The 72,089-nt window shown below is 39.8% G+C and overlaps 2 protein-coding genes and 1 non-coding gene across 15 annotated transcripts; all 3 read left to right on the top strand.

Annotated features, from left to right (window-relative positions):
- The first annotated feature begins 29,169 nt into the window (after positions 1-29,169).
- On the top strand, positions 29,170-42,804 carry NT5C1B (5'-nucleotidase, cytosolic IB). Of its 13 annotated transcripts, none has more exons than XM_081594577.1 (11): positions 29,170-29,255; positions 31,293-31,381; positions 31,763-31,895; positions 32,511-32,648; positions 34,177-34,419; positions 34,483-34,680; positions 34,971-35,138; positions 36,198-36,327; positions 37,756-37,878; positions 38,295-38,479; positions 42,438-42,804. In XM_081594577.1, the coding sequence occupies exons 1-11, from the start codon at positions 29,226-29,228 to the stop codon at positions 42,759-42,761; spliced, it is 1,761 nt and encodes a 586-aa protein (XP_081450703.1). In that variant the 5' UTR covers positions 29,170-29,225; the 3' UTR covers positions 42,762-42,804. The 13 variants fall into 13 exon arrangements, with proteins under 13 accessions (XP_081450703.1, XP_081450700.1, XP_081450701.1 ...); XM_081594574.1 differs by having other exon boundaries at positions 31,293-31,382; positions 31,713-31,895; XM_081594575.1 differs by having other exon boundaries at positions 31,293-31,382; positions 31,713-31,895; positions 32,511-32,652; positions 34,175-34,419.
- On the top strand, positions 35,743-35,849 carry LOC145504047 (U6 spliceosomal RNA). The gene has a single exon (XR_014052038.1). It is a non-coding gene; the product is annotated as a U6 spliceosomal RNA (small nuclear RNA).
- Positions 42,805-45,639: 2,835 nt separating the features above from the next.
- Positions 45,640-50,245, top strand: RDH14 (retinol dehydrogenase 14). The gene is made up of 2 exons (XM_081594586.1): positions 45,640-46,118; positions 49,197-50,245. Exons 1-2 carry the CDS (start codon positions 45,726-45,728, stop codon positions 49,812-49,814), a joined length of 1,011 nt encoding a protein of 336 aa, XP_081450712.1. The 5' UTR covers positions 45,640-45,725; the 3' UTR covers positions 49,815-50,245.
- Positions 50,246-72,089: the final 21,844 nt, after the last annotated feature.

Raw genomic sequence — 72,089 nt, 5'->3', positions numbered from 1 at the left:
TAAGACACAACAGGCAAGTAAGGACAGCATTGTTCTGAACAGAAAAACAGAAATGAGAAATGTGCACTCAAAGATGAACAGATATATGGGTCCTTTGTAAGAGCTTAGGACATCTCTCAGGATAGGCCAGTCTTCTACAAGAGTAACTGATTAGAACCCTTTGCTATTTCTGAGATGCAGCTGTAAAGGCTATTGCCTCTCACTTTTGGATTATAGGATAAAAGTTAAAGTGAGTAATAGCTGCTCTGGACATTGGCCAAATGTCATTTAATTCATTTCTCTCTCTCTCTCTCCCTTCCTCCCTCCATCCTTTCGTGAATCCTCCTCTTTCCCCCTTCTCCTCTTCCTTTCCTTCCTTCTTCTTCCTCTTTCATTATCTCTACCTCTACTCTACCTCTATCTCTATCTCGATCTCTCTACTCTGTCTGTCCATCCGTCTCTTTAGATTTTTCCTGAACTTGTAGCTTTAATGATTCAAGAATGAAAAGGAGATTACTAGTATATGTTTAGAGATTCCTTTAAAATACTGTCAAGCATAGCAGTAATAAACAGTCAAATCTAAGCCAATTTCTACATATCCATTAGATTTGAACAATGTATTGTCATAATGTCTAATCAATTTAGACTCTGGGAACTGGTTCCAAGGTTTCACATTGAATTAATTTACAAAATTTGCACTAACTCAATTCCCCCTTCCTTCTACATTCCATTATCACTGGACTAAAGTAATCAAAATAGTAGTAATAGTAATCCTAATTTTTTACAAACACAGCTAATATAAGTAAACAGAGAGAGAACATTTGCAAACAGATATCAGGACACAGTTATTTGTATAAAATCTAGCCCAGAAAATATTGGACTTTCTTTGGTATAAGATGAACTATAGAATTTATTATTTTAAGAACCCTTCCAATTTGAAATAGCAGCGCCTACATTTCTAGGATGCCAGATATCAATTGCCTTGGATTCCATAAAAATGGGTTATTATCTATTAACACTTTCTCCCATAGTTCTATGATTCAAGAAATTATTAATAAGAGACAAAAATGTACTGTTGCATTTTACTGTTCAAGCAAAAGTTAGAAAAAATAAAAGAAAGCATTTCACTTAATGGTGCTTATCATTCTACAAAACCAGATCATTCAGCCACAGTCCTTCCTAAAAACAATGGACATTCTTGCATATATATGCGTTTTCCCATCTCCATTGGAGTTTCACAGTAGACCCCTTTAAACAGAAGAATTAGCAAACAGGAATTGTATCTAGTTTTAGCTTTATTTCAACGTTTGGAGTATTGCTATTACTGACATCAGTCTCTTCCTTGAAGTCCCCATTCTCTATAACTAACTGTATGATGTATTTTCTCAGATTTACTTACCCAAAGGCAAGGGAAATATAAATGGCCTTCTGATGACAGTAAGCAACTCTTCTCAGCAAAAGCCCATGTACTATAATTGTATGGACTGGTTCACTACTAGGCATCATGTTGGTGTTTCAGCAGAGTTCCCTAAATCAGTCAGTGGTGCGAGCAGTCTATAGTCAAAGGACATTTTGGCTAAATATTTGCTCCTGGCATTTATCAATTTTCACTAGAAATTAGGCATTTTTGATTCCACTGGAAATTCACTCATGGGTGGTGTAGCTGTAATGGTAACTGAAGTGATTCCTATTGTGTTAATATTGCTAGCACTAGGTGTTACTGTTTATAAAATGATGACTTCTACTAAGCACTTCACGTGTAAAATCTCATTTAATCCTCCTAACCACTAGAAAATTATAATCATGACCCCCATTTTACTGATAAGGAAACAGAGTTTTAAACTTCAGAGCCAAATATCTAATAAGTAACAGATCTGCATCTTAAATCCAGGTCCGGTGAATTCTACAATCTGATTTTCCCCCTAGTTCTTTACTATAAATAATGTTTAGGGCATAAACAATTACTGGCATAGAAATAGAAATAAACTGGACATCAAAATCTCTTTTTTATAATGTAATTAAAATAGCTTACCTTCTAACCCCATCCTTCATCCTGAGTTTATTAGTATTCTGCAGTAAAACATGGGCCTAGAATCAGGTAAAATAAGTACTGGATTTGAAATTACCATCAAGTTAATGTGTGATTTGGGGAAATCCATTTAATCTCTTTCAGTTTCGGTGTTGAGATATACAAAATAAAAGATTTGGATTAGATCATCTTTAGGGTCACTTACTATTTTGAGATTCTATAGCTGTCCATTAGTTGATAAAGCCTTGCCTTTGTGAAAATGCTTTATTTAAACCACAATGACCATGCTTTTTCTAATTAACGGGATCTTAAGAAATGAGATTCATCTTAAAACATTAATTATGGCTGAGAAAATTAACCATCTGAACAATCTAGCTACAAAGATGGGAAACACTAGACATTGTGCTCAATGTTTCACTAATGCCTTATCAGTTCTGAGATATGTCTCTTTATTCTTATTTTACAGAAAAGGAAATTGAAGCCCTGAGAGGTAATGTTTCTTATCTCAGGTTATGTAGTTAGAAAAGGATGCAGCAGTGGCTCAGACCCAGATCCCTCTCCGAAATCACAGACTGTCAGGAATTAAAGGGGTTTTAGAGTTCACATAGCTTAATGTTCTGTCTAAAATTAATATTGCATTGCTGATTCCAGTGAAGTAATTTAGGAATACTGGATAGAGCTGTGAAATGTACAGTCTCCCAAGGTTTGGATGAAGAGATAAGGACATAAAACACACTAGAGGATTTTTTTAAAAAAAGATAAGATCCAATACAATGAAGGAAAACTCGAACTTAACACAGTGATTAGGAGCTCAAGCCTTAAAAAGTGACTTGCCTGGGTTCAATCTTGACTCTGACACTTAAAAGGTATGTGACAAAACAAGGTACTTGAAACTCAGTAAGCCTCAGTCTCTACATCCATGAATTAGGAGTACAATATCTATTTCATCACTGTACTATTAAGATTAAATGGGATAATCCATGTTAAACTGCTTAGCAAAAGTACCTAACACATACATAAGTAGGCTATTGTTCTTATTTCTCAATGAACAAAAGGGAAGAACATAAAACTACAGTCACTACTTCACTCTGATCTCCAAAACTCCCAACCTTTCTTCCCCATCCCCTACTTCCATCGTAAAGAAGTTACATTTCACTAACGACAAACCATGCTCATGGTTTGATAACTGGCCTAAGTGTGTCAACCAGCCATTATTTGTCTGACTATTAGCTGCCTCAACAGAAATATCTTTAAGAAGAGAGCAGCAAATATACTAGTACCAAGCGCTCATTGTAGAGCTTCAGCATTCAATGTAAATTCTCAGCCTGACTAAAGACATCATCACAGACCAGGTAGTAACCTATGCAATCTCTAACCAAAAAAAAATATTTGGCAAGAATTGGAAATGTCAGAAAATGAGGAGGGAAGGAAGAATATGAGGTAAGAAAAGAGCTTCAGCTTCAAATATGATTAAGATGGATGGTTAGTGATAGGGTTGTGCCAGAAACTAGTAGCATGGATGCTTTGTCTTGGAAGAGCTCGTCTAAAACAATAATTCTTGTTTACGTGCAATTTTTACAGCACTTTCCTTGGAAAACATGAAGGTTCTCAGCACAGTACCTCAAGTTCTTCCAAGGAATAATTATAATGAATAGTTTTAGGGCTACAACAAGTTTGGTGAGAAGGGGAGTAATCAGGGAACAATGAGGACAATGGGCAGCCAAAGGAGAACTGCATGGAACAATAAACTCGGATGTGTGGATGCAGAACTAGGAAGAGAAATCAGTCTAGTGGTGCTGACTCTCAAACCCGCATCTTTAGAATAAAAAGCTGTTCATTATAAATTCAAATTTGATTGAGCATTCTATATTTTAGGGGCTCCCCAGGTGGCGCTAGTGGTAAAGAATCCGCCTGCCAAAGCAAGAGACACAAGAGATGTGGGTTAGATCCCTGGGTCAGGAAGATTCTTTGGAGGAGGGCATGGCAATCCACTCCAGTGTTCTTGCCTGGAGAATCCCTAGCAGGCTACAGTCCAATGGGTCGCAAAGAGTCAGACACAACTGAAGCAACTTAGCATCCACTCGAGGGTTAGCATAGGGTAATCTCAAAAGGTTCTTCACAGTCCTAGAAGTGAAACAAAGCCTGGAAATAATTTAATATGGGACCAAATTTAAACAATACACATATACTACATTCCTGAATATAAAAGCAAAGAATGTGTGCTATTTAAATGAACCACTTCAAGAAAAGATTCAAATTTTATAAGCTGGGCAAAGAGATGCCCAATGAAATAACTTTAACAAGGAGGAAAATGAAAATGAATTTGGATTTGATGAAATAAATGAGGAAGCAAAAGATTTTGGTGGCTCTCCAAAACTAAATTTAAGCCAAGTTGTTCAATAAAAATTTAGCAATATTTATTCAAGATAAAAGCTACAAGATTTGAACAAGTTGTTCTAAATTTAATATCAAATGGAGGCTTAAAATGGAAATTAATGCACTTACTCCCACAAGATGAAGAAATCAAAAAAAATGTTATAATTTCAAGCAAAACAGTGGTAAGTTACAGAAGTATTTTAGTTATTTCTGATTAAGAAACTGGTAAGCATAACACATATATTAGAACTATTCCTTAATCAGGCAATCTGAAAAGATAACATATGTTTGATTTCCCAAAAAAAAACAAACCATTTAAACATTTCTATAACACTCTTAGAAAAATACACATAAAATAGTGCTATTTGATTGTCCTGGAAATCTAATCAACCTTCATGTAACACTGAATTAATGGGAAAACATTTTAGTTTCTAGAAAGTAGAACTTAAAGCAAATTACCTGCTTATGGCCCATTTTTAAGGTCAGTGCTATAACTATCACAGAATAGAGGTTTCTTATAAATCCACAGAAATGATTTACTCAGGGCCTTAATAACTCCCGTATCCTGTGTAATTCCTTAGGTCACCAATCCTTGTCCACCTACAGGCACACCAGGCACACCACAAAACACAAGAGCCTGCACTTTTGTTTTGTTCACTGTTTTAGTTCTACATCACTCTCTCAATCCCTTTTTTGCAGCTGATTTCACACTGCCTTCCACCCTCTCTCCACTAAACTTGCTGCCAGTTTTCATCATCCTTACCTTACCTGCTACATCTGTCACTTCCCACCACTTTCCTAGCTTCAACCTTGATTTCTCTCAACAACACAGTTTTCTTTATATTATTCCTCTGGCCACGTTGAATGAACATTCTTGAGAAGTCCACTTGACCCCAAGACCTTCTGCTCCACTGCACTTCATAGACAGGGCCACCATTAACTCTGCCCAATCCATCAGAGGAAAACAAGACCAATATTTCTATCCCCCAAAATGAGCTATCCTAAGGAGTGAGGTTCACTCAGCCATGTCTGGCTCTTTGCGGCCCCATGAACTATACAGTCCATGGAATTCTCCAGACCAGGATACTGGAGTGGGTAACATTTGCCTTCTCCAGGGGATCTTCCCAACCCAGGGAATGAACCCAGGTCTCCCACATTGCAGGCAGATTCTTTACCAGCTGAGCCACAGGGAAGCCCAAGAATACTGGAGTGGGTAGCCTACCCCTTCTCCAGTGGACCTTCCCAACCCGGGAATCAAACCAGGGTCTCCCATATTGCAGGTGGATTCTTTACCAACTGAGCTATCAGGGAAGCCCTGATAAGAATTCTATAAAATTCTTAATAGGTGACTGAGCACATAGAAATAAGAGTGTCATCATTTGGCAGAATGAGAAATGACTACTTGCTTGATCAATAAATAAAATCAAGCATCTGTGACATATGAAACATCATGCCAGGCACTGAAGTCCAGCAGTAAATGCATTATATTCCATGACCACGGATACTTTAAAATCTAATGGGTATAAACTTTTGACAGGTAATTATAAGAGAGTTGAAAGTAACAGAGATGCAAATACACAGAAGTGTATTAAAAAATATAGGAGGGTTAGTTTATTGAGATGTCAAAGAAATCTGGGCAGAAGTGAGAGAAAGGTCCTTATAACATTCCATCCAAACACTCAATTTACAAATAAAGGCATTTTGAGCTGGAAAGACAAAGTGGCCAGTTTACCCCATGAATGAAAGAGTAAAAGGGTAATGGCTAACTATATACACTTAGCTCTCTATCTTCTCACCTACTCTCTAAACAGCTTTCCAAAACAAAAAATACATTAAAAAGACTGCACTACACAGAGATGCACAGTAGGCAAGCAATTAAAATTGTTATCATAAATGAATATTGTGTGTGTGTGTGTGTGTGTATGTGTGTGTGTGAGCGCTTGGGCTTCCCTGGAGGCTCAGATGGTAAAGAATCTGCCTTTAATGCGTGAGACCTTGGTTCAATCTCTGGGTTGGGAAGATCCCCTGGAGGAGGGAATGGCCAGTTGCTCAGGCATGGCAAGTTGCTCAGTCATGTCTGACTCTGCAAACCCATGGACTGCAGCTCTCCAGGCTCCTCTGTCCATGGGATTCTCCAGGCAAGAATACCGGGGTGGGTTGCCACGCTCTCCTCCAAGGGATTTTCCCAACCCAGGGATCAAACCTGCATGTCTTACGTCTCCTGCATTGGCAGGCAGGTTCTTTACTACTAGCGCCACCTGGAAAGCCCTTATAAATGGTAACCATCTTTCTCTCTGTCTTTGCATGATCTGAGGCTAGAGAGAGAAAGAGATTGCATCAGCTCTGGTGTTTCTTCCTCTTCTTACAAGGAAACCAGTCCTATCAGATTAGGGTCCCAAATTTATGACTTCATCCCATTTTAATTACCCCTTTAGAGGCTTCCTCTCCAAATATAGTCATGTGGGTAGTGGTTAGAGCTTCAATATATTAATTTTGAGAGAACACAATCCAATCCATAACAAATAGGTATTACAGCAGATAGCAGAGGTATGAATGAATGACAGTGGGAAAAGAGGAAAAGGGACAAAGCCCAGAAAAATCTATGAAGGAATAATCGCTATGGCCTGTAGCTTATTTGGATACTGAGAAGAACAGAACAATCCAAACTGAAGCCAAGTTTTAAGGAATGTAACTGACAAAAAAAAAAAACTGATGGTTGGATGGCATCACCAACTCAATGAACATGAGTTTGAGCAAGGTCCGGGAGGTGGTGAGGGACAGGGAAACCTGGTGTGTTGTAGTCCATGGGGTCGCAAAGACTCGGATATGACTGAGTGACTGAACAACAACAAAAAACTGACAAAAAAGAAATCATCCTTCTTTAGAGGACCACTGTCTTTTTGTTTTGGAGAGAAGTATCAGGAAAAGAGGGATGGAAATAATGCAAGGAATTTGGTTGAAATTAAGGAATCAGCAAGTCATACAAATGGCTGTGTCTACTAGACAACAAGAAATACAGGCTAAAAAAGTAAATAAGAGGTTCACATTTTAGCCAAAAGAATCATTGAGATGTAAACAGCTATAGAATTGTTACAATTAAGATTGAAATTAGTAAAAAAAATTATGGATTTTTTTCTATTTTTTAAACATAAGTATATTTTTATTTGCTAATAGTCAACCCATTTTATTTTATTTGATAAAACTGAGTGTGGAAAATGATCAAATATAACTTTATTGAAACTTGAAATATTTCATGCAGCACTTCTAAAGCAAGTTTATAAGATAAAAACCTCATGAGCCAATCTGTGATTACAGATTTTGTGGAAGGAAAAATGCGTATAAACTCTAAGTCTCTACCAGAGATCTGTAATGTCCAATGAATGATTCCAATATCAATAAGGATAGTCTAGAACAGTGGCTCCCAGCTTTGCACAGCAGTATCACCAAGGGGTATTTATGAAAATGAAGGTTAACAGGGTTCACCCTAGGCTTCCTGAGTCAGATCTTAGAGCTGGGCCTGGATACTTCTAAATTTAAATCATCCTCAGACAAATCTGATGCATGACTAGAATCTTGGTCTACAATAGAATGGCAAGATACTTCTCATGGAACAGGGTGCTTTATCTTTCCGTCTTCATGGGCCATTAATATTTCCAACGTGCCCTTTCCATGAAACTAGGCTTCCTTTCAGTGTCTGAGAAATCTGACATTTCGTTCAGAAATCTCTGAATGCTTTCAATGAATATTTTCTTAGTATCGGCATATTCAAATATTTTTATGCCCTACATAAAAAGATGAGACAGCATAGCAACCCTAGCAAACTAATATAGTGAAATAGAAGCTGAAGGAGGGGCTACTGCTTTCTAGTAGGATGGCATACTAAATCAGATAGCTTCCAAGACCCCAAGCATGAGGGAAGGAATGGGTCATCCTGAGAGTCAAGAGCCTGCAGAATGCTGTGCCCTGAGGCGTCCTCTCTGGAGAACTGGGTCAGTTCTCTGTGAGCAGCTCCAAGAGTCAGCTCCTTGTCCTCTGTCTTGCACTTTTTTGTCTTGCATTCCAATCTGTTGCAAATGCTTTGTAACCATCCCTCCTGCTGCCTTTTTAGATCTCATTCTTGGTTGGAGTAACCGCTGACTACAGGCGGTGGCTGTTTTCTGACTGTGCCACCTATGGATCTCTTCTCTGCAAATTCATGCTTAATCACCTGCTACTCAGTGAAATGTTGAATTGTTCAAATAAACACTGCTGGGAGAGCTAAGATCAACAATTTAGGCCTGTGTGTTAGCAGTCACCTCTAAAAGGGTGTGGGGAGGCCCAGGCTTCTGTCCCCAGCCCTATGATTACCATACCTGACAATCCACTGCTTTCCCACTACTGATACCCACATGGATTAGGTACTTCCTGTTTGGAAATTCATTTTCTCACAGTTGTGGACGCTGATGGTCCAAGGTCAAGGTGTTGGCAGTTTTGGCTCCTTCTGAGGCTTCTTTCCTTGGCTTGTAGGTGATCATCTTCTCCCTTTGCCTTCACACAGTCTTCAGTCTATGTCTGTTTATGTTCTAATCTCTGGTCCTTACAAGGACACCGGTGAGTTAGGATCCAGCCATATGACCTTGTTTTACATTAATATGGGCCTCCTTGGTGGCTCAGATTGGAGAAAGCAATGGCACCCCACTCCAGTACTCTTGCCTGGACAATCCCATGGATGGAGGAGCATGGTAGGCTGCAGCCCATGGGGTCGTGAAGAGTTGGACATGACTGAGTGACTTCACATTCACTTTTCACTTTCATGCATTGGAGAAGGAAACGGCAACCCACTCCAGTGTTCTTGCCTGGAGAATCTCAGGGACAGGGGAGCCTGGTGGGCTGCCGTCTACGGGGTCGCACAGAGTTGGACACGACTGAAGTGACTTAGCAGCAGCAGCAGGTGGCTCAGATGGTAAAGAATCTGCTGCAATGAAGGAGACCCAGGTTTGATCCCTGGATCAGGAAGATCCCCTAGGGAAGGAAATGGCAACCCACTCCAGTATTCTTGCATGGGAAATCCCATGGACAGAGGAGCCTGGCAGGCTACGGTCCATGGGGTCACAAAGAGCCAGACACGACTGAGCAACTAACATTTCACATTGATTATCTCTTTAAAGGCCCTATCTCCAGATACAGGCCCTATTTCACATTCTGAGGTGCTGGACGTTAGGACTTTAACTTATGAATGGAGCAGAGGATATAATTTAGCTTAGTACCCCTTGATATGAGTACTTTTCTTCTGTTAGACTACATTTTTCTGTTCATGAGGAACCTCAAAATTCTAAGTGGGGAAGATAATCTCCCTGAGGCATGTTTTCATCCTTTTGGGAGAGGTAAATGTCCTCTCAGATAACTAATAGGGCATGGAAGGACAGGCTCTGAAGAAGGCAGAGATAAACTGATGAAGCCTAATAAAACTTACACATCGGGGCCTGCTCTTATGAGTTCTAGAAGCCACAGAGTGTTCTGGCAGGAAAGGAAAGTAAGGCTACAACCAGAAAGGATTTCTAGATATTAAGCATTTCTGATAAACTGGCAAAGAGATTTCAAAAAGAGAAGTCTGGATCACCAAGCTACCAGTAATTTGTTGTGATTTTGTTTCCTTGTCTTTATAAATTTTTATTTTCACACCTAATATTATATTAAAACTTCTGTATTTTCTTTTCTCTTAAGCTTCAGACTCTCCCAAAACCTAGAGCTGCCCCATGGAAGATTTGAAACACATAAAATTCTTTCTCACAGATCAGATACTAAAATATCTAGAAATCTAGGACAAAGCTCCAAAGTTGAGGTGTTAAATCATCGACTAAAGGAAAGCAGAAGAGATTTGGGAAGTGAACAAGCAAAATGTATTCTGTCTCTGGAATTCCACAAGACTGAGACAGAGCTGACAGAACCTGCACATGGCTGCTGTCCACTCTTCATGAAACTTAGCTATCTTTTAAGTATTCAGTCCTGGACTGCTACCCATGCTAAAAAATGCTAAAGCACAGAGAAGGGAAAAAATATATTTCACTGGAAAATAGTTTAAAAGTCTATATTCTAATTGTAAAATCATCTTTAACAGGAACTAAGAGGTCCCTTTTCTAAGCAACCTAGTTTCCAATCTCATCCAAAGCCATGTCTTTGTAATCAGATCAAGATGACACACTGAGGACCATACAGCTCATGTTTACCAGAGTTTTTACGTCCCATACGAACTAATAATCCCAGCCACAGAGCTACAACATGTACCATACTAACTGCCAAGATTGAAGGCTCCAAACTGTAAGAACAATGCAAAAAAAGCTGTAACACCTCATGCCAGTGCTTAGTGGTATGCAAAACCTCATTACTCTCTGTTATTTTCAGCTCTGAATTCTAGTCCCTCTAATTATGGCTCAATTATTTTTGGTCAAGGAGCTTACATTTGGAGTTTTGTGATACTAACACTTTTCTCCACAGTTTGAGTTCAGGACTAGTTGAGAATTAGACATGGCTGTCAGAGAGACTGAACATCAGATGTATTATTTAAAATAACTAGATAAGAGGATATGAATTAAATGAAAAGTCACAGTGAACTTTCTAAAATTTCTTCCAAACTTTATCCAAAAGTGGAGTGGACAACAGGAGGCCTGTCCAGCTGGCCAGAGCTCCCTGGTAATTGTCCTCATGGCAAAGAGAAGACCCAGAGATACCCTCTATGAGACCAGCCACATCTGAAACAAACTGAATTTAGGAGCTAAACCAAACCACTTACTTCCAAACTCACCCATTAGATGAGTCATGCCTATTCCTGTGGAAAGGAGTATGGAGAGGCAGGAAGGCACAAAAACTCCAGGAGATGTCTCTCCAGCCAGAACACTGAAACATAAAGCACAGGAAGTGTGGGTCCCCATCTAACAGCACTAGCAACACCGAGCTCAAGTCTTACAAATGTTCTGAACTAAAGATCGGAGTAAAGGTATTTCCATAATTATATCAAAAAAAAAATCAGTGATACTAATAAGCAGTGATGTATCAGTATCTTCATTTTAACATTACAGTAGGAAAAGAAATCAAAACAATAAGGAAAATAATTTATATCTCTCTTAAAATATTTTCTAAAGACTTTTAATGCAATAAAAAGACATTCATGATGTAATGGTGAATTTTAAAAAAGGCAACAAAATTGTATTACAACAGAATCTCAAAATGTTTTATTACAACAAAATTATAAGAATATATATGAAACATTAAACTGTGGAAAATTCTTAAAGAGATGGGAATACCAGACCATCTGACCTGTCTCTTGAGAAACCTGTATGCAGGTAAAGAAGCAACAGTTAGAACTGGACATGGAACAACAGACTGGTTCCAAATAGGAAAAGGAGTACGTCAAGGCTGTATATTGTCACCCTGTTTATTTAACTTATATGCAGAGTACATCATGAGAAACGCTGGGCTGGAAGAAACACAAGCTGGAATCAAGATTGCTGGGAGAAATATCAATAACCTCAGATATGCGGATGACACCACTCTTATGGCAGAAAGTGAAGAAGAACTAAAGAGCCTCTTGATGAAAGTGAAAGAGGAGAGTGAAAAAGTTGGCTTGAAGCTCAACGTTCAGAAAACTAAGATCATGGCATCTGGTCCCATCACTTCATGGCAAATAGATGGGGAAACAGTGGAAACAGTGTCAGACTTTATTTTTTTGGGCTCCAGGATCACTGCTGATGGTGACTGCAGCCATGAAATTAAAAGACGCTTACTCCTTGGAAGGAAGGTTATGGCCAACCTAGATAGCATATTTAAAAGCAGAGACATTACTTTGCCAACAAAAGTACATCTAGTCAAGGCTATGGTTTTTCCAGTGGTCATGTATGGATGTGAGAGGTGGACTGTGAAGAAAGCTGAGTGCCGCAGAATTGATGCTTTTGAACTGTGGTGTTGGAGAAGACTCTTGCGAGTCCCTTGGACTGCAAGGAGATCCAACCAATCCATCCTAAAGGAGATCAATCCTGGGTGTTCATTGGAAGGACTGATGTTGAAGCTGAAACTCCAATACTTTGGCCACCTCATGCGAAGAGTTGACTCATTGGAAAAGACCCTAATGCTGGGTAGGATTGGGGGCAGGAGGAGAAGGGGACGACAGAGGATGAGATTGTTGGATGGCATCACCAACTCGATGGACATGGGTTTGGGTAGACTCCGGGAGTTGGTGATGGACAGAGAGGCCTGGCATGCTGCAATTCATGGGTTCGCAAAGAGTCGGACACGACTAAGCGACTGAACTGAACTGATATGAAACATTACAGGCATATTTTTATTATGTATTTTACAAATGCTCTACAAAGAACATATATTAATAAAATCAGAATAAGATTATCTGTTTCAATCTTCCCAGCATATCCAATCCATGATTCACTATGTATACTAATTTTATATTTGGGCATCATCTTCATGAGTTAAACAAAAAGAAACTCAAACCTGCATAGCATATTATCGTATTGGGGACAAATGAAAATTCATATTTGTGTGGGTATTCCCATTATCTCCACAACATAAAGCAGGAAACATGTATTTTATCCTTTTGCTGTAATTGGCCTAAAAAATGGGGACAAATATCTAATATGTCTATTGATTTTAGTGAAATTATCCTTGATCAAATAAATTAGTTTCTGTGAACAACACCAATATTATCTTTAATTATCCATGACTAGGGTTGCCAGATAAAATACAGAGCTCAGTCACACAGTCACGTCCATCAGACTTTAGCCAGCCAGACTCCTCTTTCTATGGGATTCTCCAGGCAAGAATACTGGAGTGGGTTGCCATGTCCTCCTCCAAGGGATCTTCCTGACCCAAGGATTGAACCTGTGTCTCTTGTGTCTCCTGCATTGGCAGGCGGATTCTTTACCACTAGAGCCACCTGAGAAGCCCCTAAAATACAGTATGCTCAATCAAATTTGAATTTATAATAAACAGCTTTTTTATTCTAAGTATGTTCTATGCAGTATTTGAGAAGTTTCATGCAATATTTTCAGGCTTCCTTGGTGACTCAGACGGTAAAGAATCCGCCTGCAATGCAGGAGACCTGGGTTCAATCCCTGGGTTGGGAAGATCCCCTGGAGGAGGGTATGGCAACCCACTCCAGTATTCTTGCCTGCAGAGTCCCCATGGACAGAGGAGCCTGGCAGGCTAGAATTCCTGGGGTCACAAAGAGTTGGACATGAATGAGCAACTAAGGACATGCAATACTTGGAACATAGTTACAGTAAGAAATCATTTATTGTTTATCTGAAACACCAGTTGAATTGGCCACCCTGAATTTTTATTTGTTCAACCTGGCAATCACATTTATGATATCATTTCAGAAAGCCACAGTCTCTTTTCTGCATATTCACTATTCTAGCTCCAGCAGGGACTAAACAATTGAATTAACTGGAAAACAGTTTATCAAGCTAAAGCTAGAGCTTTCTAATTCAGAGGAGCACAATCCCAGGGAGCATGCAAAGATTCCAAGCTTGTACACCTCACTGTGGATGCCCCACTATCATTGCTTTTGCAGACCCCTCTCTCCCCATCCCTGTAGAACAGTCCCAGATAAAACAAGAGCAGCAGAGAATCCAAGTGTTCTAGTTTCCAAATTAATTCTAAATGAAATATGTCGGAGCCCAGCCATCCTTCCCTATCTCTAAAAGGCACCCAGCCACACCTCTGCACCCCAAGACAGCTGCAGGAGGATGGGGTTGCATCAACTGTGGGTCATTCCCTGAAACACAGAAAGCAGGAAGCCAGGCGTCACCCCTGAAATACTTGTCACCATTGGAAGAAACAAGGAAGAATCTGTCTGACTTCTTTATTCTTTTCCCGAAGATGCCTATCTCATACTGTGATCACAGTAAGATAAAGGCTGGGCATGGACAAGAGGATCACAACAACAACGGATGTTTTATTGGCCTGCGGCTGTTATTCCATTGAACAATAAAGGTATAGACCAAAAGAGGCAGGATTCAAATGCCCTGCCTCACATTTAGGTGAGACCTCACCAGAAGATTTTGGTAGCCAGGTGGCTCTCTGGATCCTTCATTAAGTACTGACCTGAAACTTCAAAAGATATCCCTCATTGTTTGATACTGTTGTTTAAAACAAAGATCAGCAATATTAAGTCTGACAACCAGATCAGCAGGAAAAGGAAAGAATCCAGTAGAGGGCCTCAAAAGGGGACATGTTCACTTTCTGACCTTATAACCAGGTGACCCACCACGCCAAAAGGTATTCACAATGGCAGGCCCAGTTTCCTCCTTGAATAACCTCCCCTCCCCCCAATTCACTAAAACATTCCATTTCAGCAAAGAAGTTTTATAATGTAGTAGAGAAATTGACAAGTAAGACAGCATCATAGTTAACTCCTGTTATTCAATCACATAAATGGCCCTAAGATCCCAGCTGATGAGTTATACGTTCATCACCCTGCAACTGTACTGTTCACCTGTCATGGCCCCACACACACACAGACTGAGGATAAGCACCATAGTTCAACGGTTTGAAATCTCTACTCTTAGCCCAACGCTGATTGGATGCAAACCAAGAAACAGAAATGACACCTTCTGTATTCTAATTTTTGCAACTTAAATATCATTTGCTTTCAAAACTATTCCAGCATTTTGTTTTGCATTTTGCTAAAAAGCCAATGCTTTCCTGGTGTGCAGTTAGCATATTTTCTTTTAGCCCTACCCTTTGTAACACTATATAGTTTAGTTATAGATTATTTGCCTTAACAGTCTATAGAACCCTGCTTCTAGCCCTCTTCAACCAGTCTAGCTCTTCAGTTGAGTTTTTCTTAACTATCTAGGCTGATTGTCTCCTCATGTCCTATGACTGGAAGCTTCCATTCAGCCAGCCCTAGAGTATACACAAAGAAGTACAAACCTGAAAGAAAAGACTCCTAGCCATTAGGAATAAAGCTCTATTCCCATTTTTCCAATCTTTATTTTAAACTGATTCTGGCAATGAAAGGCATCTGAAAATCTTCCAAAATTAAAATATATTGTCTCTATCAACAAAATACTTCTGATAACTGTTTGCAAAGCAAGCCCACTGTTAGAGAATCTGAATGTCTGAGTTCTTTGACACAGGGGTCGATCAGTTTGCTCCTTTCTCACTGAATTCACAGGAGTGTGAGGTGGGAAAGAATTATTAATTCATCTTGGCTCTCACTCAGTCTTATGAGAGGACAGCATCTAAACTAAGATGACTAAACCAGACTACTTTCCCCTCACAGAAACAAAAGCTGGGTTTACCTCCTGGGTATCTTCATCAGAATGGTAAACCTCTACTCCTGTTCATCAAAAAAGACCACCTCCCCGCTCTGATGCAGTGTTGAGGTGGGGAGTGGTCAAAAAAGCAGAAAGTCTGGTTAAGTCTCAAGGCTTCTACTTGCTAGAAGTGCTGTAATGAAAGCGCATAAGACCTGGTGTGAGCCCCAGCTTCCTCATTTGTAACATAGGGGTGAAACCCTGCCTCCTAGGCCAATACAGGAAATGAATGAGAAATTTGAGCAAAAATATTCTACAACATGGATGGATGTAGAGATTGTCATAATGAGTAAAGTAAGTCAGAGAGAAAGATAAATACCGTATGCTGTCACTTAAAGTGAAGGTCACTCTGTTGTATTGGACTCTTTGCGACTCTGTGAACTGTATAGTCCATGGAATTCTCCAGACCAGAATACTGGAGTGGGTAGACTATCCCTTCTCCAAGAGATCTTCCCAACCCAGGGATCGAACCCAGGTCTCCCGCATTGCAGGCAGATTTTTTACCAGCTGAGCCACCAAGGAAGCCCAAGAATATTGGAGTGGGTGGGTAGCCTATTCCTTCTCCAGGGAATTTTTCTGACCCAGGAATTGAACCTGGTCTCCTGCATTGCAGGCGGATTCTTTACCAGCCGAGCTACCAGGGAAGCAATCCCACAGGCTGTAGCCCACCAGGCTCCTCTGTCCACGGGGATTCTCCAGGCAAGAATACTGGAGTGGATAGACATTCTCTTCTCCGGAGGATCTTCTTGACCCAGGGATTGAACCCATGTCTCCTGTGTTACAGGCAGATTCTTTAGGTCTAAATGATCCTGATAAAAGCAAGTTCATGGCATGTGAGTTGTAGCTACAGAAAAGAATGTCTCTAGAGGATTCCTCTCAAAGCACAGGGAGAGATCCTTATTTGAAAACAATGGTTTCATTTTAATATATGTGATTTAAGCAATGTTTATCTGCACCAAACAGATATGTAACTCTGGAAAAATGTAGCAGGCTGGTATTTTCAGTTTGTTTATTTTAGACCACTTATACAATAGCAGTTTCTGTCTCTATAAAAGCCTTTCCTGATCAATAATATGTTTAATTTCAAGAAGGTATTTAAATTAGCACATGATTTTCAAGTTCTTTCGTCCTAAAGCAGTTCTACAGAATAACTTTCTAAATATTGCTTTTGTCTGGGCCAAATCAACTGGCAATGCCAGAAATACATTACTGCAAAGTTGCATTACAAGACAGTGCCATCATAACAAAATGGTGAAAACCAGAGCAGTTTTTATTAATAACAGCAGAGCCTAATTTCATGGGCTTTAATTTACCATTTTTATATTTTACTACGACATTATCCAGATATAAATTGTTATGATGAGAAGCTATTCACTAGGGATAAAAAAAGTTAGAACTCTGCTTTTAAAATAAGACTTTGCCTATATCAGTGAAGGACACACTAATAAAGATTGGTCTGGAACATTTCTCTTTATGACGATTGACTTATCAGCAATAGTTACTGAAGCAGAGATGGAAATTACATAATTGCCAGAAACTGTAGATATTTGACTTGGCAAGAACCCTAGGTTTATCTGATTTATTTTTGTAAGAATTGGGCCCCGTGGATATTTAGAAATGTTTAATGAAAGAACAGTAGAATATAAATGAAACAAGCAAAAATCCTCTTTTCAAAGGCGGCATTTAACTCCGTCGTCACTGTTGTGATAACACAAATAAACCAAGGACAAACCTTTGGTGATGGTGCTGGGGAAAGCACTACCACTCCAAATTAAAACATCATGAGCTACAAACATCTGGACATTTTCCCCCTCTTCATAATCATGCTCATCCATTCTTGGCCTACTCTTTATCAGTGGGCACTGCATAACGTGACAATGAGCCTCAGAACATATGCACAGTAAAGAGAGCACAAAACACGAAGGACATGTTCACATTACAGGCACGTTCTGACCTCTGTCTGCACTCAGGGAGGCAGCCATCCATTGTCAAGAACAGAGAGACAGAAAAAGAGACGAGTGTTTTACTAACCCCAGATTCCATTCTCCTGCCTTTGGACTTCAAATGCCTAATATAATGCTTCTTACAAAGCTGATTCTCAATACGTGTTTTGCTATTGAATTGAAGCAAATGAGAAAGATGGACTATGAGAAAATAAAATAAAGCAGCTAGATATAGTAAGAAGAGACAGACTGCAAAGCCCTGGTTTCTCTTCCTGGTTCCATCATCAATCTGCTTTGTGACCTTAGGTTAAGTTTGTTCCTCTTTCTAGACTTTGGTTTCCTCATTTGTAAAATAAGTCCATTTTTCTTGATGGTATCCGAAATATCATCTACTCCATTAACCCACACTTTATAAAAACCTATTGTCCCACCAAAAATGTCACACTTCCTCCCCAATACAACCAGCTGCTTGTACTAGCCAGTGTATTTACTTGATAAGTTCACTTATTTTGGTGATGCTCCTCAACATAATTTCAGGCATTATTTAACTTTTTCATTGTGTTTACTCTTGATGTTCCTACTTGACATAGCTCTGATATCATCCAAAATTTGGTGGGCAGTCACATAGCAAAAAAATTGTTTCTAAGTCAGATAAACAGAGTTTAGTTTTGGTTCCTTCATTTCCCCAGAAAGTTACTCAATTCCCATGAAACTTACCTGCAAAGTGAGATTCCTATTTCCTTCATCACTGAGTTGCTGTAAGACTGAAAACAAATAAACACATAGAGTAGTCATCTGGCATCTAGCAGTTTCTCAATATATGTGTTTGCTTATAATCCATCTATGGCCTTGCAGGTCCTATTGTGGAAATGTAGGTATGCTCCTCCTTTCCTGTATCAGTTTCACATTGTAAAATCAAGCTTGGAAATGAATGGGTTAAAGAGATCTTAGAGAAAGAGAAGTCCACTCATTTCAAAAGTTAGTCACCCAGCCTTCATTCCTTCAGAAATATTTATTGTGGCCTGTGATGAAGCAGGACAATTTATGCACTAGAGTACAAAGTATCATCAAGATGATGCAGAAGGGACAGACATACAAATGACAATCAAAGTGTCCTGTAATATGTTTGATAATAGAGGATGTATCTAATGTTAGAGGAGCATCATGAGCATGTAAATCTGATAAGATTTGCCACTAACTTAGTAGTTTCAAAATTCTCTTGCCTGCATTTGCTTTTTTTTTTTTTTCCTAATTGGAGGAAAATTGCTTTACAATGTTGTGTTGGCTTCTGCCATACAACAATGTGAATCAGTCATAATTACATATAAATATATGCCCTCCCTCGTGAGTCTCCCTCCTCTCCCCCACCTCACCCTTCTAGGTCATCACAGAGGGCCAGGCTGGCTTTCCTGTACTATACAGCAGCTTCCCACTATCCATTTTGCACATGATAGAGGATATATGTCAATGCCAGTTTCTCAGTTTGCCCCACTCTCTCCTTTCTCTGCTGTGTCCACAAGTCCATTCTCTATGTCTGTCTCTCCAATCCTTTCCTGCAAAAAGTCCATCAGTACCATTTTTCTAGATTCCATATATGTGCATTAATATATAATATTCGCTTTTCTCTTTCTGACTTAATTCACTCTGTATAACAGGCTCTAAGTTCATCACATCACTACAATGGACTCATATCTGTTCTTTTTTATGGGTGAGTAATATTCCATTGTATACAGGTATCACATCCTTAGTTTTTAAGAGGAATATAGTGCTTGGGGAAATACCAAGCTCTCATCTTTGAGTCTATTTTTTAAAGCAGGGTAAAGATTTAATAAATAATTTACTTCTTCCACAGGAAAATAATTAATGGAGTTTTAGTTCAATAATTATTTCAAAGATACCAATGAAGGGACTTTCCTGGTGGTCCAGTGGTTTTAAGTCTTCATTTTCCAATGCAGGGTGTGTGGGTTCATTGCTTGGTAATGTCACACAGCCAGAAGAAAACAGAACATAAATAACAGAAGAAATACTGTAACAAATTCAATAAAGACTTTTAAAAAATATATGTTGCTTTTTTTAAATTGCTCAGTCGTGTCCAATTCTTTGCAACCCCATGGACTGTAGCATGTCAATCTCCTCTGTCCATGGAGTTCTCCAGGGAGGAATACTGGAATGTGTTGCCATTCCCTTCTCCAGGGGATCATCCTGACCCAGGGATCAAATCTGGGTCTTCTGCATCACAGGCAGACTCTTTACCAACACATATTAGAACCCACTCCAGTGTTCTTGCCTGGAGAATCCCATGGACGGTGGAGCCTGGTGGGCTCCCATCTATGGGGTCGCACAGAGTTGGACACGACTGAAGCAACTTAGCAACAGCAGCAGTAACATTTTTTCCCTTAGTTCTAGTGTAAAGATAGGATAGTTTTGAAATTGCTAACTCAAAAAAAGAGATAAAGTGAATCATATAGAGCTAGATTGCAATTGGGGATACCAGAATAAATTCATGAGTTTTAATACTGTAGACATGTAGGTAGATAAACAGATATGGAAATAAACATAGATGTGTGTGTGTGTGTGTGTGTGTGTGTGTGTGTGTGTGAGTCTATTACAAAGCTCCATCCACTGGAAGAAACTAGAAGCGTGACGTACTAGAAGCAACAAGCCACTTAATGCCTATATATTGGTTTCTAAATACTAAAACAAAACAGAGCTCTTGAGACATATTAATAGCTAATTCCAGAGGTGGAAGAGAGAAAGTGTAAGATAAATCCAGAGAGCTCTGTTATTTTAGAAAGCAGAAAAGAACTGAAAGAATTATGGGGGCAAATCAAAGACACATAAGAGGTTACTTGGAAGGGCTCCTACTGGCCAAATCTGGAAAAAAATTGTGCATTTAAATAAATGATGATATTAGTGAGTTTTTATCCATTGAATAAAACAGAAATCTATGAAATTTGTAAAATAATAATCTTACAGAAATGCATAAATGCATGAGGAAATATACTTTATTAACACATCTTCTTAGTTTGATGTTTATTTTTGCCTTTGCTGCCCTTGCTTTTAGAGTTAGATCCACAAAAACATTGCTAAGACCAGTGTCAATGAAATCACTGTCCATATTTTCTTCTAGGAATTTTGTGGTTTCAGACCTTACTTCAAGTCTTTAGTTGATTTTGAGTTCATTTTTGTGTATGGTGTAAAATAGTGGTCTAGTTTCATTCTTTTGCTTGTATCTGTTCAGTTTTCTCAATAGCACTTATTGAAGATTTATTATTCTTTCTCCATTGTATGTTCTTCATTCCTTTGTCATAAATTTACTGTCCATATATGTGTGGATTTATTCCTGAGCTATCAATGATGTTCCATTGATATGTGTCCAATATTGTGCCAGAAAAATACTGCTTTCAACTAGAGTTTTGTGGTAGCTTGAAATCAAGGTGCATAAGTCCTCCAGCTTTGCTGTTTTTCAAGATTGTTTTAGCTATTCAGCATCATTTGTAGTTCCATAAAATTTTTGGAATTATTTGCTCTAGTTCTGTGAAATGTCATTGTGATTTTGATAGGGATTGCACTGAATCTGTAGGTTGCCTTAGGTAATATGGCCATTTTAACATCATTTCTTCCAATCTTTGAACATGAAATATCTTTCAATTTATTTGTGTTTTCTTTGATTTCTTTCATTGGTGTCTTATAGTTTTCCATGTGCAGGTCTTTTTCCTTGGTTAAATTTATCCTTAGGTATTTTACACATTTTGATGCAATTGTAAATTATTTTCTTCATTTCTCTTTCTGACAGCTCATTATTAGTATATAGAAACAGCACAGATTTCTGTATACTTGTACTGTATCCTATGATTTCACCAAATTCATTTATTAATTCTAACAGCTTTTTAGTGGAGTCTTTAGGGTTTGCCATATATTGCATCATCTCATCTGCAAATGGTAACAATTTTACTTTTTGCTTTCCAATTCAGATGTATTTTCTTTCTTTTTCTTGCTTAATTTCTGTGGCTAGGACTTCCAATTCTATGTTGAAGTGGTAATAGAGGCATCCTTGTCCTGTTCCTAATCTTAAAGGAGAATCTTTCATCTTTTCACTGTTGTGTATGATATTATTCATGAGTTTATTATATATGGCCTTGATTATGTTGAGGGACATTCCCTCTACACCCTCTTTGTTGAGAGTTTTATCATAAATGGATGGTGAATTTTGTCAAAAGTGCTTTATGTATCTATTGAGAAGATCATATGGTTTTCATTCTTCAGTTTGTTAATATAATGTATCACAATGACTGATTTGCAGATGTTGAATCATCCTTATGTCCCTAGCTAGAATAAATCCCACTTGACTGTGGTATATGATCCTTTTAATATATTTTTGGACTTGGTTTTCTAATACTTTATTGAGGATGTTTGCATCTATGCTCATCAAGGATATTGGCCTACAGTTTTCTTTTTTTGTGGTGTCTTTGTCTGATTTTGGTATCAGGGTAATGCTGATATTCATATTCATCAAATATGTTTGGAAGGTTTCCCTTCTTGATTTTTGGGGAGAATCTCAGGATAGGTATTAAATCTTTTCAGGTTTTTAGAATTTCGCAGTCAAATTGTCTGTCCTGGTGTGTTGTTTATTGGAAGAATTTTCATTAATGTTTCAAATCCCTTACTAATCCATTCAGATTTTATGTTTCCCTCTTGTTTGGTCTTGGAAAATTGTATGTTTTTAGATTTTATTCATATATTCTAGGTCACCCAATTTGTTAATATACAATTGTATGGGCTTCCCTGGTGGCTCAGTGTTAAAGAATCTGCCTGTAATGCAGGAAATGTGTCTGTAATACAAGAGACATGAGTTCAATTCCTGGGTCAGGAAGATGCCCTGGAGAAGGAAATGGCAACACACTCCAGTATTCTTGCCTGGAGAATCCCAGGGACAGAGAAGCCTACGGTCCATGAGGTTGCAAAAGACTCTGACACAACTTAGCAACTAAGCAACAATTGTCTGTAGTAGTCTCTTATGATCTTTTGTATTTCTATAGTATTTATAATTTCTCCTCTTTAATTTATGATTTTAATTATTTGAGTCCTCTTTTTTTCTTGGGTAGTCTAATAAGGGCTGTTCTTTCTAGGAAAATACAAGAAAGAAACAGAGAAAAACTAAAAAAAAAAAAATTCAGAAAACAGCTAACAAAATGGCAATAAGTAGATATCTATTAACAGTTAATTTAAATGTAAAGGGACTAAATTTGCCAATCAAAGACAAAGAGTGAGTGAATTGATTAAACAAAAGAGAGAGAGAGAGAGACCCATCTATGTGCTGCTTACTAGAGACTACTTTCAGAAGAAAGGAAACACACAGTAAAAGGATGTGTGATGGGAGGACATGGCTGATCTTGAAGAACATTAATGATCTTAAGTCAAAAGATGCTAATGAGCAACAGGATGTGATAGGGAAGAAGACACAGGAGTCTAGGATAAATCCAGGATTTTACCTGAACTACTGGGAGGATGGTAGTGCCATCCATGAAATAGGAACACAGGAGTAGAAGTAAACTTTGTGATTTTACTGGAGAGGAGAAAGTGGGCAGCCAAGGAGACTAACCAGAAAAGAAAAAGAGGCTAACAATCTTGAAGTAAAACTTCAAAAGACTGAAAAGTGTTATGAAAGTCAATTTGGCCCATATGCATCCCCAAGAATACAGAATCCAAGGTAGACTAGACTTGGGATTCTACTTGGAGCTGTGCTGAGCTAAGAGACATTCATTGCTGACCTACATTTTACAACCATGTTGTGGGGGGGAAGGAACCTCTAGAAACAAGCTGCTTGTTCCTCAAATAGCAAACATGCATATTTTCTCACCACCAACGGGGCTGTTGCCAGGAAATCACACAGACCCCAAATAAAAAACAGGCCAAAGTAAAACAAAGAGAAAAGACTCCTAGTCTCCTGTTCATGGGGCACTAAAGTTCAGGGCAAGGCCCTCCCTAGGTGGTCACAGGGTCCAGATAAAATCCTCCCCAGAGTCCCTGAAATTTGTTTTTGCAGGTGAATCAGGAGGCAGGGGACCTGGGACAAGGATGGTTACTGAGTGCCTGTTCTGTGCCAGGCACTGCACTTCGTCCTTCACATTTCTTGTTTCCTTTCTCTCTATGAGGTCAGTATTATTATCATTCCTATCTTACAAATGAGGAAACAGGCTGTGAGCTTAAGCAACTTGCAGAGACCCATAGGAAGTGGCAGCATTAATGCTCAAAGCCAAGCCTGCAGACCACAAACCCATTACTTTTCTCCACAGTATACCACCTGGCCAAGGAGGCAGACATGCTGCCTGGGAGCTCCTGGAGCCCAGAAGTGAAGCTCGTACCACTGTCACTTCCACGTAGGAAATAACTTAGTGACAATGCAGGGGCAGTGTGATGAACATGCATACGTGTAGACATCTCAACCTTCTCTTTTTCCTTTTTTTAAAGCTCTGAGTCCTCAGAGCCCCTCTCAGATCATGGGTTCTCCGAGCAAGCTGATAGCGGCCTCCAGGTCCCAGGCTGGAAAGGATTCCCCTGCTTTGTTCTGCTCAAGACTTGGCTGTGGGAAGTGGAAGCACCACAGTATCATACAGAACCAGACAGTTAAAAGGCGGCCTCTGTGAAATCCAGGACACGTCCTCCTTAACACACCATAGTCCCAGATGCAGCTGCGTATGTGCTGTGAACATGAGGGTACATACTGAAGTCCTGCTTAGTACTTGCTCATCTGGCCAGCATGCAACAGGAAACTGAATAATTTTTTTTTTCTTTTTCCCTTTGGATGAGGCATAGCAAGCTGATTAATGATGTGAGGGAGAGTGGGCTAAGGAGGGGAGTTCTACAAATGTTTCTTTTAGGAGAGTCATAGCAGGCATGGGGAAAGAAAGGTGTGCATTGTAAGGGGTGGAAGGCCGTGTTTGGCTAATTAGGGTTTGGTTAATGCTGTTGAGTGTCGAACATTCCCGCTAATGGCTGTTACTAATGGGAGAAATGGGATCATTTGTTAACTTTACTTATGAAAGTAAGTGTTGAAGGCAGGATGGAGGAAAAAAGGTGAACAAGGACCATTTTGGCTAAGTCAAATAAGAAGTGGAAAAAATTCCTCATGATTTTTTTTAAAAGATCAAGACTCTTATTTCACATTGGCACCAAGTTCTCTTGCCTTTATGAGAAAGTGGTCACCAATTTCTACCTAGCCTGCCCAATTTTTAAGCCCTTTGGCCATCTTCCAATTGACCTTTTCTCCCTGTTCAAACATGTAGAGATATATATATATTTTAATGGAAGTTGTCTTGGAGGTATGTGTTATTAAGAACTCACTGTGAACTGTGCTACATGCTTTTACTTGCATGATTTCATTCAAGTTTTATGACAAAATTGTGAGATGCATAGAAACACTTAATTCCTATTTTACAGATGGGAAGATTGAAGCTCAGAATGCTAACCCACATAGCAACTAAGTAACACTTCTATTTTTGAAGGACTTATGCTTTAAAGGAGCAACTTTCACGTTATGATTCTCCTCAGGATAACTTTAAAAAATATATTTTCTAGGGACTTCCCTAGTGGTCCACTGGTTAGGACTCTGTCTTCCAATGCAGGGGTCACAGGTTCAATCCCTGGTTGGGGAAGTAAGATTCCACATACCTTGAGGTCAAAAAGCCAAAACATAAAACAGAAACAATATTGTAACAAATTCAATAAAGACTTTAAAAATGGTCCACATCAAAAAAAAAAATCTAAAAAAATTTTTTTCTAAAGTACAAGTGCTTTACATTTTTTAATTCTCTCCTAATCCATCAATCATATCACATTACCCTGTGCCACAGACAGAGTTCTCTGGCTGCCTAAATTCACAGTTTCTCCTGAGTCATATGGATAATAAAGAGGGACATACTCAAAAAATATGAACTTCAAAAATAACTTGTTCTTCACTGGTGAATGCTGAGCAGCATACTCTCTTTTCTGGATAACTGTCCCAGAACTTGTACTTTGCAGACTTGACCCATGTAAACAGAACACGCACATAACTGCCATCTGGACAGGGCCTAGTATATGCACGCTGGCCTTCAATCCATATTCTGGACAAGGAATTTCCACTTATCAGGTCTTGGCAAGAGTACTATTTATACACACCATCAGCAGGATTGATATGAGAAGCTTCTCCTTAATCGTGCTCTGCGACTTATAGAGATATGGTCTCATTGGATAGGGCTCATATTTAGAAGCTTGCAAGGCTTGTCTGATCTAATTATTTAGACTATTCAATTAACTGCATAGGGTTTCCAACTGACCTACTGTTAAGCTGGGGATAGAAGAACGGGCCACTGGAGAAGCTCCCAGATGAGGGAGTGTGATTAAACAAACAAACAGTCATTGTTAAGTTTCAGAGGCAGATAGGATTGAGTTAGAAACTTGATTCTATCTGCTGCCGATTTTGTGACTTTGGACAAGTTGTCTCATCACAATCATGAGCTCTCCTGGTCCATATGTTTTCATTCATAAAGATTTCAGACCATCCCGAGGCATATCAGAAGGGAAAAAGGAGATACAGCAAGGTTTTGAGAGTCCAGGTTCTAGAACTCAACGATGCTGCTTCCCGGCACCAAAGTAGATAAAGTAAGTCACAGGCAGGCCTGATTCAAGGGGTGGGAAATCCCTGCTTCCTGATGAGAGTGGCTGCAAAATACTGTGTGTGACCTAGTTGGCCACAAAACCAGGAATTCTGGGTCAAACACATTAAAAGCATTACACATATCTTCCTCCCTAAGAGATCCTCAAACTAGGTATCATAATACCCATTTCATAGAGATAAAAAACAAGGTTCAGACATGTTGAAGGATTTACTGAGGTATTGAGAGGTTTACCAAACAATTAGTAGCAGGGCTGGCTTTTAAATGCAGGTTTATTTGACTCGAAAGCCCACAATGATACCTCAGGTATATATTTTGAAGGCCAATCATGAGTGATGCCTCCATTTCTACAGAAAGGAGCTAAAATGGATAAATCACTTTATCTGCATATTTATTTTTAGGACTATACAAAAAAAAAAAAATCATTGGGCTTCCCTAGTGGCTCAGTGGTAAAGAAGCCACCTGCCAATGCAGGAGATGCAGGTTCAGTCCTTGGGTTGGGAAGATTCCCTGGAGGAGGAGATCTCAACCCACAATATTCTTTCTTGCTTGGGGAACCCCATGGACAGAGGAGACTGGTGGGCTATAGTCTACGGGGTCGCAAAGAGTAGGACATGACTGAGCAACTAAACAACAACAATAAACACTCAATAGGTGTCAAGGTGCTCCCAGGTCTGTTCCACAGCTGCTTCAACAGTCACAGACTATTAGAGGGCTAAAGGGATATGCTCACCACTCCTTAATATCCAAACACTTGAATCCAAGAGACTTAAGAATAAGCTCAGACACCTCTCCATCTATTAACTTTCCCAGCCCATACTTTCAAAAAATAGAAAATATATTTATTTTGTTGTAGAGATTTTTCACATCTTTTGTCAGATTTATCACTATATATGTCTTATAAAAAATAGAAAAAGTATTTAAATCAAGTGCCTAAAGAAGTCCTAGTTAGCCTATATTCCTTGAGGTAGAGGATGGTGGTCAATTATTTGCAAGCCTAGGTTTTATTCTTTTATTTCCTGTTTTGAAAGGTCACTAAGGTAAAGTAAGTTAAATGAGTGTAGTGGACACAATTCTAAGACGATGGCCCCACAAAAGACTTTCATCCTTAAATGATTCCTTCCCCTGTATACAGTGGGACATCACCTCCATGATATGTTCTACAAAGGGATTTTGTAGCTATCATTTAGCTTACTCACCAGCTGATTTGGTTACATTAAAAGGAGACTTTTCCAAGTGGGCATAACCTAATCATTTGATTTCTTGAAGAACAAAGCATTGTCTTTGTCCATTGACAGAAGATAAAGGCAGAGAGATTCAAGACAAGAGAGGAATTCAACATGAGGTAGGTTCCCCATTAATGAAAGGGAGGGCTTGCGGCAAGGACTTGAGAATGGCCTCTGGGAGCTGAGAGTAAACCCTGGCCAACACCCAGCAACTTGGACTTCAGTTTTACAATTTCAGGAAACTGGATTCCTTGAACATGAACCTACTTGGAAGCAGATTCTACCTCAGAGCCTCCAACCCATCTTGGCTTACACCTTGGTTTTAGCCTTAGGTGATCCTGAGCAGAGAACTCAGTTAATCCCACTTCGACTTCTAGCTTGAGGAACCATGAGATAATAAACAGATTTGTTTAAGCTGATAAATATATGGTGATTTGTTTCGCAGCAGTAGAAAATGGACATAGCAAAACAATTCAAGTGGCAGATGGAGACAACAGGAAAATCAAAGTCTTCTTTCCTTCCATAAGCCATTCTGTTGTCTCAGGAAAGGTGCAGCTATGTTGACTAATATGAGACCCAACATGCCCCAAGCTAACCGTTTTGTGACATGGACAGTGTCCACTGCTAACTCATGAATGCCAATTACTGTCTTCAAAACGTTATAATATTTCAACTATCACAACTGCCATTTGGTGCTGATACCATCATTATCTTCATTTTCTAAATGAGGATATTGAGATTTAGGACAATTAAACAACTTGTCGGAGATCACAGTGAGATATGGGGGGTGGGAGGGGAGGGAATTTAAGCATGCAAAACCAGACAGTCTAAACTGGAGTGTACATAATCAACTATCTAGAAGACCTCTGGAGAACTTTGATTACAGCTGTCAAAACTTCTCCTGTCTCAGTCCATGATGGCTTGACAAAATCAGATTGGCATGGCACATGTCTCTGACCTAAAAACAGAACCATAAGTGAAGAACATTATTAGACCTTATACACCAGAGTCAGGGACTGGATTTTATATATTCTTCTCTATGTGTACACAAGAGGGACAGATGTGTGTTTAGATGTTTCGGGATGGGGCAAACACCAGGCAAAACAATGCAAGTGTCATTCTGCCACACTATGTCTATCCACACTAAATACTTTAACTTAATGAATGGATGTGGCCTTGCCATTGTGAAAGATACACCAAACAATGAAGCTACCCTCAAGCCTAGAACAGTCTCAGCTGTTAAAAAAAGTCTCCAGATTTTCAGAAAGTTCTCCAAAGTCTGTCAGGATAAACAATAAGAAATGATCAGGTCCACAAATGAGTTTGCCATTCATTCTGGCAGTACCAGAAAATATACAGCCACAAATGGGATTGATAGGATGAGTAACTTAGAAATATTAGACAGATTTAAAAAGAAGCAAACAGTAACACTGATGATGCTACAATATTAAACATTTGAACATTGTTTAGACATTGATTCATAAAAACTCAGACAACGGTTATGGATGGATGCACTCAAATAAATACTATTTCTTTTTTTAAAAGTCATATATTCGCAGAGTCAGCTGGTTACTATGGAATCACATGTGATGTCATAAATTTGACATTCTAAATGCAAACCTAAACTGAGCAACAGAAACAACAGGAAATGGAGCTGGGGAGAAGAAAACCTGCGTAACACCAAAAGAATATTAATAGTTAAAGAAATGAGTCAAACATCTCTGAAACAGAAAAAGGTCAGTGAATTGAATGTCCTAGAATCTTGCCAAAGAACTGAGGAAACATAGGTATCAGCCCATTATTTGCTCTGGGGCAATGCTTTGCAGCAATCAAATTTCAGAGGATGACCACACATAGAGACAAAAGGAGAGGTAAAGAACGTGGAGAGTGGAGGAAAAGGAGATGAAAGCATGTGGTATAAGTCCATCCAATAATCAGCATTCATTGAGCAGATGCTCATATGCTAGTGGTAAGAGGTGAAAACCCAGTTGCTATCTTTGAAGAATGCACAGCCTAGTAGGAAAGAGAATACATAAACAAAGTACAATTTGGTGCTCAGTAAAAGTATGTACAAAAGACACAGGCAACACAGAGGAATGTTTAACACTGGGAACTTCTCCCAGGTCATGCTGAGCTTGGCTTTGAAGAACACTGAGGGGAAAAGAAGGTTTTAAGAAAATAAGGGTGGTATACAGGCAAATACAAGTCATTTGGCATAAATAGAACAGAGATAAAATGTAGAGTGGAGGGCATACAAGTTAGAGGTAGACGGGATACACATGAGTCTCTTGTCTCTCTAACCAAGCAAATGAAGAGTGCACCTGAAAATAAAACATCAGTAGATTTATATTTCATAAATATCATAAATAAATCGAGTGGATAGACCTAGAAGTTGAGAGGATTTGAGGCCATAAAATCTGGTTAAAAGCTATATTTTAAGATTGCATGTCCATAATGATCTAAAGGCCTAGAACAAGGCAATGCTAAAAGGAATGGAGAAGAGGGACTGGATTAAAATATCTTTTGGAGTTGGAAGTGACAGGATTTTACGGTGGTGGTGGTGGTGTGTGTGTGGGTGGGGCATGATGACAAAAAGATTTTAGGGTTAGTTCTAGGACTGCACAGCTATGCCATTCTCTTCAGACACAGACTCAATCACTCAACTTGAGATTTTTCGTGGGTGCAAGACACAGAGTATAAAGAAACTAACAGACTGCCCTTAAGCACCTTAATTTATGCTGGAAGTTGAGCTTCTTAAACAGATAAATAATATGAATCTTGACTGCATTATAGTTACTGAATTGGCAGGAAGCAATAGAAATACTGGTCCAGTACAATAGTATTTCCTGCAATTGAAAATGAAAAAAAAAAAAATTGAATAGATGTCCATGAAATAAGTTATCTTCTTGTGTTTCCCTGCATGGCCTTCCCTATTAGTTTATTGATAAGAAACCTCTTTTCACTCTTGATGCTGTGAATAGTTAGATAATATGAATAGAAGACATGCCTGTTGATTGATTTCTACAGGATTAAGGTCTCTGATTTTAAAAATCTATTATTGATGAGGCTCAGATCTACAGAAAATTGGTTTACAGAAAAAAAAGAGAGAGAGAAATTTCAATTATACATGGCAAATGAAAAAGTTCCATAAGTAGCAACCTTCTGAGTAATGGGGAAAAAAAAATGTTCTGTGTGAGCAACTCCACATTTAATTCCAAGTCCTACTGACCTCTGGGAAATTCTCCCAAAGCACTTCCCCCGTTATCACTTCTCAAATGATAAACGCCTCATGTCTCGAATCTAATGGGCTTTCTTGGTGGCTCAGTCGGTAAAGAATCCATCTGAAATGCAGGAGAATGCCTGTAGAGCAGGAGACCCATGTTCAATCTCTGGGTCAGGAAGATCCCCTGGAGAAGGAAATGGCAACCCACTCCAGTATTCTTGTCTGGGAAATCCCATGGACAGAGAAGCCTGGTGGGCTACAGTCCATGGGGTCACAAGAGTTAGACACGACTTAGCAACTAAACCACCACCACCTCAAATCTATACATCAACAAATTTCTATATTAAAAATTTGTTCCTATAGCTCTCTGATATGTGTTCTTTTTACTCACGCTTGTTAGAACAGGAGGAAAAATATCTAAAATTTATATTTTTTGATACTGGCAAAGAGGCAAATTCTAATTATTATTTATCCTTCCATTCCCCATATCCAAGGTTTCTAATGTCCCTGAGGTAAAAAATTAATAAACATTCTTTGTTTCCATATTAAGAATGAGACTGGACCGAGGTACTCAAAAGACAGCCTAGAAGGAGACAAATCTAGAAAGGATTCTGAGAAATCAGTTCGTCTGACCACTCAGGTGAGCTGACCTCTTTAGAGTTAGTGAGAGAATTAAAGAGTAGACAGTGTAACAAAAAATATTAGGGGGCAGTGGAGTTTGGGGAGAAAAGACTGAGCTATCAAGATGTGTATTAAGGGATACCTAATGCTCTCATGGAGAGGTCAAGAAAAACCTAGGAGAAGCTAGTTGGTCCCTGCTTCCCAATCCAGTCCACATCCCAGTGGTCATGCAGAACAAGTGGTATAGAAACCTCTGCTCAGCCTATGGGAGGAGACTGGTCTATGTTCAAATCAGGGAGGGAAGGGGAGTCTGGCCATCACATTGACCATTTTCTGCACAATCTTTCAGATGAGGCGTGCAGTCATACCGAATCACTCGCTGAGATGTTGCTCCATGCGGGGTCACCCGTCGTGTAGACGCTGCCTTTGTGCAGCTGAGGGAAAAGTACTTCTTAGCCCCTGCCGCACAATACGTATTTATATTCACATGTGCCTTTTGTGGGAGCAGGGCCGGCAGATCACGATGATCAGGGTGAGCAGAGATCAAACTATTGACTTTGGAGGGGAGCCACAGGCAATCTGGGTGAGGGGAAGGATACGGGAATAGAAACGTCCACTTGCCTCTCCATGGTCTCCTCCATCCTGTTCCTCCCAAAGGGAGTGCTAGAGGGCGCTCTTCCTTCTCCTGCAGCTGCCTGCAGCCCTGCGGCAGCCTCATGCAGGTACCAGCTGCTTTCATCTTTGCAGTCTGGTCAAAAATGCTGGAGATGTCTTTTCAGCATCTGCTAACAGGCTTATCCTTAAGGAAAGAAGTGGGGAAAAGGGGGGAAGAATGCTCAACTCTACTAAGCTTCGCATAAGAGGAGTCACAGGTGAAAAAACATGAGATATCAGACCGACTTCTAGGTTTTGGATGCCCTTCCAGGTCGATTCCCACTCTATGGATCCTCACAGAAGTTAGGATTCAATCAGAGCTAGAAAAATACACCAGGGCCAAGGCTGAATTACAGGTCATAGAGGGCAGGGATCTTCTCACTGAGCACTGCCATATTTAGCTTGACATGGATACTTCATCAGGATATGTGTGGAAGGACAGGGGGTGGGGGGGTGGGGTATTACACTCCTGGGTCTCTTCTCTCCTCAAAAGGGATCACAAGAATTAACTTTGCCGAAGTCAGACTCTCGAGGGTACGTAGTGCGAAAGCAGTGGTCTCGAACTTCTCGGAGCCCATCCACCAGACCTCCATCAGCAGAGGAGTCCAGAAGCAAAAATACAAGTCTTAAGGTAGAGATGGGCACAAAAGGGAAGAGCATATGGCAGAATAATAGTAATAATAACAACAACATGCATTGATACTTTCTATGTGCCAGGCCCTGTTCTGTATATTTTATATCTTTCAGCTAATTAGTATCACAAACTCCCACCCCAACTAGTCCCTAGAGTAAGAAAATTGAAACACAGAGTAACCTAAGATTTCTCATTCGTAATGCCCACAGAACTAGATCAAAACCTAGAGTCTCTAGGTCTCTAAACGGCTCACTGAATGATTAAACTCTATGGTTTCTCCTTCCTTACTTTCCACATTTAAAAACTATTCATTGAGTACTCAAGACTCAGAAGATGGGGTGAAAAGGTCAACAAAGGAGATAAATTGTTGAAGAATACTAGGTTGTGTGACACTGTGAGCCCTTAACGAGGCCTAGTCACACAAAAGAAAAGTCTGTAGTGAGATTAAGTTTTTGAATGCAGAGGGTGACCCGGTCCCAGACACTGGGAGAAACAATCTGTCTGTCTCCGTGAGGACTAGCTCAATAATTTAACCAAGAATATGCCTTTTGAAATGTGTGAAACAGTCACAAAAGCTGGAATGATATATGGATGCTTAATAATCTCTCGTACACCTTAGTGAAAGAGTCCTTTCTCTAGAAAGATTTTTTCCAGTTTAAGAAGATGATTCCTTCTAGTTGAGCTTCCCTGGCACAAGAAACTCTGAAGGTAATGGGGAGACTCTTGAATCTCCAGCCTGCCGACCCTCCTGCATTCACTGATTTAATCACAGGGGGCAAATGTGGAGACACATGCCCTGAGATGCTTTATAGTGCCTTCTGGTGGGGACTTTTGGTCCAGCGGCTCACTGAATTAACTGGAGCTGGCAGGTGGAGACAGGGGCAAGCAAGGTTCCTTACTCAAGCCCTCTGTCCTACCTGGAGGTCTCTGACTAAGCAGGTGTATGTGAACAAAGTGACAGAACTTTGCAAACTGTGTGCCAACTATGTAGGAGCAAGGAAAAGGACCTCCACCTTGTCTATCACAAAAGGAAATGAACAAAGAAAGTGAGAGGTGCTGACAGGGCAGCTGGGGAAAATGAGAGCTGTCTTTGTGTTCGCATAACAGAAATGTCTAATATTTGGAGCCCCTTAAGCCCTATTTAAGGGCTTCTCTCATAGCTCAGTCAGTAAAGAATCTGCCTGCAATGCAGGAGACCTGGGTTCAATTCCTGGGTTGGGAAGATAGATCCCCTGGAGAAGGAAATGGCAGCCCACTCCAGTATTCTTGCCTGGAGAATCCCATGGACAGAGGAGCCTGGCAGGCTACAGTCCATGGGGTCACAAGAGTTGGGCACAGCTTAGCAACTAAATTACTACTATTACTACTAAGCCCTATTTAAAAGGAGCTGAGATGAACCAGGATCCATGTAAGAGCTAGGAATGGAACAGAGAGAAGGGGACAGCTCCTTGACACCAGCTGGACAGAGAGGAGTACAGGGACTTTAAACAAGCATGGAACTCAGAGGCCCACTTTCTTGCTCCAGCTCCCCAATAGCTCCACGACCTCCCGGACTTCATCCACCTCCCCTAGCCATCCAGAGTCACCGAAGCAGCTGTCAGCGCAGCCTTCGCCACCCACGCAAAACATGCCACTCGACTCACGGTCTTCCACGTCCCCGGAGGCCCAGCTGCAGACCGTGTCCCGGCGCAGCACCAAGACTGAGAATCCTGACACCTGGTCTCACGGCACGGGGCGGGAGATCCGAGAGACCCGGGATAGGAGAGAGGCCCGGGACACGCGAGACATGTCCCACTCCCGGGACTCACATGATTCCAAGGACACGCACCAGCGGGAATATTCGCGCACACCTCCCTCTGAATGGAAATCCTATACTCAGCGCAGGATGCTCTACCCTTCTCAGATGGACCACGACTGTGTGTCCGACCTGGCCAGGAAACGAGAGGAAGAGGAGGACGAGGACGAGGCCTACTGGGCATCCGTGAGAACACTGTACGAGAAAACACCCAACTGCTCACGCCCCAGGCCGGTGAGCAGGGCCGGCTCCCCTGGGTACCCGGGTTTTACCCCCACGCAGCCCAGCCCTGAGGCCTGGCTCCTCTCCATGGTGTAGGGAAGTTCACTCAGGCCACTGCTTCTCCTCCCTAAACCTCCCCCTCTGCACTGTAGACTCCAGGATCCCATTCTTGGCTGTCTCCAGCATCCCAGTCCTCCAAGCCGGGACCACCTGTTTCCTTCTCACCCTGCCCTGGCATGAACTCTATTCCTGACCCCTTTGAATCTGTGTAACTGTCCTCCTGTTGGTGCCCCTCTCTTCAGCCCAAACCCAAGCATGCCATCACTGTTGCTGTGTCATCTGGGGCACTCTTCAACATGATGGACAGCAGGAAAATCTATGAGGAAGAGGGTCTGGAGAAATACATGGAGTATCAGCTCACCAACGAGAATGTCGTCTTGACCCCAGGGCCGGCCTTCCGCTTTGTCAAGGTACTCCGCAAAGCTGTCTCTGGTCCTCCAAGACTTTAGAGGGCAGGGAAGGACCCATGCTAACCCCTAGGATCTCATCCAGTTTTCCTTATCATTCTTAGTCCACCCTTGTCATTCTTGCCCTTTGCGAGTTGACCCTAGGTCACTTTGTATTTTCAAAGAAACTTCAACACTGTTGAGGGAGGGACTACAGCCCAAGATTTAGAACGCTGAGTCCAAATCCTGAGACTTGTAACAGAAACGATCATTCCCTCCACAGAAGGAGCAATAACCAGAAGCAATAATGAATTTACAATTCCAAGCTAATTCACATTAGCTTCTCCTGCCCCAAACGCAGCACATTAAAAAAATCAAGATGCTCTTGGCACTGAGGGACATGATTTTAATAGAGAAAGTAATCTTGGAACTTACACTGAAATGTATAGCACTTCTAGCTGTGATCTCCTATACAGTTTAGACAAATATGATACAACAGTATCATAACCAGGCAGAAACAAATGACACCTCCACTAGTTGTAAGTAGAAAGTAGTTATGGGGCATAGTGGAAGCACTGGAAGAAACCACAAACCTATCTTAAAGACTCACGTTTAAAAAATAGACAAAATGCTCACTTTGGCAGCACTTGTTCTAAAATTAGAACAATACAGAGACCATTAGCATGGCCTCTGTGCAAGGATAACATGAGAATTCTTGAAGCAGCCTACATGTTTCACAATAAAAAATAATCATCAGATGATTAAAAAAAGCAGGCTTTATGAATCAAAAACAAAAACAGACACACCCTAAAAGGGGTAGCCCGATCCTATGTCTACCTCACAGAAATAATTCTAGTAAACCAAAACATCACCCATCTTTCAGTAAACATTCGCTGAGGTCCTTTGTATGAGAGGCTGAAAATACTGAAGTAAATGGCATAACCCTGCATTAAAGGAGCCACAATCTCTCAGGGAGGAGTCTTCAGAGCTTGAATTGGACACCTAAGGGATCCATTCTCTCCAGACCCCCGATGCCAACCTTGCCTAGCCCTCCTCACACACATTCATATTTGTAACCTGCAGGCACTTCAGTATGTCAACTGTAGACTCCGTGAGCTGTATCCTGATGAACAGGACTTATTTGATATTGTACTGATGACTAATAACCATGCCCAAGTGGGAGTGCGGCTTATAAACAGCGTCAATCACTACGGTAAGTAAAATAAATACCGTGTGGAGGAACAGCTTGCTGCTCTGGAAGAGAGAAGCCATGTTATTTTGCTCACCGTGGCCTAACTAATGCAGCCTCTTTGATACTGACACCCCCTTCTGCGTGAGAATGTTTATTTGCCTATGTCAGAACAAGAGAGGCCATGTTCATTTTTAACTTCAGCCCAGAGTCGGGCCCAAAGCTCTGGACTTAACTTGTCAAGTGTGAATTTCAAAGTCTTAATCCAAGGTCCTGCAATATATTTCTCTGTTTTATGTTTTTCACTTCTGAACTTGACTTCAAGGAGCTGTCAACCTAGGGCTTTCTCTGTGTGATCAGACTTCTTGCTCACCAGAGATGCATGTTAAAGGTTTTAAGGTTTTTAACTTTCCTTTCCACTCTTAACATCTGACTCTCCCCGGCTGCTTGCCCCATACATCAAATTCATACCCATGCCAGCAAAAGTGTCTTTATTCCTTTACAGGGAAAATTTGTTTGACACTAGTCTCTTCATGACATCTCCATCAGTGTGTTAGAGAGTTTCAAGGGAGGTCCCCATATTTCCTCTTATGAATTTACCTGACTTATGTGGAGACCTTTAGCCTATTTGCTAAGTGACATATGCAGTCTTACGGGTATGTCCAAGTAAAAATAAGGTTAAAATTTGGTAAAACAGTTATCCCTCAATTAAAAATAAATAAATTTAATTTAAAAATACTTTTATCACTAAATATAAAATTACTTTCTAGACAGCCTGTACCAATTAATACTTTCATCCATAGTGTATGTAAGTGTCTATTTTACAGACCTCTCACCAGCATCTAGTGTTTTTTTTTAAACTGTTGTTGATTCAGAAGGCATTTAACAGTCTATTAATTTTTAGTCTGATAATGACTGCATTTAAAATTTCAAGTCAAGAGAGACAATTTCAGACCTTTTGTTCTTCAGTTTTAGGGAAACAGTTTAAATTCTATCACTACTTGCTATTATATTGTATTGTTACTAAGAAAATACAGAAATGGTACTTAAAAATAGAGCCACATCTCAACTGGCCCTCTCATCAAATGAGGATGCTACAGCTGAAGTAAAGGTGCACTGTTCTAGCCTAGACTAGAGTCAGTGTGATCTAGTGGGCTTAGACAAGTATTTATGTCTCAGTCTCCTTTTCCATAATGAGGATAATAATGCCTGCCATAACAGCTGTTGTGAGAGTAAATTGGCCTATCTGGATATATCTCATAAATTATCATGCACCAGACATACCTACTATTATATAAAATAGTTGAGACATTTTTCAATATTGGTACTATGAAGGTAATTCTAAAACTTCTTTAGGCACTCAGTTATTCTGAAGGCAGCTTTCATTTGCATTTCCAGTAAGTATGATGTCTTTAGTCTCTGCCATAACAAAATCTGTTTTGCCCATAATAGGATTACTAATTGACCGCTTCTGTCTGACTGGTGGAAAAAGTCCCATTGGCTATTTGAAGGCATATCTTACCAACTTGTATGTTTCTGCGGATTCTGAAAAAGTACTAGAAGCGATACAAGAAGGTATTCCTTAGTTTTTTCTTTCTCATTAATAAAAAAGTCTGCACTAGTGTTTCATTGGTCTTCGATGATTATGTTGTTTACATCATTGTCACTGGATTTTCTGCTAAGATGTTTCCACGAGTGGCAGCCCTTAAGTTTGTGTTTTAGAGCTTTGACCTTCCTTGAGGTGGACATCTTCAGTGATTGTCCTACACCCATTTTACACTCTCCCATCCCTTATAGCAACAGAGGCAGTTCAAAGACAGCTCTTTTGAGATGTGTGGTTGTGAAGAGGAGTTGAGTTGTCAGGTAATAGCCAGAGAGGAAATTTAAGGTCTGGGAGGACTGTTTTGTTTTGTTTTTTTCTTTTTTTTAATAGTGGATACTAAAATTCATGGTCCTAAGAAGACTGTTTATTAATTCCAATGGTCTGCCAGGGATCGCCTCTGCAAAAATGTATGATGGCGCCAAGGACATGGCTCACTGTGACACACAGCTCCGTGTGGTCTTTGATGGGGATGCCGTCCTCTTTTGTGAGGAGCCTGAACATGGTACCAAGGATCATGGGCTGGACAAATTTTTCCAACATGAAGCCCTAGCAGACAATAAGCCTCTTGCTCAGGTAAGTTCAGTGAAAGCTACATAATTTTGATCTACTTATTTTCCAACATATAGCTATAATTACTTCTTCATTGTGATGACTTTTAAATTTTTTTACGCACTTCTCACTTCTTATCCTTTGTAGCTTTCTTTCTTTCATGAACTCCTCATTTTAAAGCATCTGCTGCCAACTTTTTTTTTTTAATTGTAGTGTTCTTTTATCTATCCTTTTGGAAATGTTTCTATTGTCTCCTCATGATAAAGAGTTCATCTACAAATTATAAGTAAAGAGAGGTAATACAGCTTACAAATTAGCCAATTCTACATAATAAGTTCTCAAAATAGTAAGATCATTTCTAGCCGGTCAGTAAACTTGTTGAACCTCTCATTCATGACCTCAAAATTCATGAAGGCATCACATGATTGAGAAAAATCTGCAAAACTGGGAGTTAGAATCAAGTTAAATAATGAGCCTCAAACAAGTGAAAACTATGAATCAAATTGAAATAAAAATTTTAGATTTGGGGAAATCAATCCATGAACTGAAGTGTTAAAGTTGTGGTCTGAAATAAACAAAACCTACAACTTCTGAACCAAAGGAAATCTGAATATCAAAATTTTCTCCAACTGAATAGGAAACAATAGATCATTCAGGTTTAATCTGTGAATCTTACCAAAACCTTTTTTTAATTGGCATTTTTTTCTCAGCTCTTTTTGAACTTAAGATGTATTTAAATATTGTTAGTTTTATTACATTTATAAAACTATGAAGAGACTAGTTGAAAGCTGAATGTTTTACTAACTTACCTCACAGAAGGTGATATTTAAATTCTGCGTGTTCATGCATGCCTTCCTAAATAGCTTGTTTAGAAGTCTTTAGCTCATATCAAGAAGTTGTTCAGTGTTAACAAAGTTTACTAATGAGGGGAATACCCCTTGTTATAATTGACATGCCTGCTTTGCTGAAATTTAGAGCCAATTGTATATTAGCCTTTAAATATTATTAAAATGTACAAGATCTCTAAAAAATAGCATTTAAAAATTATGAAAATAATTATTTCAAGATAATCTTAAAACACCATTTCCTCATCTCAGGGAAATAATCAAGCTTTCTTTTAGATTCTGTACTTATCAGTTCCTTTTTTCCATATTTTAAATCATTTTTCCCATTAAACAATTGTGAAGCTCAACACTAGTTATTGCAGGAATACCCAATGAATTTTATTAAGCATACTTGTTTCCATAATGTGGTCCTTCTGAGAGTGGAAAAATATGCTACTTTTCACATAGAAAGGGTAGCTCTTCTATAAAGACCAGACTTTGCCAGATGTTTCCACTGATGGGAAAGAAGTTATGAGGTATGATTCCTAACCATGGCTTTAAATTATGTTGGCCGTGGGGCTTGTGGTTTGGTCATAACAATATCCCAATTGTCTCAAATGGAGGAGACCTGAGGGTCACCAGCAAATGGGACAGCTGGACAGGATTAATTTATCCACTCTCATTGTAGCTTATAAGGATCCAGTGTGGTCCATGACTAGTAATGGATGTCTCCTGATTTGATATCTGTCTCATTTCACCATTCTAGAATAGTGATCTCCGTGTGTGTGTGTATGTGTGTGTTTTAATCAGAATTGTTGAGGTGTACTTCATGTATAGTATAATTCATCATTTTTAGTGCATGGTTCTGAGAGTTTTGGCAAACATATGTGTGCAGACATGAAACCATGATCAAACTCAAAATACTAACAAAATGCACTTGTGTTTCTTTGTGGTCATTGTACTCCCTCTTTCTAGGATCTGTCAACCACTAATCTGATTTCTGTCCCTAATGTTTTGCTTCTTCGGGTATCATATAAATGGAGCACCAAAGGATACAGTCTTTTGAATTTGACTTTATTTCAAATGATGCATTTGAGATTCATTCGTGTCATTTGTGTATCAGTAGTGCATTCCTTCTTATGCCGAGGAGTAGCCTGTTCTATGGATGTACCACATGTTTTTAGGAATTTACCTACTGGAGAACATTTAGGTCATTTCCAGTTTGGGACATTTATAAAGAAAGCTATTTTAAGCATTTGCACACAGGATTCTGTGTAACATAAAATCTCATTTCTCATAGGTAAATACCTTGCAGTAAGATTTCTAGGTCACAGGATAAATATATGTTTAACTTTAAGGAAACTATTTTCCAAAGTGGTCATACCACTTTGCATTTCCATGAGAGATATTTTACTCTGCATCCTTGCCAGTATTTGATGATGATGTCAGTTGTTTTTCATCTGTTTGTTTTAAGCTGTTCAGTGGTTACATAATAGTACCTCATTGTGATTTTAATTTGTATTATCCTAATGACAAATGATATTGAACATTTTATTAAGTGCTTATTTGCCATTATATGTATTCTTTGGCAAAAATTTCTGTTCAGATCTCTTGCTCATGTGAATTGGGTTGTTTTTTTATTATTGAGATCTGAGTTCTTTATATATTTTGGGTATAAGTCCTTTATCATATATTTCTTTGTACATATTTTCTTTCAGTCTGTGCTTGTTTTTAATTCTTTAAATATTGTTCAGTGTCCTTCAATTAACAGAAACTTATTTGTTGCTGTTGTTAAGTTGCTCAGTCGTGTCCAACTCTTTGAGACCCCATGGACTGTAGCCTGCCAGTCTCTCTGTCCATGAGATTTCCCAAGCCAGAATACTGGAGTGGGTTGTCATTTCCTTCTTCAAGGGATCTTCCTGACTTAGGGATCAAACCTGGGTCTCCTGCATTGTAGGTGAATTCTTTACCATCTGAGTCACCAGGGAAGCCTCAGATTAAAATCTACCATCTTCCTATTTTTTTGATTTGTTTCATCTTTAGTTAACTTCAGTTTCTTTTCCTTTTATTACTTTTGCTTTTTAACTTATTGTACATGGGGGCTTCCCAGGTGGCACCAGTGGTAAAGAATCTGCCTGCCAATGCAGGATAAGAGACACAGGTTCAATCCCTGGGTTGGGACAATCCCCTGGAGGAGGAAATGGCAATCTATACCAGTATTCTTGCCTGGAGAATCCCATGGACAGGGTAGCCTGGAGGGCTGTGGTCCATGGGGTCACAAGGAGTCAGACACGACTGAAGTGACTTTGCACTTATTGTATATATTGTATGTTTTTAGGATTCCTAAAATTTCATCGCCATTAATGATTTATTACTCATTTTAGATTTTATAGTGGTTACCATCGGATGTATAACATACAACCTTAATTAATCACAGTCTACTTTCAAATAATATTATGCCACATCATGTATAATGAAAGCATCTTACATGAGTATACTCTTAATTCCTCCCTCCCATGTCATACATTTTAATTTCACCTATACTATAAACTCAAGTTTTGTTTTAAAAATTAAGACTTTCTGATTGTATCACATAGCAAAATCCAATTCTCTGTCCTATGCTAGAGGTACAGATGAAAGTAAGTGTTCAGAAAGGTTGAAGATAAAAGTAAGTGTGAAGTAGCGTATATATAAAATACAGTAACTATAGACAAGATTGGATTCAAACCCTGAAGAAACTGAACAAGACAGAAAAGTACACTTTATATAAATATTAAAATGTACAATTCAACAAAACTAAATAAATTTAAAAAGTAGTGCTTTTGGTTCTAAACTGAACTTAAGAATAACCCATTTTCCCGTGGATAGTTTATGTCTGTTGTCCTGGTTCAAGTTTTTATAGAAGCTTCTTTCACTCTTAAAATATGTGTGTTCAGATGATAAATTATATGGCCATCCTATATTGTATTCTAGGAATGCAAGGATGGTTCCACATAAGGAAATATAATCACAATAAATGAAGGAGTTTCAGCATTATATTACTGGTCTATATTGCACGCTTCATGCAGTATTACAAGTTTCTTATAAACATCTGCTTTCTTAGCATTCACTTCCTTTGGCTCCCTGGATGACAGCTGTGACATATGTTCCTTTTGCAGGGTCCCTTGAAAGGCTTTATGGAAGATTTAGGCAGACTGCAAAAGAAGTTTTATGCCAAAGACGAACGGTTATGTTGCCCTATCCGGACCTACCTGGTCACAGCCAGGAGTGCAGCCAGTTCAGGTGCCCGTGTGCTGAAAACCCTTCGCCGCTGGGGTCTAGAGATAGACGAAGCTCTTTTCCTTGCTGGAGCCCCCAAAGGTCCCATTTTGGCGAAGATAAGGCCCCATCTCTTCTTTGATGATCACATGTTCCACGTTGAAGGGGCACAGAAATTTGGCACCACCGCAGCTCATGTACCTTACGGAATTAGTCAAAAGTGAACAATTAGGGATGGGGAGGAGAAATAAAGCAGCGAGTCTGGTATTACGGAATCACCTGTGGATCCCTAGGGTAATTAGGTATTTCAGTAGACTGGACCTCACAATTTTGTTCATTTGGAAAGGTTTTCTCCTGAGTTTTTAAAAACATTTTGAACTCTTGTGTTACCGTCAAGCTACTTCCCTTCGAGCTGTCAATGCTGTTGATAACATTGCAACCACCTCTGTGTGTAAGTCATACTGATGACACTTTAGAGAAAGTTTAGAACTTGAAAAAAGGGCTATGTCAGAAGCCTACTTAGTTTTACAAAGCATTGCTCATTTTTGGATGTTGGTAGCTAGAATGAATCATTACCCATCATTGTTATAGAATAGTGGGTCTTCACAAGTAGAAAGAGAGGGGTTAAGTACACTCTTGAAAACTGGAGCTTTTTAGTTTGTTGTCCCTGCCTTTCTATCAATGCAAAAATGAAAATACCACTCTACCTGCCTGAGTATACCAATTTTGATATTGCTCATTCGGAAATAAAGAAGCTAGTTATTCATACAAGTTACTTTTATCTAAGATGAGTTCCAGACACAGCATCCTAGAAGGGTTCTCTGAAGCTTATTTGGTGGGTTCATTGCCTCTGGACTACATGACTTCATATTTGAAGTCTCTGGCTTTGGTTCTGGCATGTAGGTACAATGTTTGTATGGGGAAAGAAGTCTTGGCTACCACTTCAAAATGTGACAGTAAGTGTAGTTTCCTAGCTTAATTGTTGTCATTCTGTTGTGATCTTCATTACAAAAAAAAAAAGCATTGGTTGGTTAGTAATCATAATCTACTACAATGTTAGAAAAAATGAACTGGTTATTTTCAATGGTTACCTTATTTTTCATCAAAGCAAACTTCATGACATTATTACCTTTCTTTTTTTTAAATCAATGAAGAACCTAACACTCAAAAAGATTAGTTTGACCAGGGATGTGTAGGTAATAAATGGTAGAACTAAGATTCAAATTCAGATCTCACTTCAAAAGCTATATGCTATTTCTCTTCCTTACACCCTCTCTTGCTCCTTCTACTCCGTTTCTTCTCTACCCCACCCACATATTCCATCCCTGGTTCTAGTAAACCAGACTGCTGCTGACACACACTTTTTGATCTGCTTCCTAACTGGATGTAAGCCAGTCTAAAATATCAGTCATTATGCTTTCTGAGTACGTACTGTTTTCTATGCATTCCCCAAGAATAAGGCTACAACACAGACTCAGATATTATCTCATCCCATCTTATTTAACAATCCGTTAGAAGAAGTCAAATGTACAAGTTCAAATACCCAACATCAGAGGGTTAATAGTCTTTAGTGCCAACTGAGGATCACACATGAGGTTGAAGCAGAGATCTATAAGGGCTGGAAGTTGTCAGGGAATGAAGGTGGGCTTTGAAGGATGGGAAGATGTGGAAGGCGAGAAAGGGAGAGAGATAGGAAATGTGCTCCTGGTTCAGTGAATGGAGAGGCCGCTTCAAGCTACAGGTGGGTGGAATAAAGGCCACCCTTTCAAGATTTGTTCCTGGTGCTCATCCCATCTCTAAGCTCCATTCTCAGCACTCATAAGAAATCACCTTCTGGCATCCTACCCGTTTGCTCTTTGTAGTAATATTATGCCTTTGGTTGCATGTTATATCCTTCCCAAATAGAAGGAAGTGGAGGAGGGATTATCAAAATCATCTGTGGAGTTTATATTTCAAATTATAAAAGTTGTGTGTCTCTCCTCTTGTCCTGAAGATTCTAGAATGGGGGCAGGCAGGGAGGTCTCTGTACCAGACAGTAGGCACCCTGAGGGCAGAAATAGTGCCCTATTTCCTTGTGACTCTCACAGGGCACTGGGCCTGGCATATACTAGATGGGTGAGTAGATAAATGTAGTCCAGCTTAAGAGTAACTTGGCCTAAAGTTTGAAGTTTGCAGCTTAAAGATGTATCTCTGTGGCAATAGCACCGCCCCCCGACCCCACCACTTCTGAAGCATTTTGCAATGTAAAAAGCACTTTCACTTCCTTGTTACATTTAATATTCTCTGCAAACAGGAAAGAAGACACTTGTAAATGAGCCTGTTTGTAAGCCTATATGTACAGTAAGTCGAAGCTTTCCAGTGTTATCTCTGTCAGTGTACCATAAGACCATCCAAGGATGACATTTTATACAGTGGTCAATGCTACAATAGTCTTCCATTCCCAGATCGTGGTGCCCAGAACAGCCGCATCAGAATCACCCGGGAACCTGTTAGAAATGCAAAGTCTAAGGTTCCGTCTTGGTTTCTAATGAATTCGAAATGCTAGTGCCTGGGCCCTGAAATTTCTGTTTTTACATGCCCTGCAGGTGATTTCGATGCAACGCCTAAGTCTCAGAACCGCTGATCTATTCTGTTTATAACTGATTTATGCTGCTTAAGTTCTTAGCATCAGCTACGGGGCGGGGGTGGGGGGGTGGGGGGAGCGTTTCCTCAGACTTCAGTTCCACAGGGACCATCCTCCAGAGAATGAAGGTAAACTGAACTGAGGGTTAACAAGTCCCAGGTGTCCTAAACGGAAAACACAGTAAGCTAGCCCTGAATTGTGGGATTTGTAAAGCAGCCTATAAAGAGATTCGTAACTTCAAAGTAGTCACTAGGCATTCCCACACGCAAGGCCACCATCACTCTGGGATTTCCGTGGGCAGTGACCTCAGGAGCCTGAAAATATAAGGACCTCCTCTCGCGATGGCAGCCCATTCCACCGAGACACCACAAAAGCCGTACCCTCTTAACCAATCAGGTGTCCTCGGAAAGGAGACTACAAGTCCCAGCATGCCCCACGCTGCATCAGGAGACGACGAGCCGCGAGCCCCAGTGTCCTTTGCGTACAGGTGGCGGGCTTTGGACCCGGCGCGCCGCGACCCCGGAAGTGCCGCTCAGGGGTCGGTGGGCTCTCGGCCCCGGCGGCTATGGCCTTGGCTACCGCGGCAGCGTTACTGGCCGCACTAGGTGGGGTCTTGTGGCTAGCCGCCCGGCGGTTTATGGGGTCCAGCATCCAGCGGCTGCACCAAGGCGGGGACTCCGGCCTCATGCGCGGGAAGACCGTGCTGATCACGGGGGCGAACAGCGGCCTGGGCCGCGCCACAGCCGCCGAGTTGCTGCGCCTGGGAGCTCGAGTGATCATGGGCTGCCGGGACCGCGAGCGCGCCGAGGAGGCGGCGGGTCAGCTCCGCCGCGAGGTCTGCCCAGCGGGAGGCCCCGACTCGGGGACCAACTCCGGCGGGGCCGGCGAGCTTGTCGTCAAGGAGTTGGACCTCGCCTCGCTGAGCTCCGTGCGCTCCTTCTGTCAGGAGATGCTCCAGGTGTGGGGCTCCGGCCACCTGCTGGAGATCCGGGACCGGCTATAGTCGGGGGTCTAGGCGAGCGGGGCCTGGAGGGCCGTGGGCTGAACGAGGAAGGGACCGCCCACAGTCGAGGGGGTGTGACCTTGGGAATGACCGAGGCCAGGAGTAGAAACGATCGAGTGATGGAGGCCGCTGGGGAATTGAAGGCTGGAAAAATTGGTAGAGCAGTCTTCTGTCTTCCAAAAATGTTGAGGAAAAAAGTGGACCCAAGAGGAAAATAAGCGAATTTCTGAACATTTCCTCTTGCCATGTGAGGACAGCCCAGGAGGAGACCCCCCAGTTCTCTGAATTGTTTTTTTTTTTTTTCCCTGTGTCTCAAGTGACTCTTCTGCACCAAGCCATCTCTCAAAGAGCCTGAGAGCAGATAGGGGAAGTTGCTCGCCAGGGACCTTGGAGCAAGTCTTTTTTTTTTTTTTAAATTTTTCCCCTGCTGGAGTAGGAAGTTGTGCTCTCCGCCACCAGTGAATTCTTGAGTAGTATCCTTAGCTGGGACTCTGGCCTAATTTCCAAATATACTGGAGCTTGGAACGCCAGTGGTCATGTGCTCTAAACAGGGACTGAAATAAAAATACCATACCTAGTATTTATTGAAAATTCCTGTGTGCCAGGAGCTGTTCCAAGCATTTCATATATATATATATACTTCTAATTTTTAATGAAATTAAAGTGACTTTGGCTGCTATTGTCATCCGGTCCTCACTGTAACTCTGAAGCAGGCATTACTATCCCCATTTTGCATCATAAGGCTACTAAGGCATAGGTAGGCTAAGTAAGTGGCCCAGGATCTCTGTAAAAGCAAGGGCTTTTACAATACACCGCTGAAAGAAGAGATATTTTTATTTCATTTTTTAGTAACCATAATTATTATAACCATAAGTATGCTATTGGGAAATGTGCATCTGTTGTTCACTGTACCAGCTTGTTGGAATCAGATTGGACTTTCCCACCCTCATTTCTATTCTCTGCTGATTTTTAACATCATACTTGCATTTATTACAGCAACTGCTAAACATGCACCTTTGCAAAGATAGGACATCATCAGAAGGAATATAGAATATATTATATTGAATTTATTCAATATAAAGTGTTGAAGCTGTGCGCCACTTGGAGACTGTAGTTTTTGAGATGTTGAGCAACAAAATGTTTTGTTTGCCTTGAAATTTTAAAACACTCTAGATCATCCTGAGAGTACCTTGTGACTCTTAGGGTTCCTTGATGAACAGTTGGGGAGCTGTTACAGATCTAAAGAGGTTTGTTTCATTTTGTTTTTAGGACTAGTATTTCATTATCAGGTAAAACAGGTTTAGAAAATAAGAAGCATTAGTTTATACGAGATGTTGGAAGGATCAAAAGTGGACCTTCCTATTCATTAAAGATGTAGATGGGGCAGCAGTGTGTACTTATTCCTTGATACTATGGTTTTTCTTATTACTTTGAAAAGTCAAGGCACTTGACAGAACCAATTAAAAGTTAAGGAGATAAACAGATAACAGAGTTGTTGTCCTTCCTGCTAAGTATGTGTTAAGTTCCTTCCTGGCTCTGAAGTTCAGTAGTTCAGACTGTAATCAGAATTCAAAAAAAGGAAGTGTAAATTTCCCACAAGTTGGTATTCTTGGTATTTATCTCATTTATCTTCTAGAACTAAAAAACAGTAAATGATAAAGTCTTAAAATACACAATCCCAGCAAAGAATGATGGCTCAGAAATGATTAATACAGGAAACTCTTCCAAAGGATTACTGAAAAGAACACTCCTTTCTTTCCCCCACGGGTGAACTTTTGCCTTCTTTTTGAAGTCGATTATTGGAAAAGCAAAAGGTGCTGAGACAGACAGAATGAGAAATAGTTAATCCTCTGACAGGTAGGTTCTGATAACAGTTGTGAAATTTAACACATTTTTCTTTTCACTTGTGTTTGGCAAAAGGACCAGTAATATTTGAAATTTGACCTCAGATTTATATAATTATGGGTCATCACTGTGTCTTTACACCTGGAACATGTTGTACATTTCTTTTTCTTTTTTTTCTTTTTTTCTCTGCCTATCAAAAGAGACAGAGGAACCAGGAAAGGATGAGGGAAAGCCACTTTACATTAAGTAAGGAATGAAAAGACTTCCCTTTTAGGACAGTAAATTTTAGGACTTTAATCTGGAGGGATGCAGAAAGATATGATCAAATCGCAGAACTCTAACTGTATAGATCTCCTAAGTTGGGGGCCCTTTGAAGCTTGAAAGCTTTTCATATAGGAAAAAAGAACTGTGAATTCTAAAATCATAATAGAGGTCAAAGGTGCTTGTTGGACCTACCTCCTGTTAGTCTCCTTTGCTGTTACTGTGAGACTTGGTATGTCTGATTCCTGGTGGTGTTTCTGATATTTGTATACTTCTATAACTGTAATTTTTGTCTTAATGTTTCTTTGATTTATTCATGATGTTCTCTCCAGTCTTAATTTGTATCTCTGATGCTCTCTATTGCTTGGCCAGGTTGTAAGGAAACAACTTGAAGTTGCTCCATCTGCATGGTGCCTTTTACCTCTAGAGAACTACAGAGTAAAGCAATCCTGACTTACCCCTGGTGTTGATACTAGGAGCTCTGGGAGTGAACAGTGCTGACCTGTCTTCTGCTCTAGTTCCACTCTTGAGCTCACAATGGTTGTTTCGCTTTGGTTTGAAAATCTCAATTAGAAAATCAGTCTAGCTTACCAATTAAGAATAGGGCCATTGGTATCAGTCTCATCTTCAGATTTTTGTTTGCCATTGAGGAACCCTGTGATACTGGACAGATCACCTAACTCTAGTGCTTCAGTTTGCGTATAGAGTTGTTAAGAGTAGATGGCGATAACTTGAAAAGCACAGGTGAGGCCCCTCTTAAGCATTCAAGTTGTCATCGTCTTCTTTTTTTCTCTCAGTTGTTGAAAGCTCATAGAGGCACGTTTTAGAATTTTAGTAGTTTGTGGGAATTTTTTTTTTTTAATTTCATTTTAGGTACATTTAAGGCCTGTGTTCCTAATTCTGCCATTCTCTTTTTGCCATTTGAAGGAAGAGCCTAGACTGGATGTTTTGATCAATAACGCCGGGGTCTTCCAGTGCCCTTATATGAAGACTGAAGATGGATTTGAGATGCAGTTCGGCGTGAACCATCTGGGACACTTCCTACTCACCAACCTCCTCCTTGGACTCCTCAAAAGTTCAGCTCCCAGCAGAATTGTGGTCGTTTCCTCTAAACTTTACAAATACGGAGACATCAACTTTGAAGACTTGAACAGTGAACAGAGCTATAATAAAAGCTTCTGTTACAGTCGGAGCAAACTGGCTAACATTCTTTTTACCAGAGAACTAGCCCGCCGCTTAGAAGGCAGCAACGTCACTGTGAACGTGCTACACCCTGGCATAGTGCGGACTAACCTCGGGAGGCACATACACATCCCACTCTTGGTCAAACCGCTTTTCAATTTAGTGTCGTGGGCTTTCTTCAAAACTCCAGAAGAGGGGGCCCAGACTTCAGTTTATTTAGCCTCTTCACCTGAGGTAGAAGGTGTTTCAGGGAGATACTTTGGGGACTGTAAAGAGGAAGAACTGTTGCCCAAAGCTACGGATGAATCTGTTGCAAGAAAACTTTGGGACATCAGTGAAGTAATGGTTGGCATATTAAAATAGGGACAAGGAATGGATGAGAGCTGTTCATAAAACTGGATGTCAGCTCTGTCTTTAATCAGGAATGGTGTGTCTTGGATCCTTGCTACTTGAAAATACAATTTTGGTTTTGCAATAGTACTGCTAAGAGGTTCATAGAGGTATTTTGAAGTTACTAAGAAGTTATTATTTGGAGAGCATAAAATTTCCCAAAAGATGTTTTAAATATATATAATAAGCATATCAATAATTATGAGTGATATGCTTATGCATGGATTACAAATATTAAAGAATTTAATGACTTGAAATAGATACCTTGGGAAGTTTTTCACATACCTGTGAGTTTTATGGTATATTTAGTGTTAAATATTTTAATGATGATACTGGCTTTTGTGGGGAAATAATATGCCTGGTGTGAATGCACAATTCTTACTTGGAATAAATTTATTGATAAAGATTCTTAATTGCGTATTTCTTTAGAAGCTTCACTGAAGTTAGTCCTTTATCATATCATTAGCCTCTACTGATCGTATGCCCAGTGTATTTTCTTCCCACTCATATTGCACACTGCTTTAAGAAGTAATATTTCTAAAATATTAAAATTTGAAGTACTATTTCTAAAATTTGAAGTATTCAAATATAGAAGCTGCATGGGTAAACCAGATTATAGCTATGCTTCGAAGATGGAGGTCTCAAAGGCTTTTCCTGAAAGAAATTTGTGGAATTCAGTAGTTTATAAGCAATTTCCAGTTAAAGTTTTTAATATACTTTTGAGACTCTCCCTGAACTGGCCATAGGCTTACCTTGTACTCGTCACTCAGTGCTGTCCAGTAGAATTTTCTGCAGTGATGGAAATAATTCTGTCTGCACTGTCCAATATGACAGGCTCTATAGACACATGAGCTTATTGAGTACTTGAAATTTAACTAGCAATTTAGTACACTAATTATTTGTTCACAACCCCAATTAGGCAATTGGAATTATCCAAGGAAATATATTCTTACTAGATTTATCTCCTCAAGAACCAAGTATTGTACCTGATATACAGTGCATATTGAATAATGAATTATGTATGAGTAAATAAGTATTAAAATTTAGGAATATTTAGGCATCAAAAATAATTTTAACTATTTGTTTTAACCATCTCATAATATTGGAAAAGTGAATTATGACAGTCAAGAATAGACTGAACCACACAGAATTTAATGACCATTTTGACCAGGAGCAGCCCTGACTGTAATATCTGGTTACCAGTATCAGTCCTTTTTAAGAAAGGCAGCATCTTGGCAGATGGTATGAAGGTCTGTTTCCTCTTAGAGCACTGGGTTGTGAATATGAGAAGCACCAAGTGTTTGTATCATCACAGGTGTGTCTGCAGGTGTAGTCATAGCTGCATCATGTTCTTTGAAATGTTTTTTTTTTTTTAAATAATCCTACAAAAAGACCTGCTGAATTTAGAAATATGGGCAGGAAATACATCAGAATGCAACCTGGAAAAATGGAAGCTAATAAATCTGTCCTACACCTTGACTTCATTAAAAAGGAGCCTTTTTTTTTTTCATTTAATACCATCTTTTCTGGCTGTATTTTGATACCTGATGCTTTTCATGGGATTTGGGCCTTTGTAAGAGTTGAGCTTTTCAGAGTTCTTGTTTGTGGCACCATAATAAAATTGGATATATTAACTTACCAAGAAAAACTAGAAACTTGTCTGGAAACACCAACTCTTCAGGTCAAATGAGCTGCCATTTGGAAGATGTCCTTCCCACTTGGTGTTCAGTGGACTCGAGGACTAATCACTATAGTAGAACTAGTTAGATTTTCCCCTTTCTGCTGACTTACTTCTATTTTACTGGACAAGGAAATAAGAAAAAGGCAGTTTTGTTACTGTGATAACTCTCACCCTTAGCAAACTATTGTTGAGATAAGCATGTAACATAGCATACAATGGAATAATTGATTTGGAAACCCATTGGTTATTGACTTAATCATTTGAAATGTTGATGTCTATTTCAAGCAGGTTATTCTGAAAAGGTGAGACTTCTGTGTCTTCTGCCTCAACTTTGTTCAGAGTAACTATTTTACATAGTGGGATTCTACCAGCAAGAGTACTGGAGTGGGGTGCCATTGCCTTCTCCAGTGGGATTCTAAGTAGTACTTAATTAGGACAGTGAGCCCACTACTTAAATATACCACCACATTGGGTTTAGTGAACAACTCTGTGACCTTGCCAAGTTACTTAAGGTCTCTGAGCTTCTGTTTTCTTAGCTCTGTCATTGAGACATGAATGCCTGTTTTGGAGGATTGTTCAGTGAAGAAACCAACAAAGAGTTTAACAAAATGCCTGCCACATGTTCATTTCCTCTTCCCAGCGTACCTTATCACTGAACTGTTAATCAGTTCAGTTCAGTCACTCAGCTGAGTCTGACTCTTTGTGACCCCATGGACTGCAGTACGCCAGGCTTCCCTGTCCATCACCAACTCCTGGAGCTTGTTCGAGCTCAGGTCCATCAAGTTGGTGATGCCATCCAACCATCTCATCCTCTGTCATCCCCATACTGTTAATAGTCATTAGTTGAGTACACATAATGGGGAAAAAAAAAAAATCTAAATCAAGAGTCAGCAAACTTTTTTTTTAAAAAGGCTAGATTGGGTATTCCCCTGGTGGTCCAATGGATAAGATTCCACACTCCCAATGCAGGGGTCCCGAGTTTGATTTTTGGTTGGAGAATTAAGAGCCCACATACTGCAACTCAGCCCACACACAGCAACTAGAGCAGACCAAGCTGCAACAAAGACTAAGCACAGTCAACATAAATGATTTTAAAACATACTTTAAAACAATTAAAAAAAAATGGCTAGATTGTAAATACTTAAGGTTATTAAGCCACAGGTATATATTCTTTTTCTGCTACATACTGTCTTTTTGACAATCCTTAAAAAATATAAAAAACATTCTTGGATCACACAGGCCGTACTATTGTACTTTTGCAGCAGCATCCGAATATATTCTATGTTTTTAAGACACGATGTTGAGGCAGCAGCTCTCAAGTACACTGTTACTCCTATTTCTTAATAAGCTTCATGTTGTTTCTCTTAATCATTCTCATCTCATTTGACTGTTTGCTTGCAGACCCAGGAAGTGGAGAGAGTATATTTTTCAAATCTCTCTGCAGCTCCAGATTCTGGTGTGAGGAGTAGCTGTTATCCGCCTTCAGCTCCCTCTCTCACAAACCTGCTGGGCCTGGCCTGAGATCTAAGAGAACCTGTATTTAAATATTTAATTGATTCCAAATGTGCAAAGGAACACTGCAGTGAAGACATGTTCCTAATCACTCTTCAGGAGCTTGGCCCCACAGAAGGAGCTTCACATGTTTCCCAAACCTTCTCTGGAGAGCAGGGAGTTAAGTTAGTTACAGGTTAACATGGAGGAATGGAGAGTATCCTAAAGGAAAGTTAGAGGGAGCACTCAGTGCTATACAAAAAAAGAGTTTTTGCTACGCTAGATGTTTAATCAAAGTACAGTAAAAGCACTCTTCTCTGACAGACTGGCTATAATAACCAGTTCTCTGTTCTTTTTGTAAAACATCGTGACTGATGCCCACAGCATGGTGATGCACTAGGTTGGCAGGCTCCCTCTAGCATATCACTGGCACTTCTTCCCTCACCTGTTCTGTGACACATTTATGAAGGGTAAGTTGTGTACCACTCATTTACTTGTTTAATAAATGTTTATTGAATACCTAGAATGTGTCAGGAGAAGGCAATGGTACCCCACTCCAGTACTCTTGCCTGGAAAATCCCATGAACGGAGGAGCCTGGCGGGCTGCAGTCCATGGGGTCGCACAGAGTCGGACACGACTGACGCGACTTAGCAGCAGCAGCAGAATGTGTCAGGCATTATTCTAAGGCTCGGGTGACCTAGGAGGGAACGACGGAAACCAAACCAAACCTACACGTGTATGTGAACTATGCCTCTTATTAATCATACTATAAGTTATTAATCATAATGCAAGCTGACAAAATATAAATACAAAGAGAAAATGAAATTTTATGAAAAGAAAGCTGAGTGCTTTGTAAAAGCTAAATGAAGGTGAATCAATAGAAACTTACAGTCGGATAAAGTCTCAAAACAACTGTCAAATACTTAAAAATAAATATTACAAAAGTCTAAAAGTTGTCCACATTCAGTCTTTGCAAGTGACTTTGAATTTTCACTCCATTCTAGAGACACAAAAGCTGGAAATCATAGACTACCCTATTTACGTGAATATTAGAGGATGGAATTCTAAGTGAGCTCATACTCAGAAAAACAGTGAAGACAAACCCTTAGCTTTGTATCATAAGTTGGGAAATGAATGAACATATTAAGTGTTTTTACTTCAGATAATAATGTTGCAGTGCATATTATTCATTTTTACAATTTTCTTTTTTAATCGACTTTTCATGTGACCCACCAAGTTCAAATAAGAAGGCTTCTGTTGTATAAAATAGAGCTATCACTGACATGTAAGAAAAATTTCAATTTGGAGGAACTGGTTATGAATGTATCTGTATCATATTTTCCCAAAGCCTTCTAATCTAAATTTGGGAATATCTTTTATTTTTTAATGTCCTGATATATGTATTTGATATATTTGGTCCTAAATGATTTTTGTAGCCTAAGACTTATTTTCATCATCAACTGTTTGCTTCTCTCTCTCATTTAAAGTTCCTACAGATTGTGTTAAACTGATAAATTCTTGAACACTTTTAATAGAATTATTATTCAGTATGTCATTGTATCTTCAGAAGTTGCCCTGTTCCACAAGATGTATCACAGCTTGATCTGTCTTACGTTGCAGGTCTTAAAATCTCTTTTCAAACTTCCTTCATAAATTCTAACTTAAGAAAATACTTGCACTTTTGTTTTTCTTCCTGTTTTTGTTTTTTGTATAGCCCATAGATTGAATAGTTACCCGGTCATTAGCAGAAAGACTAAATCTTAATGGCGTCTTTTTTTGCTACTAAAGGAGCAGTAATGAGTGAGTAAATAGAAGTTTCAGTTGTAAATATATTCAAAACACTTTTATCTGTGCAGACCTACACACAGTGTTGGCATTTTAGGTGTATCTAGGAGCTGTACACATGCTTTGAGGAAATGCTGACCAGGGAGATATATATACATATGTATGTATATATATATGTATATATACAATCATCATTAGTTCAGTGAAAAAAGCCAAGTGAGTTTCTGCCACCAACCTGTGAAAGCACAGGAAATGGCTTCGTGTAGTAGGTGCTCGAGTCTAAGCATTCTGTTGACAGAAGCAGGTTCTACCCAGGGATTTTGTGTTAATGTAATCAAACACTTCAGAGCTGCAGCCTAGCAAGCTCAAGTCCACCCACCTCAGAGTTTATCTTTAGCTCATCTGGAAGAGTTTATTTTAAACATGGAACATTGTTTGCTGCTGTTGAAATGAAAGTGAGAGAGTTACAAGCTTTCTTCCACTGCCATCTGGCAGATTTACTGATGGATCGAGTTCTTTAATCCATGTAGCCCCGTGTGTGGGAGCTATTGTCTCTGTGCTGATCACTGCAGCTGGCTTGGCTGAACTTTCAAAAGCTCACACAAAGCTATCAAGAGCCATCCTATAGATAAATGAAGCTGAGGGTGTTGCAAAAGTCACTGTGTATTTTTCATTTTTCTCTGAGCACACATTTTTTGCTCTATAATTCCCTGTGAACTGGAAAAGAAGATAACTATATTTTGAAAAATAATGGAAGCTATAAAAAAAAGCGACTATACTTAAATTAGAAAATTATGGCAAAGTAGAAAGAAAAGGAACAGCAGAGTTGGGGATCTGTACCTCATTAAACTGAAGGGAAAGATTGAAGGCAGAAGAAGAGGGCGACAGAGGATGAGATGGTAGGATGGCATCACTGATTCAACGGACATGAACTTGGGCAAACTCCAGGAGTGGTGAGGGACACGAAAGCCTGGCTTACCACAGTCCATGGGGTCACAAAGAGTTGGACGTGACTTGGCGACTGAACAACAGCAACATCTCATTAAAGTAAATGTTGCAAAAAATCAAATGAGAGTATTCTTTCCAATGAGAATTTACCTATTTTTCCACTTTATGTGTGCTATGGGGACATTCAATTATACACATCACATAGTTAATCATTAGTTGTAGCCTCCATTGGGATGTCTCACATAGGACATCACACTAAGTATAACTTGCAACTAACTCCAGTGGACAATTTCAATCATACCCACAAATGCATACATACACATCAAGCGATCGCCTGTGAGCAGTAGGTTATGTGCAAGATAGGCTACCTCCAATATAACATTAAATTTATAGAAATATAAGATGAACAGAACCAAAAATATTCTGGATGTGGCCAATTGCCATTCAGTTTTCTTTGCCACCTACATCTGGAGCATGTTTTTTAGTTTGCATAGATTGGAGAGTTGTAACACAGTAAACAAAGAAACATACATTGTCTATGTTCTGGATGAAAATCTGTTTCCAGCAAGAAGATACCCCTATAGTGACATTTTGAAGAGAGAATTAAAAAGAAAGACTTCTTCCTGGTGTTTTTGGCTATTTTCTACTGGCAAGAAACGTTGTGGGTACAGAATAATTTCTTTTTGTTTAGTTTGGTAGGGAGGTTTTGTTGTTTTTCTAAATTTTATTTTGTTTTTTTTTGATAGCAAGAGGCAATTGGGATAGACCTCATACTTCTGTCCGTTCACTTCTTAATGGTTATTGAGAGGGGGCTGTAGTGGTGGTGGGCTCCTGATCCCAGATTCTTGATCCCAACTATTAGCTGTGGTGCTGCCAGTTGTGACTCAGTATTTCCATGGGCACCCTCCCGATTCCCACTCACAGGTCAGTTCTGTTGTGTTTCTGGAGTCATTCCTAGGACTATAACCTATCCCACTTTTCCAGCCCTTTCTATTATTCTCTAGGGACCTAGTTTACTATAATCTATCTCTTCCTCCTTAAAATATCTGGGCTAGATTTTGTTTTCTATAGAGAAAACAGACCACTGGGATTACTGACTAGAGAGAAGAAACATAAATTTGTAAATAAAAATCACCTTGCAAATAAGCAAGTGAAAACACGAAGAAATTGAATATCACAGCTTAAAAGAGAAGGGGCTAATGATGAGAGGCAGCCAACATGGCAAGTCTTTGGGAATATCAGTATACAATGTTTGGGTCTTAGCTTAGCAGCTTCAGATATTTGAATTTGTCCAAATGTCCATTGATAACAAAAAGCCACAAAAGGAGAGGAAAATCTCTTTCCTTTGGGTAGCATTTTGTACCCAAGTAAAGAAATTCACTTGGGGAATGAAATCAGAATCTTGATTTGTTATAATAGAATCAGAGGAGAGGAAGTTAATTCTGAGGTGGCACATTTGATGACATTAGCAGTGATATCTGCATAAGTAGTGGGGGTTGATGCTCTGGATGGATCTGGATCTTAAGGTGGACCTTGTAATCCTGTGTTCTGTTGTGGCTGACTATGCTGCCTTCTGAGTGATTCTTTTTTTTCTTTTTTTAAATATCTGTTTATCATCTAAATATTGTTAGTCTGGCTCAGGAGACATTTTGGCTCTAGTATACCTCACAGAAAGGTAGAAAAGGGGCCAAGTGAATTAGCCATGCTCAAAGACACAGGCGTGGAGGAATATATTATTCATAGTTGGAAAAACTGGCAGTTAAGAAAATACCTGAGAATCATTTCTAATATGAGATTTCTGGTTAGTGAATTAATTTATCACAGCTGTTTTCCATTTAAGAAAAAATGTAATAAATATCGGGCTTCCTTTAGCAGGCAATTTGATTAAGATTGTAGAAAGACTTGTAATGGATAATCCTACATAAGTGTTTGGGGTAGTGTGAACAGATTAAAAAGACATTCATAACTGAAACCTGGGCTACCCTAGGACTAAATATTTCTATTTATCTACTGCAAATCAGATCAGAGAAGTAAAGGTGAGAGGGGATTTGAAGTCTAGATGTGAGTTTTCAAGAACAAGAAAGTAGAGACATGTTTGAACATTCTTACTTCCTGTTAACATCTGGTACAGAGCTGTAATATATATATTACTCACAAGATATTAGGTTGATTATTTAATTCGTTAATTAATGACCTAAAGCTAAGCGGTCTACCACCCTGCTGATGGCCAGGGTAGATGGAGCTGACTTAACTGGCTTGGAAGATGGTGTCTTTGTTTTCCTTAGAGAGTGACTTCAACCTTCACAGGGAAAAGAAGGCCTTTCTGACTTGTGAAAGTAATGCTGGATTTTCCTACATAATCTTATGCAAAACTCATGACAAGCATGAAAACTCTAATAAGTGTGTCACCTTTTTGACAACTGTAGTCAGTAGTAATTTGAAATTAATAGGAGGGAAGCTAAAATGTCAACAAAGAAGGCTCATAGGCTAAAAAGAATTACTCTTGCCACAAATTCCCCTGGAAGCTTCTATAGTTTAAATTATTAACTACCGCTGTCCAGTTTTTTTTCTGCAGAGTCCTCTGTATTCTAGTAAGCAGCCTGCCTTCAGTTGATTAGATATGATCTTCTAAAGCCAACACAATTAATTTTGCCATAACCAGTATGTATTTACTCTGCCCCATAATTAATTTTCAAATAAGTACATGTGTATTTAAAAAAAAAAAAAAAAAGAGCTTCCCTGGTGGCTCAGCAGTAAAGAATCTGCCTGCCAAGCAGGAGACATGGGTTTGATTCCCGGGTTGGGAAGATCCCCTGGAGAAGGAAATGACAAGCTGCTCCAGTATTCTTGCCTGGGAAATCCCATGGACAGAGGAGCCTGGTGGGCTACAGTCCATGGGACTGAAAAGAGTCAGATATGACTAAACAACAACAATAAAAAAAAAATTAAAGAGCTTATCTTCTTTTTAAAATAATGTCACATTTTTTCAAATCCCTAAGATTTGCATCATCAATTCATAGGACAAATTAAGAGAAAGTCCTTTTCTAGAATAATAAAAACTGCTATTTATATGAGATATTTTACATATATTATCTCTAATCCTTGTAAGAAGACTGGAAGGTATTTCTATTCCTAAGCCTAGTGACTTGCCTGAAGCCTGATGAGTTCAGAATTTGAACCAAAATTTTTCAGGTTTTAGAGCCTCCTTCCACTAGTCCAGTGGATACTTCTTTTAGTGAACTAAAATAATGTACACATTTAAAGTTAACATTTTTCTCTAAAATAAAAAAGTAGATATTTAATTCTCATATTTATAACCATTATTATTCACAATTTTTCCCTCTAGTGCCTTCGTTTTCTAGAGTAGATAATATTTTAAATAAGATTTTTTTCTGCCTGTTAGGTCAAGAATGTGTTGAAAAAATTTTCATTGACTACTATATTTAGTTTCCCTGTCAACACCAGTTAATTGAAAAGGTTTCTGCATAATATCCTCAAGTGTAAATTATTTATTGAGATGGTTAAATAACCCAGTGCCCAATCCAGAGTGTTGGTTTTCTGCCAGAGGGAAATATATCATCTTTCATGGGTTTGGAGAAATTGCACAAACAATGAAGATGTCTGACTTAAATCATAATACAATGATCAAAAGAACCGTATTACTGTACTTTATAGTAAATGCATCCATTTCTTTTGAAATACAAGTTTTAACTCTCCAACATCTGCTGAGAATTCAGAGAGATTATACATATCCTATTAGTAAAAAGCCACTAATTAAAGATTGCCAATACTTAGAATAGTTTTTCCACTATGTAACCATTAATACAACAATATTATTTCCTGTAAAATTTTCTAAATAAAATAACAAGTGATGGAGAAAAGATCTTTTGTGTGCTTCTTTTTCCAAATAAAAGCAAATATTGGCTCCCAGAAACAGCAGGCTAGGCTATTTGGACCAATTCTTATTTAAGGACATCTAACAATTCTGATGAAAATAGGAAAAAAAGAAATTTTCTTAAAAGCATCAAAATGCTGACAAATTAGTGGAAATTCTTGATCAAAATTGTGCAGACTTAGGACTTCTCTGATGGTCCAGTGGTTGAGACTTCGCCTTCCAGTGCAGGGGGCATAGGTTCAATCCCTGGTCAGGGAGTGAAGATCCCACCTGCCTCATGGCCGAAAAACCAAAACACAAATCAGAAGCAATATTGTAAAAAAAAATTCAATAAAGACTATCAGTGATCCACATCATCAAACCTGAAGGTAAGAATCCTAAAAGTTAAGCAAGAAGGCAAAATTACTTTGACACAAGAACATTTGTCTCCCTGGAAGAAATAATGAGTATGAAGCTTATTTGACTACCTAGAAAGCAAGAACCTGAAGATGGATAGATGTGAAAGCCTGAACAAAATCTGGGATTGATGGTCACCCACACAAATTCACAATAATCTGACATTATGGTATACTACACACTCAAAGTAAGGGTGAGCGAGGGTTTACCTTATATTATACTTCCAACTGTCAGATGGAACACGGGAGTTGTCTTAACACTGAGAAGAAGAAGGAACATATAAAACAAGAGAAAACCTACCCCTGCAAGGCTTTAAACAAATGCCTGGCTCCCATGAATGAGTTAAAATTGATTTCACCAGGACAATACAAAAAAAAAAAAAAACTCAAATCATTGGTTTGGTCTAAATTTGTTGTGCATGCATCCTAAGTTAGGGACTAGTAAATACAACACACACACACACACACACACAATGCCTTAGATGACCAGCAAGAAAAAAGAACTTCAAATCCTCTCTAGAGGAAAGTACCTTCATGAAAACGGCTTGGACAACCTCCACAAATAATTTTTACAAGGGCAATGATTAGCACTAAGCTTGCAAGTGCAGGTACCATGAACTGGAGCCAGCAGCACCAACCCCAAGATATCAGATATGGGAATTATTAGACTTAGATGATAAAAACCACTATACTTACTGCCTATTAAAGAAATAAAGATGGGTTTGAAAATTTTAGTGGGAAACACAGAAATATAGAAGTAATACATTCTAGAATGATATGGAACTTTGACTTCTAGAGATGAAAGTTACCATGTGAAAAGTGAAAGTGTTAGTCCAACTCTGTGACTCCATGGACTGTAACCCACCAGATTCCTCTATCCATGGAATTTTCCAGGCAAGAATACTGGAGTGGGTAGTTATTCCCTTCTCCAGAGGATCTTCCAGACTCATGGATCAACCCCAGTCTCCTGAACTGCAGGCAGATTCTTTACCATCTGAGCCACCAGGGATGTTATAACTGAAATTAAAAGCTCAGAGTGTAAATCTGGCTGCAGATTGAACCTGACAGAACAGAGAAATAATGTCAGTAACTAAACATAATTGGGAAATTCATATGCTTAGAAATCAAGAAATATACTTCTAGGTTAATGATGGATCAAATAAGAAATCAAAATAGAAATTTTAAAATATTGTTAGAAAATGATAATGAAATAATAGCCTTGAATGAACATGCTAGAAATAGAGAATAATTGGAAATCAATCAGCTACACATTCACTTCCAGAAGTTAAAAAGAGTATGGGAAACATTAATTCAAAGAAAGTAAAAAAATTAAACAAATAAGAAATTTATAACAGCAAATTTTAATGAAATAGAAAGCAAACATATAATAGAGAGGATCAATGATATTAATTATTTGAGAAGACTTATAAAACTGGCCTGCTTATAGTGAAGACACAAATAAACAAATAAACAGTATCATTCACTTGGCTTAAGCTCATTACCTCTGTGTTCAGTTATAAAGTAAAAAAGAAAAGAAAAAGAAAGAAACTATTATAAACAAGCAACATACCAAAAATATTATTTCTAAGATTGCACTAAACCAGTAAGGTCCAATTAAGGATTATGTGGTAATTGATAATTAGCTGAGACCAGTCTTTTCTTATTATACATCTATAAATTTATAATGCTTGTTCAATTTAAATATATCTGACTTTCACATATATCTAAGAAGCATATTATATATGAACAGAGGACAACAGGCAGGCAGGCAGGCAGGGGAACAGTCTCAGGCTTATATGATCTGTCATCCTTCAACGCCCTTAAGCATTTAGGCCTTTCTCTCAGCAGATTGCCACGAAGCTCTGTGAACCTGATCTACTAAATCAGGGGTCCCAACCTCTGGACCTTAGACCAGTACCTCCTGTCAGATCAGCAGCTCCATTAGAATAGAAATAAAGTGCACAGTAAATGTAATGCACTTGAAACATCCTGAAACCATCCCCCTGCCCCTGGTCCATGGAAAAACTGTCTTCCATGAAACCGGTCCCTGGTGCCCAAAAGGCTGGGGACCACTGCGCTAAATCTTGAAGTCAGCTCTACCTCCTTCCCAGTTATTTTTGTCTTTTTAAAGGCTCTCATAGACCTGGTTGAATGATTATCTACTGGTAAAACTTCACAAAATATAAATTAAACTAGAAAGGTGGGTGGCCTCTCGTCAATCCCTCCTTTCTGCCCTTGAATCCCAGTTACCGGAGGGGTGGGGGGGTGGAATTTTGGAAGCATACGTTTCCAGCCTCTTCTGAATAATGGGAAACCTTTTTCAACAGATCACCGTCATCTTAAAGGGTTTCCAGAACTGCATGATACCCCCGGAATTAAATAAATTACACGTGCGGTTATAAGAAAGTTAAGTACTTCTGTATCCACATCATTAGTCATCGAAATTCTTGTCGGGAGTAACAGCCCAGCCCCACAGGTCAGCCACTTCACGTTTCCTTAGCACTTCCACTGTTTTTTAAACACCCGCTTCTTGATTTATGACTGTACCGTGGCCTCAGCCTGGACCTAATAAGGCAGCACGTACCACCCCCCGATCCGAGTGACACACACATTCCCTTGCACCAATTTAAGTCATCCCATATGTGGGCTCTCGCCTTTTCTTCTGCTGTCTGGAAGTTCATGAAAGCAGGTGACCGGTGTTGCAAGCCAAGGACCATCACTTCAGCATGAAGACTTTCAGCAAATGATTCTTACTTCTCCGCTAATTTTAGCCACTCAATATTCTTGAAGCTTTTTTGGCTGCTTCTAATTTTCCTCAAATTGGGCCACTCACTTCTACTGGGAATTCTCCCCCTTGTTTTTACTCTGCAGGCAAGAAATTGTTTTGCACTCCATTCCTAAAGTCACTACCCATATGATGAGCACCAGATCATACTCTACAGGAATCTTTTCCCACTCCCACCTCCATTCAAGACTTTAAGACACTACCATGAGTCGTGTCTGGATCTAGATCAGATCCATATTGTGCCTCTATATCTGGGACATATTTGGCATCCACAGAAACTCTACTAACTTTTTTTGCATATGTATTATATTCTAGTTGGGATTCCTTGGTGGCTCAGATGGTTAAGAATCTGCCTACAATGCAGGATACCAGGGTTCGATCTCTGGGTCAGGAAGAGTCCCTGGAGAAGGGAATGGCAACCCACTCCAGTATTCTTGCCTGGAGAATTCCTTGAATAGAGGAGCCTGGCGGGCTACAGTCCATGGGGTCGCAAAGAGTTGGACATGACACAGCGACTTGCACTTTCACTTATATTCTGGTTACTGTATTAGGAGCTGGGGATACCCTGATTAATAAGACCATCAAGTTACTCCCAGTCTAGCAGATGAAGATAATACATGCATACAAATAGCCATAATACTACATGATGAGTCTATGATGAAGAGCTCAAAGGACAGCTCACGGTGATCTGTGGGAAGGCTTCGACTGAGCATGTGGCTTGAGTTGGCCTGGGAGTCATGAGTTCCTTGGAGGAGAAGGGAGAGAAAAGTGCTATAGATTCTGCAGTGTGAAAAGCACAGGCTAAGGCTCAGGGACGTGATCCTGGTATGGCGGAAGAGTGGAGAGAAAAGAACACACAGGACAGATGGATGACATGCCAGCCAAGAAGGGTGTGAAGGACAGGGTAGCAGTGACCTACTCTTTTAGTGAGATTTCTTTAGAGGTTTTAGCAGATGAATGGCAAGATTAGCCCTGTATCCCAGATAGATTGCAATCGTAAGGCCAGTGTTTCAATGAATAGTTTAACATTAAAGTGGGGACAGTGGTAGCAAACAAGCCATTTGGGAAGCTGGTTTTCCAGTCCAAGCAAGAGCTCATCGAGGGATAGCTACTTTGTAAGAATTGACAGCTCTGGGAGATTTATTGGCTGTGGGAAGGGAGCAAAAGGAAAACCTTAAGAAGGATTAAAATAATTAATAATGGATAAATAATCTAATTATTTTAATACACACTTTAATACAGGCATCCCCTTGGCACACCATCTTACCCGAAATATGGCTGAAGGAACTCCAGTAACCTCTGGCAGACTTAGGTCAGCTCAGGAAGTTCTCCTAGACCCAGCAGAGGAGGAAAACTAGAGACGTAGCCATTGTGGACAAGTGAAATGTCTGGCTTGACCTGGGGCTGGACAATGTCTTCCATTTCCTCACTCTTTCTATCTTTCCTTCATGATCAGTTCAGTCTAGGAGAGTTAGAGGAGGAAAAACATCCTCAAATGAGATTTTGAAGGATGAGCAGGAGTTTGACAAACAAAAATCGAAGGATAACATCTCAGACAGAGAATTGCTTCTTTCTGGCTCTTCCATCCATCTGTCCAAACCAATCCACCAATCCATTCCTGAAATCTCATTTGTCTCAGCTGATTCTCAGCCAATCCTTATGAATAAAAGAGCATGAGGCCCACTCCTTCTTGAGGCTGCTCGCCCAGGCACCCTTGGCCCCTTCTAGCTACCCCTCACCCACAGCACACTGATCTAATCCTATGGATTGAAACTGCTTAGAGCATATACTCATCTGTGCACCCCCATAGCCAGAGAAGTGGTATTTTTCTATTGGCCAGGCCAGCTTGGTGACATTACCACCCCTCTGGTCAGTGTCACTGGAACCACATGAAACAGCTTCCACACAGGAAGGGTGAGCTGTACTATTAGATATATTGGGTTGGCCAAAAAGATAGGTCAGGTTTTTCCTATCATCTTGCAGAAGTCCCCAACCTCTGGGCTGCAGACAGGTGCCTCCCGTCAGATCAGCTGCAGCGTTAGATTAGAAAGAAAGTGTCCAACAAATGTCATGTGCTTGAATCATGCCGAAACCACGCCCCCGACCCCAGTCCCTGGAAAAATTGTCTTCCACGAAGTCGGTTCCTGGTGCCATAAAGATTGGGGACCACTGATTAACAGAAAATCTGAACTAAATTTTTGGCCAATGCAAAGGAAGAAACAGCAGGGATTTGAAAGCAGCAGCTGCTCTTTGCAGTAGTGGTATTATTCCTATTCAGAGAAAGCCAACTCAGAGAGGTTAATTGCCTTGCAGGCATCATCATTCATTCATCAATTCAATCATCACTTCCTGAGCTCTTACTGTATGTTAAACACTGTGCTAGGTCCTTGGAACTGAGTGGTGAAGAATACAAGCAAAGACTCCACTCTACTGAAGCCTGAATCCCACTGAGCAAGGACATCAGTGCAGTAACATTAAGAAATCAGTTGCATACTAAGATGGTGATAGGAGAAAAAAAACAGCATACATGGAATCCCCTTCAAGTACCTCGTGCTGCACAGGGGTGGAGGGAAATACAAAGGCATGATAATAATGGAAATGGCTGAGATGTTTCAGTGAATTTTAGATCAGGCATCCATTCTGCTAAAGTTGTGAAGGTCTTAACCTCTGAGGTTTGTATTTCTGTCCTCGCTTTACAAATGAGGAAATGGGCACAGAGAGATTGTGTGGCTTGTCCAAGATCACACTCATGTGATCTGTCTACTTCCAAGCTCTGTAATGTTCCACGACTTGGCTTCAATGGGCTGCAAGTTGATCTGGGGGTGGAGGAAGGGCCAGAAGAAGACAGAATACAGCTCCAGACCATACTGTGTGTTGGACACTGAAAATAGTGAAGGAAGGTTTCCAGAGGAAGGCGAGTGCTTTTTGGGTGGGGTCTGTGTGTAAAGCCTTCCTGGAGAAAGTCAGAACTGAGTTGGCTGGGGAGTTGACCTGTTATAAGATGTGCACACTGCTGTATTCAAAATGGATAACCAACAAGACCTACTGTATAGCACATGGAACTCTACTCAATGTTATGTGCCATTCTGGATGGGAAGGGGGTTTGGAGGGGAATGGATACATGTATATGTATGGCTGAGTTCCTTCACTGTTCAACTGAAACGATCTCAACATTGTTAATCAGTTATACCCAGATACAAAAAAAGAGTCTAAAGTTTGAAGGAAAAAAGAAAGATGTGAGTTTTAAGATTTGTAACTGCAAAGCTGCTTCTTGGGTCTGAAATGTGGTCCAATGGGCTTGAGGGGAATTTGTGTGAGACAAGACTCTTTGTCGGCCTTAATATTGGATATTGCAGAAGTTGCCTAACCTCGGCAATAAGTAGGATTTACACTCCCAACATTTAAGGAGTCCTTATCAAGTATTATGCAGCATTCACCGCACTTTATTTATGTTAAATAATGTCATCCTCATAGGCACCACCCGATAAGGCCGTTTGTTACATTTGTTATCTGTTGCTGTGTAACAAATTACCCCAAATCTTCAGGCCTTAAAATAACATGTGTTTATTATCTCACAGTGTCTGGGGGTTAAGAATCAAGGGCTGCCTCAGTTCTCAGGCATGGGCACATCATCTCATTCAGTTGAGCAGGGTTCAGTGCAGGCTTGCTCAGTGGGTGTTAGTAAGATTCCGTTCCTTGCTGACTCTTGGCTGGAAGTCATCCTTAACTCTTTGTCCTCAAGGCCCTTTGAGACGCATCTGGCTTCTAAAGAGAGCAAGCAGGAGGGGGTGAGAGAGTCAGCAAGATGGAAGTCGCAGCCCTTGAAAACCTAATCTCACATATCAATGGCCAAAAGGCACATGAAAAGATCCGCAATCTCACTAATTATTAGAGAAACGTGGCTCAAAACTACAATGAGGTTTCACCGCACACTGGTCAGACATCATCAAAAAGTCCACACATAATAAATTCTGGAGAGGGTGTAGAGAAAAAGGGACCCTCCCACTTTGTCTGTGGGAATGTAAATTGGTACAGCCGTTGTGGCGAACAGTATGGAGGTTCCTTAGAAAACTAAAAATAGTGGTAACATACGACCTGCAATCCCATTCCTGGTCATATACCCAGAGAAAACCACAATTCGAAAAGACACCTACACCCCAGTGTTCAGTGCAGCACTTTTTACAATAGCCAGGGCGTGGAAACAACCTAAATATCCACTGACAGATGAATGGATAAGGAAGATGCAGCACATATGTACAATGGAATTTACTCAGCCATAAGAAAGACTGAAATAAAGCTATTTGCAGCAAACTGGATGGACCTAGAGGCTGTCATACAGAGTGAAGTAAACCAGAAAAAGATAAATATCATATGATATAGCTTATATGTGGAATCTAAAAAGATATATAAATTGTTTCTATAATGATGGCCTAAGTTCTATTGGATATTGGGAACAATAGTTATACTCAACTCTGGATAATGCACAATTTTTTATTTATATAGCATTTCAGTGTTTCCTTTGTTATCAGTCCTTCTAATGCGACTTAGCCTTCCTTAATTTTCAGGATATGAGTCAGTCATGAATTTACATCGCACTTTAATTCAGTGGAAGTCTAATCTTTAAAACAAAACAAAACGAAAACCCCTAATCTCGGAATAGGAAACCTATCACTTTATCCTAGTCATTAGAAGTGAGTCACTAGATCCAGCCTTCGTTCTTCAGAATGAATTACACAAGGACACGGATCCCAAGAGACGAAGGTCACAGAGGACATCTGAGAGGCCTGCCTAATGCTAATGACCCTCATTCTGCATAAGGGGAAAGTGAAGCACAGTGTTTAGAGAACCCCCTCCAAGGTCTCGGCTAAGATGATGGAAGGAGGAAGAAGGGCAATCTGAATCCAGGATGCTCATTGTGCTGATCAGGATGGTGTCCAGATGGCACAACCTCTGCTCCAGGAAAGATAAACGTCCCTCTTCTTCAATTATTATAACTGCCAGGAGGCTTGAGCCAAGCTCATCTTACTGTAACAGAGAGTAATCTGAACTTCTAGTTTGCTATGATCAACCTAGACAGCATATTAAAAAGCAGAGACATTACTTTGCTGACAAAGGTCCATCTAGTCAAAGCTAGGGCTTTTCCAGTAGTCATGTATGGATGTGAGAGTTGGACTATAAAGAAAACTGAGCACCGAAGAATTGATGCTTTTGAACTGTGGTTTTGGAGAAGACTCTTGAGAGTCCCTTGGCCTGCAAGAAGATCCAACCAGTCCATCCTAAAGGAAATCAGTCCTGAATATTCATTGGAAGAACTGATGCTGAAGCTGAAGCTCCAATACTTTGGCCACCTCTTGTGAAAAACTGACTCACTGGAAAAAACCCTGATGCTGGGAAAGGTCAAAGGCAGGAGGAGAAGGAGACGACAGAGGATGAGATGGTTGGATGGCATCACCAATTCGATGGACAGGAGTTTGAGCAAGCTCCAGGAGTTGGTCATGGATAGGAAAGCCTGGCATGCTGCAGTCCACAGGGTCTCAAAGAGTCAGACATGACTAAGTGACTGGATTGAACTGAACTTGCTGCAACATGAACGCAGATGAGCAATACTTGGGGCTCTGTTGGAGCAGAGGGTGATGGCCTTTGGAGGATGAGTGCATAGCAAAGAAAACACTAAATGCCCAGTTGAGGCTGTCTCAGGGCCTGGGACTAATTCTTACCCCTATGGGTCAACATTCTCCCCTCAGCGTTACAGAGTGCTTTCATTTCAACCTGCCTTAGTCTGAGGCTTTCTGTGACCTTTCCATTCTGAAGTAAACTTTCCACACTATCACTCTCCATCTCATTTTCAGGTTTTATTTTTATATTTCTTCTGATCCAAAATTGTTTTATTAGCTTAATAGATAAATATTGATTAATTTTGTTGATAATCTAATCCCCCTTCCAGAACATATGACCCATGAAAAGGAAACCCAGACTGTCTTATTCATCCCCATGTCCCTAGAACTTCACGTTGTTGTTCAATTGCTCTGTCGTGTCCGACTCTTTGCGACCCCATGGACTGCAGCATACCAGGCTTCCCTGTCCTTCACCATCTCTCAGAACTTGCTCAAACTCATGTCCATCGAGTCAGTGACGCCATAATGCCATCCAACCATATCATCCTCTGTCATCCCCTTCTCCTCCTGCCTTCAATCTTTCCCAGCATCGGGGTCTTTTCCAATGAGTCGGCTGTTCGCATCAGGTGGCCAAAGTATTGAAGCTTCAGCTTCGGCATCAGTCCTGCCATTGAATATTCAGGGTTGATTTCCTTTACGATTGACTGGTTTGATCTCCTTGCAGTCCAAGGGACTCTCGAGAGTCTTCTCCAACACGACAGTCCAAAAGCATCAGTTCTTCAGCACTCAGCCTTCTTTATGGTCCAACTCTCACATCCGTACCTGACTACTGGAAAAACCATAGCTTTGACTGTACAGACCTTTGTCGGCAAAGCAATGTCTCAAAGCACTTCATGTAGAAGGAACTTAATAGATGCTATCAGATTAATTTGCCACATATATAGCAAGCTGAGGATTAATTGGTACCCAGATTGTATAAAAAATACATTCATGCTACACAACATAGTGATTTGATATTTCTATACATTTCAAAATGATCACCAGCATGTCTAGTTATGCTCTGTCACCCTATGAAGATATTATTGACTCTATTCCCCCCACATTTCAACGCATGACTCACTTATTTTGCAGCTGGAAGTTTGTACTGTTTTCTGTTTCCTTCCTCCCCACTGTTAACACCTATTTGTTCTTTGTATCTATGACTCTGTTTCTGCTTTGTTATGTGTGTTTATTTGTTTTGTTTTTTAGATTTCACGTATGAGTAAAATCATAGTTTTGTCTTTCTCTGTCTTACTTCACTTAGCATAATACCCTCTAGGTCCTTTCATGATGTTGCAAATGAAAAGACTTCATTATTTTTATGGCTGAGTAATATTTCATTGTGTATATGCATATATGTGTGTTTATATATATATATATATATTTGCATGTATATCCCTTATTTATCTATTCATTTGATGGGCACTTAGATTACTTCCATATCTTGGCTAATGTAAATAATGCTGCAATGAATATAGGATTGCATGTGGTGTGTGCGTGCTTAGTTGTTCAGTCATGTCCCGACTCTGAGACCCCGTGGATGGTAGCCCACCAAGCTCCTCTGTTCATGGGATTCTTTAGGCAAGAATACCTGAGTGGGTAACCACTCCCTTCTCCAGGGGATCTTCCTGACCCAGAGATCGAACCCGAGTCTCTTGCATTGCAGACAGATTCTTTGTCACTGAGCCACCAGGGAAACCCATAGGAGGGCATGTATCTTTCCTAATTAGTATTTTAAGTTTCTTTGGATAAAAATTAAGGAGAGGGATTGTTAGATTATATGGTAGTTCTATTTATATTTTGGGGGAGACCTCTCGTACGGTTTTACATAGTGACTATACCCATTCTGATTTACACCAGCAGAGCATGAGCGTTGTCTTTTCTCCATGCCCTTGTCAGCTTTTGTTATTTGGTTGTCTGTTTGAAAATAGCCATTCTGATGGGTATGAGGTGGTATCTTTAGCATGGTGTTGGAGTTCAATTATAGTTCAAAAACAAATGAACAGACAAACTCAAAAAGAGATCAGATTTATGGTTACCAGAGGGAGAGGATGTGGAGGGGGGGATAGGATGAAGGCAGTCAAAAGATACAGAGTGTCAATTATAAGTAAGCATTCTGCTTTATTGACTATGCCAAAGCCTTTGACTGTGTGGATCACAATCAACTGTGGAAAATTCTGAAAGAGATGGGAATACCAGACCATCTGACCTGCCTCTTGAGAAACCTGTATTCAGGTCAGGAAGCAACAGTTGGAACTGGACATGGAACAACAGACTGGTTCCAAATAGGAAAAGGAGTACGTCAAGGCTGTATATTGTCACCCTGCTTATTTAACTTACATGCAGAGTACATCATGAGAAACGCTGGGCTGGAAGAAACACAAGCTGGAATCAAGATTGCGGGGAGAAATATCAATAACCTCAGATATGCAGATGACACCACCCCTATGGCAGAAAGGGAAGAAGAACTAAAGAGCCTCCTGATGAAAGTGAAAGAGGAGAGTGAAAAAGTTGACTTAAAGCTCAACATTCAGAAAACTAAGATCATGGCATCTGGTCCCATCACTTCATGGCAAATAGATGGGGAAACAGTGGAAACAGTGTCAGACTTTATTTTTTGGGGCTCCAAAATCACTGCTGATGGTGATTGCAGCCATGAAATTAAAAGACGCTTACTCCTTGGAAGGAAGGTTATGACCAACCTGGACAGCATATTAAAAAGCAGAGACATTACTTTGCCAACAAAGGTCCATCTAGTCAAGGCTATGGTTTTTCCAGTGGTCATGTATGGATGTGAGAACTGGACAGTAAAGAAAGCTGAGCACTGAAGAATTGATGCTTTTGAACTGTGGTGTTGGAGAAGACTCTTGAGAGTTCCTTGGACTGCAAGGAGATCCAACCAGTCCATCCTAAAGGAGATCAGTCCTGGGTGTTCATTGGAAGGACTGATGTTGAAGATGAAACTCCAATACTTTGGGCACCTCATGCAATGAATTGACTCATTGGAAAAGACCCTAATGCTGGGAAGGATTGTGGGCAGGAGGAGAAGGGGACGACAGAGGATGAGATGGCTGGATGGCATCACCGACTTGATGGACATGGGTTTGGGTAAACTCCGGGAGTTGGTGATGGACAGGGAGGCCTGGCGTGCTGCGGTTCATGGGATCGAAAAGAGTCGGACACGACTGTGCGACTGAACTGAACTGAAATGAAATGATACAGCATGACAAATATAATTAACACTGCTGTATGTTATATGAAAGTTGTTAAGACAGTAAATCCTAAGAGCTGTCATCACAAGGAAAAGTATTTTGTTCTATTTCTTTAGTTGAATATTTATATAAGTTGGTAGATGTTCACTAAATTTATCATGGCAACCCTTTTATGATGTATGTAAGTCAAATAACTATGCTGTACACCTTAAACTTATACAATGCTATATGTCTATTGCATGTCAATAAAATTGGAGAAAAAAAATAGATTTATAAGGAAAAGACAACTCCTTTGAAAAATTGACAAGGAATGTGAACAGGAATTTCTAGAAGAAGAATCCTGAAATGGAATGAATTTGAGAGCCCTACTAATAAAATAAGAAGATACAAATCCATTTCTA

The sequence above is a fragment of the Giraffa tippelskirchi genome, chromosome 4, assembly GCF_054371585.1.
Source record: "Giraffa tippelskirchi isolate mGirTip1 chromosome 4, T2T-mGirTip1v1.2.pri, whole genome shotgun sequence".
Lineage (NCBI taxonomy): Eukaryota > Metazoa > Chordata > Mammalia > Artiodactyla > Giraffidae > Giraffa > Giraffa tippelskirchi.
The sequence above is the reverse complement of the archived record's forward strand: the minus strand, read 5'-3'. Positions and strand labels throughout refer to the sequence as shown.

Bases quoted from the DNA above. Each gene is read 5' to 3' on its own strand.
- NT5C1B (XM_081594572.1), top strand. From the start codon at position 29,226: ATGAGTCAAACATCTCTGAAACAGAAAAAG. The intron at 29,256-31,292 runs GTCAGTGAATTG...TTCCATATTAAG, and splicing joins CATCTCTGAAACAGAAAAAG to AATGAGACTGGACCGAGGTA. The intron at 31,896-32,510 runs GTGAGCAGAGAT...TCTCCTCAAAAG, and splicing joins GGCAGATCACGATGATCAGG to GGATCACAAGAATTAACTTT.
- RDH14 (XM_081594586.1), top strand. From the start codon at position 45,726: ATGGCCTTGGCTACCGCGGCAGCGTTACTGGCCGCACTAGGTGGGGTC. The intron at 46,119-49,196 runs GTGTGGGGCTCC...TGCCATTTGAAG, and splicing joins TCTGTCAGGAGATGCTCCAG to GAAGAGCCTAGACTGGATGT.